The sequence below is a fragment of the Chenopodium album genome, chromosome 14 (assembly GCF_948465745.1).
Source record: "Chenopodium album chromosome 14, dcCheAlbu1.1, whole genome shotgun sequence".
NCBI classification, from domain to species: Eukaryota; Viridiplantae; Streptophyta; class Magnoliopsida; order Caryophyllales; family Amaranthaceae; genus Chenopodium; species Chenopodium album.
Genome location: NC_137847.1, coordinates 26,935,394 through 27,007,482, shown reverse-complemented (window position 1 = coordinate 27,007,482; position 72,089 = coordinate 26,935,394). Strand labels below are relative to the sequence as shown.

Below are 72,089 nucleotides of genomic sequence, written 5' to 3'. Positions count from 1 at the left end.
GCCCTCTCAAAACTGTCTTCTGCATCAGACAAACATTTCACAAACATGTGCTCAGGATGTGTAACCTTCAACTGACTGCAAAAGTTGATGATCATATAATATAAGCTTTTTCAAAACACAATTTCAAAACAATAAAAGATTTCAATTTCAATTGCCTACAATAGAACCTAGCAACTGCAAGTACACTACAAGTAAAGACAGGAAATACAATAATTAAGCACAGGATCAAATTTATTATATGCTAAAACAAAAATGGCAACAATACATAGCATAGGACACATAAAAGGATGTGAGACTACTATTTGTATTGAATTTGCAAAAAATGGGTACAAATGAAAGATCATGGCTTATATAATCGAAAAGACTTCAGGGGCAATGATTCAACATCATCAACGGTAAAAGTAGTAAAATAATCTTAGGCTAGGAATCATGAATCTGGAATGAGATGCAGTGCAGCATATTAAGTGAACCTTCTGACCTTCCCAGATGATTTAACACATACCGATGTCTACTTGAAAAACCAAATTTTTATAGAATAAAACATAGAAAGGAACTTTATTTCTATTTTTTTTATAAAAAGATGATCATGACTGCTATTACGTCTACAAGGACTTTGAAAACAGAATTAAAGGAAAGAAAGTCTGGCATATGCAGCACGCAGGGCATGTTAAACCTATTCTGAGATGAGGTAATAACTCTAGGATGATCAAGATAGTCTTGCAACTTTTATATTTCACTAGTCTATAAACAGCTTTGGTTCTTGGCACAGGTAAAAAAACATATAAAAAGGCAGTGTCATTCAGAGAACGAAGTTAATCATCCCTACACTCTGATGGTTCTTACTCTTGGTTTTTTACCATTGCTCTACATGAACCATACAACCAAAAGTAGCTTTTGCAGCATAGAAGTAAAACCCATAGTCCAGTAAAGAAGTTAGAACCAACTACCAAGACTACCAAGAGCAGCTAGAGAATTAAAGTACATAAATGTGACATAGTTATATACTGCACTACTTAAGTAACATAATATCACAACCACAAAGAATATTAAAGTTTTAAGTAACAAAGGCCAAGTATAACACAATAAAGTGGATTACGCGATTAGTCATTACCTCAGGTATCGGGTTGTTGGCTTGCTAAGGTGAAGACAGCACACAACCAAATTTGACAATGTTTCAGCATCCTTTGCATCCTGCATCAGACACAAGTTAAACAATCTGTTATCAGGTATTTCTGTGGACCAGAACAATTTCCATGATAGACTCAACATGTTTCCCAAGAATGAAAGACTAAAGGAGCAGTATCAACTACAATGCACAAACGTATTGACAAAAACCTTTTATTATCCAAAACTTCCCATGTACCCCCCATGGATTTAATTAAACAATCGGCAAAAAAACCTTGTGATTGGAGGTTACCTATTTGGCACATGATTCTTATTGGTATTTTTTTCTACAAACATAAAATAGATGCTCTTGTATCACTTGGTGTATGATAGGAGAGCACTGATGATCAAGAGAGAAATGCGAAAAGAACGTAGATTGTGGAGTATTAGTCTTAATAGATTCTTAACAGATTATTTTAGGACCATTTTAGGACCATTTAGCATAAGATTTGAATGCCTGAGATCATCAAGCGAATGAAACACAGCACTTTACAGAAGTAACGAGCAGAAGAACAAACTAAGGTAACATTGATGTGGTAGCAGCTGTATAGGAAAGAGAGTTCCAAAAGGCTATAAAGTCGAAACAGGGTGCATTAACTTGGTTTCATTAAAACATCCATTGTTGGTCAATCTATCCATTTGCCAATATCAAAACCTAAACCTTAACAACAGCTCCTAGCAGCGGCATCTGTGATCTAATGTTCAGAATGTGAAAATCATGATTTCTGACTGTAATTTTACAGTTTTAAACCTGGCTTGGGAAGATAATGGTCTGTCCATTTATTCAGAAATTCAAAAGAACACATTTAGATGATAGCAAGAACACAGTAGGGAAGGCAAATTTTAGTAAAGCAAATTTTTTACCTTATGATGATGTGGCATTTAATTTACACAAATATTTAAAAAAAAGTGGGTTTACACTTTTATTGTGTGGCAAGAAAGAAGAGGAAGATTTTCCTTCCTTAATTATTTCACACGTGACTTTTCACCCAAAATTACTTTTCTCTCTCCTCATTCTCTTTCATGAACTTTCCTCTATCAAGGCCATTGCTCAAAGCTTTCTCTCTCTTCAATTTGCTTTTATTTCTCTCTTCAATGCAAATGATGCCATTGCAAGACCCAAACACCTGAACTCCCTGAGTTGAGAGAGGGAGCTGGACCTCTGAGAAGGAGATGTTGTCATGGTCGAGTTCTGCAGAATAAAGAGATTGATAACAGAAGAGGAGATGACGATCGGAGTAGGAAATTAGGGTTTGATTGAGATGAAGTTGGATGAAATTGGGTCTTTTGATTAAGGAATTCCAGAATTTACAGACGCATTTGAAGCGTACAACTGATTTAATAGGTAATCGTGAGAGAATCTCTGTGATGATCTCAGTCGGAAGTGCCGCCATTGTTGCCACTCAAGCTCCAGAAGTACAGTCACTAGCAAAAACAACAATAATTACACTTCGAAACGCAGACACGCAGTGTTGGAGGCGGCCTAATGGGCGGTGCTCGAACAAGTTTGAATGGGCTTGTTTGAAAATGGCAGTGGTTCAATTTATGCAGGTGAATTGGGTTTGTTCGGAAAAATGGAGGAATGGTTCTAATTTTGCTGGGTTTCTTCAATTTTGATTTTGATACTCTGTTTTGCATATGTAGTTTAATTACTTTTGTGAAAAAAGGGTCACTTTTATGAAAAAAGAGTCACCTTTGTGAAAAAAAGGGGTCACTTTTGTGAAAAAAAAGGTCACTTTTGTGAAAAAAGGATCATTTTTGTGAAAAAAAATAGGGTCATTTTTGTGAAAAAAAAAAGGGTCACTTTTGTGAAAAAGAAAGGGTCACTTTTGTGAATATATGGATCACTTTTGTAAGAAAAAAGGGTCACTTTTGTAAGAAAAAAGGGTCACTTTTCGCAAAATGTTCGATGTACAATAAAATTATTGTAAACTGGGGGCATGCAAAAGTTTTTGTTTAATTTAAGTGAATTTAAAGCTGATTATGGTTACCTAAATGATGAATAATTAAGAGAACACTGAACTTATTATGTCTAATTTGTATACTAATAATAACAGTTAAAGTCAAAAGTTATCTAATGTTGACCCAATTATAGACTCCGTATCTCATATGAATCGTTTCCTAGTTTAGTAAGTCATATCAAAAAGCACCCTTGATTGATGATACTATCCACTACTTAGAGGCAACACTCATATATCTTAACATGTCCAAGCTCCTAATCAAATAGGGTTTATACTAGTCATGTTCCAGTTTATAAGAGGAAACAACAACCTACAGTAATATATTTAAAATATAGACAAGTTCCAATAAAAAATCAGAAAATCTTTAAAAGCCGTCAGAATCATTACCACTCATACAACCAAACCAAATGGTCAATAGTCTCAATACCCACAATCTTTTAAGTAATTCAAACAATTTACCTTGTTCAAAGCTTCAAGTAATAGTGATTCTGCTTCATCAAAATTTCCCATATGCATACAACAGACAGCCTTGCCATTCAGGATCAATCCAGTCATTGAATACTTCTCAGAGAAATCCTGGAAGATGAGATATGCCTCCTGTATCTTGGAACCTCCCTATAACAAAGAAAACGTATCTTTAGCGGTCAACTCATGTACCTGGAAGAGGAACAGAAAAACAGCTGCATTTACCACTGCCAAATTTAGCCAGGCATTAGCAAGTTGAGTCAATGTGTGGTCCTCATCAACTTGTTGCATAATCTTTAACTGTTTATCTGCATGCTCTGATCTATGCATCTTGATATATATTTGGACATTCAATGCATGCCTGTGTAAGACAGTGAGAGAGGAAGCAAACCTCAGGATACAGGAAAACATCTTTCACACAACCAAATAAGACTTGCCAAGAGTATGTGCAATGTTTCCATTATATTCAGCATATAACAACAGCGAAACCATACACATAAAAAGTCCTACATCTTCTTCATTTTTAGTGTTAACAAGGAATCATAATAATAGCACACAGACGTTGATTTGTCTCTGATCAAGCATAAATCAAACAAATTCCGATCTCAGCCACATTAACATGAAATTGGAGCATGCAGTTATAACTTATAAGCAATAGCCCAGCTTTGTTTTTCACCTCTATACATAAGTTTCTGCAAAAGTAATTTGTTCGACTTACGGACAACAAATGCCAATATACTTTAAAGGGTTCGGGTTTGCTACATAAAGCCCGTTGAACAAAAAAATAAGAATAAGCCTGGCCCGCCACCCGCCTAAGCCCGCAAATGATCCCCTCTACAATATAACTCATTTCAGCATAAGGTTTTTAGGAGAAATAACAAAGCCAGTGTGGCTATAATGGTATGACCCTATAACCTCTAATATATTAAGCTAATGACACGCAATAAACGAACGTTAATTAAAGTTTAAGCAACCAAAAACCAATAAATATATACGATTAAAACTTAGAATGTGGGAAAATACTAACAATTCCATAGTTCCTCCAGCATGAGTATGCTTCAAAGCTTCACTGTAATCTTGTTCATGCATAAATATAATACCAGCAACAAGCCTCAAAGTCGGTATGTTTCCAATGGCAGAATCCGCTAACCACTCCTTTAAACTCATAATCGCCAATTCCTGCAATCATATCAACCCATTTCACGGTAATTAACATCTATACATCCCTTATCATAGTATCAGTAATTCAAAAATCGACACAATTGAGATCTCAACTGCTAAGATTAAAAACGCTACAAAAATCAAATCAATTCTTTGATCTATCAAAACGAACCTTACGATTGTGTAATACCCTTTACATTACAGCAATTGAAAACATGAATTACGAAATACTAGCACTAATCTAGTTGCAATTAGAACAAGAAATCATCGATAATAAGAAAACAGAAGATGAAAATTGGCGAGATCTGAGAAAAGGGACCTTATTATCGGGTGATGAAAGATAGAGAGCGAGAAGTTTGACGGCTTGAAGAGGAGTGGCAGCAGAAGAATCAATTTCATTGATGACAAGTTGGTGGCTGCCAAGAGCAATGTAAGATCTGTAAACGAAACAATCTCTTTCGATTGCATCTTCAGGAGAAAGATTGGGGATGTCGCTATTGTTGATGGCTGATTGGTAAGCTCCCAGGTAGAAATTATTCCGTAGATTGAACAGAAGATCTGGTGCCGCCATTGATGATAGATCTCGAGATCAGAATGCTCGGGGATGGGGAGGAAGAAAGTGATTTTATGTATTTTTTTTGGTGCAAAAGAAGAAGAGAGCAGTGATTATGATCGCACAGCACTCTTGAGAGAGTCCAATTTAATTTGAGTAGTTCGGCTATTGACTCGAGTGGCAAAATCGAGAAAATACAATTTAGTCTTAATACTATAACTAGTTTTTGGCCCGGAAGATGTCCCGGATCATTGTTTGTAAATAAAAACTTATAATAAAATAAAGTGCAATAGAAATGATCACTTGTTTATTTTTGCTAATATTAGTATACATTAAAATTCATTATTCATTATGTAGCAACTTAAATTTTATGCTTAGTATTAGATTATTTTTCATTTGTTGTAAAATTTCCTTCAATTAAAGTAAGTAAACATATATGTATTTTTTTAAGAACAAAGTAAACCTATCTTGTGGTTAAAAGAAAAAACCTTTAAAATTACTATGCATTTTAATTACATATTTTAAATACATATAACCTATATAAATTGAAAGAAATGAAATTAACTTTGTAATCATATTGTTGTTAAAATATGCACATATAAGTTGACAATTAAAATTTTAGAATTTATGAACATTAATAACTCATTTAAATTAAAATGCAAATTTATTACGAAGTATCATAAGTTATGTCATTGGTGTATCACATGATTTGTCAAGCCATAATAACACGTGGCGAGATTGGTGACACGTGGCAGGATTACAATCCTTGCCATTGAGTTTTAATATATATATTGATAAATAACAATTATTTAAATAATATTTTATGGTTTTTGTTTTGGGTATTTTTATCCCGTCACGTGGAGTAGCCAGAGCGTGACACGTGTTACCGTAGGAAGGGCCCAAAGTGGACCTAACAAGGCTCGACACGTGGCAGCAGATACATTAAGGAAATTGGCGGCCTTCAAGGCCCAAATCCCTAGAAAGCCGTAAATGAAAAGAATGGTGTCCTTCGAACAAGTGTATTATTCTAATAGAGGGTTCGGAGCTATTCGAAAGCTAATTATTCAGCAAGGTCAAGTGATCGGAGGTGGAGGCCGCTTCCGATCAATAATATTAATGATAATTAATATTACAGCTTAATCTTGACTGAACCTTTCGGGTCACACCCAAGCAACTAACGATCCGACACGACGAATTAATCTAGAAGGAATTAATCTTGACTAAGGAACACTAGGAAGCTAGCGAAGGGAGAGGTTGAACTTCGGGTCGGTAATGGAGCCAGAATTGCAGCCGTATTTGTAGGAACTCTCAGTTTATCTTTGCCCTCGGGGCTATTTTTGGAACTCGAAAACTGTTATTATGTTCCCAACATTACCAAAAACATTATTTCAAATTTCGGTGTTGGACGCCAAAGGTTTTGAATTCCGAGTAAAGGACAATAAATGTTTGTTTTATCTCGATAATGTTTTATATGGTATTGCACATTCTGAAAATGGTCTTTATGTGCTTTCGTTAGACAAAAAAGTTTATAATGTTAATAATACCACCAAGAAAGCTAAGACCATTGAGTCAAATGAGACATACTTGTGGCATTGTCGTCTTGGCCACATTAACATCAAACGTATCAAGAAACTTGTACAAGAAAATATTCTTGACTCATTCGATTTACAATCATTTGAGAATTGCGAAGGATGTTTATTAGGCAAGATAATAAAACAGCCATTCTCCAAGTTGGGAGAAAGGGCAGGTGACTTGTTAGGCCTAATACACACTGACGTATGTGGACCAATAAGCACAACCACAAGAAACGGCCATCGATATTTTATCACCTTCACAGACGACTATAGTAGATATGGATATGTCTACCTTATGTCGCACAAGTCTGAATCGTTTGAAAAGTTAAAAGAATTTTAGAGTGAAGTTGAAAATCAGCTTGGCAAGAAAATCAAAGCCCTTCGATCGAATTGAGGTGGTGAATACTTGAGCCAAGAATTCGATGACCATCTGAAAGAAAAGGGTATACTTTCAGAATTGACACCTCCAGGAACTCCACAATGGAACGGAGTATCCGAGAAGAGAAATCGAACCTTGCTGGACATGGTACGATCAACAATGGGTCTTAGTGATTTTCCTATCTCTTTCTAGGGACATGCACTTCTAACCGCGTCACTGACACTGAACCGTGCTCTATCAAAAGTTGTAGAAAAGACTCCATACAAGCTATGGACGAAGAAACCTCTAAGGTTGTCTTTTCTCAAGATATGGGGATGCGAAGCATATGTCAAGAAATTAATTTCTGACAAACTTCACCCCAAATCTGACAAGGTTTTCTTTGTGGGCTACCCAAAAGAAACCAAAGGGTATTACTTCTACAACAAATCCGAGAACAAAGTGTTTGTTGCTCGCGATGGTGTCTTTTTGAAAAAGGAACACCTATCTAAAATGACAAGTGGGAGGAAAATCGAAGTCGATGAAGTTCGAGAGGACGAGTAACAAAATCAGATTGACAGTCAAAGTGCTCAAACAGCATCTGTTGACGCTGGTCAAAATGTGCGAAGTCAAACCGGCAATGCAAATGCTCAGTCCGTTACCCTACGTAGGTCGTAGAGGCCAAGGTCTCAACCTGATAAGTATCTTGGTGATGTATTAACCGAGAATCAGGACATCCTGGTAGTGGATGGTGTAGACACCCAAATGTGTCTCCCCAAAACCAAACCCAGTGATGAATACCTTTTGCGTCGAATGATAATCGAACAAGGTGAAAGTGTGAAAGGTCAAGTGTTGCGGTAAGTTTTTATTAAAATTCTTTCTTTCTGTTTTCGAAAACAACTCTATTTTATGAAAACAACCAATCTAGTTTAGTTTGGTCCACAACAAGGGTCCAATAATAGTGTAGTTGGATGGGGCTTGCAAAGAGTTTTCCAACAATATATTATAAGCCCAATTCCGATGAATAATGAGGAAGTTATGGCCAAAATACTAAACTGGGCCCGGTTAATCTTTACATGCGGCCCAATGATCTAGGGGAGGGCCCAATATTAATTATTATTCCTAAAGTTATTAGAATTAATTATAGTCTTCTAGAATTCTCTAGAGGGTTCTCTTTAATCCTAATAAGATTAGAATTAATAATTATATTTTGATAAAGTTTTATTTGGAATAAAATATTATTTTATGAAAGATACGATTTCAGTTTTCATACGGACTTTACAAATCGATTTTGATTCATATGTGGACTCCGTGTTGAAAGCGCGTAGAATCCAGGTTATCGCCAGACGACAGGTCCTGTCGCCTGGCGACAAGGTCGGTTTTGCAGCGACAGAGTGGAGTTTTATTCCTTATCAAATTCTACTTATTTCCGGACTTTTTTCTTATAAATAGGGTCCTGAACCTCTGTTTTTATGAATCAATTCTCATCTACAATCAATCATATTTCTCTCTCTAAAGCTAGAAGCTTTCTCTCTCTCTTTTTCTAAACCTTCCCTCAAACAAAATTCCGCATTCACGAGATCTAGAAACACCTAGCTAAGTTCGAAGTTGCTTTCGCTCTAGACGTGAAAGGTTATAATTTCTGAGGGTTTGGTCCCTAATCTTTATTTCAATTATTTAATTTAATTGTTTGATTTTATATTTTCCTTGAAGTTACTAACGCGTGTATTTTGTTATTAGAAAGAGATACAAGGCATCCAAGTAAGTACTTTAATTGTTTAATTGATATTATGATATAGAAATCATGCTTAAGATGTTATTTTGGTTCCTAGTATCATGTTAGGATGCTTTCCTTAGTATGATATTTAGGGTGATTTGCTTATATCAATCATGATTTCTAGGATGCTTCCTATTTTCTTTCCTAATAGCATGTTAGTATCATGTTAGGTTTAAAGCTTTGATCTTTATTGCTTAGTGACATGCTAGGGTTTGTTATTAATCTTGTTAGTATCATGCCTAGGATCTTGCTATTATATTTAAGCTTTATTATTATTAACATGATTATAATGATGATTATGATGATTATTATGTTGCTTGATATTGCTTATTTATTGTTATTGCTTGATCACACCTTTTATGCATGTTTAAAGGGAATTTGTACTTGTAATCACGCTTAATAAGATAATTAATAATCTTGTTTAGGGCTAATATGATTATAATTCAAGTGATCACCAATAATAGTTTTTATTTGTGCATTAAATTCAACCAACATAGATTAAACAGGTTTAGGGTTAATCTGTTGATTGCATGTTAGTCAGAAAGCGCACATGAATACGAGAAGAATGAAGTAGAGGCCTATTTAGGGTAGGTTCAATCTCTTTTAGGTTGGATTTGTACCTTCATCCCCGAACCCTATTTGGTTCAAGACCTTTTGGAGTTGACGATCTCATGGATCGTTAAGGGTGTAACCTTCACCTTATGAACGGTTTACAAGTTCCTAAAACTTGTTAGCGACTCTTTTGCTCTAGCTTCCTTCCCTTTGGACGCCACCATGCTTAAGTGTATGATCACAGTGGGGTTCAAGCTTGCGGTTAATGGCTTGAAATATTCCCTACAGTTTTTGGCGACTCCACTGGGGAGGATTTCTATTTTAATTCCTGAAATTTATTTCGGCAATGATTTAGAATGAGTGGATGAGACTCGAAAAGTTCTAAGTATTTCATGTGCGTAATTATGATTAGCATTATTGTCATATGCATAAAAAAGGTCCTCATTGGATAGACCATCCGAAATGAGTCAAAAACATAGGATTTTTACACGTAGGAAATTTGAGAAATATCTTTCACAACTAGAATTGAAATAACGCTGCGAAATCTGGAAAATTCTAAGAACGTAGATACGTGCTGAGGCATGTAGGAACTAGCGCCTAGAAAACAAGGCTTGTCGCCTGGCGACAGTTCTGTCGCCTGGCGACAGTCCCTGTAGTCTGGCGCCAAGTTCTTTCAATATCGAGCCAGAACTCTGCCTTCTTGTTTTGACCATTTCTAGCACTTTTGGCTCGATTCTACTTCTTGATTGAGTTTTTCTCACTTTTCTGAAACCCATATGTGTTCTACATATGGACATAACCCTCTAGGGGTTCACGCTCCATCTACCCAATCGAACGCTCCTGGAAACGACGGGTACATCCGAGTTTGTGAATCCACCAAACCGTGGAAGCAAGTTTTTAACTTGCGGGGTCCCATCCACTCGCGCCAACCCTTCCAAAGGTAAGGTTTCCGCGCGGTGCATCCGGACTCATAACCATGGACCCTCTTTGACTAACCCATATCCTGAAATTTAGAGAACTAGAGCCATGGTTAGGTTGCAAACTCATTGCATCATATCGTGACTATTTGAACTATTTGTGCATTCTTTGCTTGTGCATATCATATATGTGCTAACCGTTTGTTTGACTTGTGTTTAAGTCTAAATAAACTAATTAATGACTAAAAAGGACTTTGTCTAATTAATTAATCAATCAATTTGACTAATTAAAGACTAATTAAGTAATTGATCTGACTTAGTACGACTGTAGGCATGTCCCCTTAAAGTAAGCTTACTGGAAACAGTCCCAGATTAATGTTCCAGCAATGGCGCATGAGTTTGGGCTGTGGCGCCACAGTTTAATGCGTGTCGCCTGGCGACAGATTTTTCGTTTGGCGACAAGCTTCAAACTATGGCGACAGTTCTGTTGTTCCGGCGACAGTCCAGATTCTTACTTGAGTCATCACGACAAGTCTAATTAAACAGTTTGCTAATCAGTTCGATTATTTTATTAATAAACAACACCTTTGTTAAGTCCTTAATTGAGTCTAGTCACATAGTCTAGCCGCATGGTCTTACACAAGAGCCTTAACATGTCACATACACTCACTAGTGTTAGCACACACTTTATATAGTCACCATGACCATGTCTTAGGTTCATGCATGAGTCGGTTTTTTCCGTCATTTGAGTTGGGGGTACATTCTATTCCTAATTTTTTCATATCTCTCCATCTATATCATCTTTCCATTCTCTACATGCTTCCCCCATGTCACAATATTCACTCTTCCTACCTTCTTCCATCCATTGCATGTTGAATAGAGTAGAGTCAAATAATTAACCATGCATATCCCTTAATTTCCCTTTCCACAGTACTTGGTCAAGGAGTGAAGGACGATTAATCAAAGACAACACCTTTATTCAAGTTCAACTTTTTGATAAGCCAATCGGTCGAAAAAGGAAAGCTAAGAAGATAATGGCAAGTCAGGAAGAAGTCAACGAACTCAAGGGACAAGTGGATAACATGGCTAAAATGTTGAAGAATCTGACTCTCCAAATCAATGACCCTATGAGACAACAGCAAATGGAGCTCATCCAGGAAAATTTGAGCAAATTATCCAATGACTATAGATTCCAGGGTATTAGCTCACAAGAGGTTTCGGTGGACAAGGATCTTCTTCCGCAGAAGTTCAATGCCAACGACATCCCGAAATTCAAGGCAATGGATAACCCTTATTTTCATTTAAGAGCCTTTGAAACTGTAATGAATATTAAGGGAATAGATAAGAAAGCTTTTCATTCTGTGTTATCTCTATCATTAGAAACCATTTGTCAGCAATGGTACTTTTCTCTTGATAAAGTGAAAACCTCTACTTGGGATGCTATTGTAAACGCTTTCATTGATAAATATAAATGTAATATTCAAGTCGAAACTGATTATAGACAACTTAAGATGCTAAGACAAAAAGAGAATGAAGGCTTTACTTCTTTCTTTAATAAGTGGAGGGAAACTTCCGCTAACATGGTTGAAGCCCCTACTGAAAAAGAATCCGTGAGGATGTTCAAAATTTACAGGAAAAGTATTCAAAGCACTTAAAATATCAACACAACTTGAATACTTTCAAGGTCGTCTACGACATAGGCATCGAGATCGAAGATGACCTCGCAAAGCAAAAAGCTGCTAACAATAATAACCACAGTGGCTGGAAAGGAAAGAAGAACGATAATCTTTCTTCTTCCGAAAACGCCCACTCTAGTAACAATGTTAGTACCTTTGATCTCAGTGAAGTCTTAGCCATGGATAACCAAGGATCTAAGAAACAACTAAGGAAAGACTTCACCCCCATTGGGATGAGCTATGATACTGCCTTCGATCAACTCCATGCCAAGGGACTCCTTACTCCCATTGGACCTATTCAAGATCCCGCGCCCGAAAAAAGATTGCCTAGTTGGAACCCCGATTCACATTGCAAGTACCATCAAGGTAGGGGTCATACTACTGAGAGCTGTTGGAAGCTAAAAGAGGCCATCCAATACTTGATCGATAATAACAAGCTTCCCATACCTCCAGCTAGCAAGAAGAGTGAGTGATGATAAAGCAAACGATACAAGACAAGAGGCGAGCTTCAACGACAAAATTTCATGACCTCTTTTTCTATTTCTTTTCTTAATCCCTTCTCAATAAGTCTAGCATAGACACCTTCTATTTTTCCTTAGATATACTTTGTAGATTTCTTCTTTTTCCCTTTTAATAAAATGAGCATTTATTTCTTGCATATGATCATTGCATTGCTTTCCATTTCAAAAAAAAAAAAAAATTATGTCGAACTAAGCACAAGATATACCAATGATTTGAGGCACCCCTTGTAGCCACATCATATCACCTTTCACCTTTTAAAAAATATGCAATCCTTTTTTGATAAACCACTTTGAGCCTCGTCTAACGATAGACCTGTCATTTTTCAACCCATATCTACCTAACCTTGGGAGGGATGGTGTGCAACTTATGCAATTTTCAAAGAACGAAAGCTTGAGTGATTTTACATAAAACTCAAAAATTCAAAAAAGCAAAAATGATAAAAGTGTACAAAAGGGCAAGTGTTCCAATGTCTTTGATATGAAAATGTCTTTGATATGAACACGTCTCAGATTGCGTTTCTTATCGAGTGCTCGGTACCGTGCCTGAGAAACATGAATGCCAAGTGAGTGATAGACCGCATGATCGGGATTGCCCACGCTTATAAAAAAGAGATTTAAATTTGAAAAAATGATGAAGGAAAAAGAGAGAGAAAAATATAAAGAGTTAAAACACTCAAGCATACAAATACAAAGATCCAAATTCAAGGTTGCACACCTTGGGGGGCTTATCTAGGGTCTTGAGCCTTTATCCCTTTCTTCTTCAACCTTTATCCTAACCACGTTACAACCCACAAAAGACCTCTTTAAGGTATACACACACTTGTGCGAGGTTCGGCTAGAGCTACGTTCGGCCTAATTCCTAATGGATACGTAGGCAACCTCACATCGAGGTGCGGCCGTAATAAACATGCATTCATATTCACATTCACACATTCACACCATGATCATATCAAAGGATCTCCAATGCTCATCCCTATTCATTTAGAGCTAGACTTGGGGGCTTGATCCTCACATTATTAGCCTACCCAGCCTAAGAGTCACCACCATTTGACTCTTTTCAATATATTTTTTCACACACTTAGCCCTTGCGGCCTAAGTGTAGTGTCACTATCACACACATCACAGATACATGACCAAATATACTTCCCTTAGGAACCCTTTGTCATGAAATCTTAACACAACATTGAAGCATACTTTGTCATAACAAAATCACTCATCATTGCATCACAAAGTATGAAGTGCTTAGCCTCCGTGCCTAAGTTACCCAAATACTTTCATCATTGAGTCAACAATTGAGATAGCCTCGGATGAGTTAATCCTTGCACCTTGAGAGATAGTATCAAACAACGTTTGACCAAGCTCATTCAACATGCACCTTCAAAAACTTCACTCCAATTCTTTTTCGCGTCTTTCTTTTTCGAGGGAAAGTCGATACCCTCCACAAAAATGACGGAAAAATTTGTTGCTTTTCACAATACAATGCACACACGGGTCATGAGTCACACGTGTCATTTCACTTCGAGTCGAGTCAACCTCGAGTCAATCACCGCGAGTCAAGTTTATACCTTGAGTCGTGTCAAGTCAATGAGTCAAACAACACTAAGTCTTAGGTCAACCCTAAAGAAAGATAAGCAAATTCCTATAGTCAAATATAAATGCAGGAGCATCCCAGCAAGCAAGAACATTCCCGGATTTTTTCGAAAAACCGCGAATATGACACATGAGATTCTTCCAAGATGGAGGAGTTACATAGATCAGTAAATTAGAGATGAGGAGCTTTAATTTACAAAAGTTTTGAGAAGATAGCACGAGATGGGCGGTCTTCAACAGCGTTCGCTAAGATTGTGGAGGTTGTCACCAAGATTTGAGAAGATAGCACGAGATGGGCGGTCTTCGACAGCGTTCGCTAAGATTGCGGAGGTTGTCACCAAGATTTGAGAAGATAGCACGAGATGGGCGGTCTTCGACAGCGTTCGCTAAGATTATGGAGGTTGTCACCAACATTTGAGAAGATAGCACGAGATGGGCGGTCTTCGACAGCGTTCGCTAAGATTGTGGAGGTTGTCACCAAGATTTGAGAAGAGCGGCTTGTGATGAGGCGGTCTTCGACGACTTTTTCTATGATTGGGAAGGTTGTCACCATGATTCAAGAAAAAAGCTCGAGATGTAGCAGCAATGATAGACGACGTTCCCTAGGATGTGGGGAGTTGTCACACAACTGAAGATGGCTACAAGCAGAGTTATCTTTGATCGTGTTCCCTAGGATGTGGAAGATGGTCACAAAAAAACTGAAGATGGCTACAAGCAGAGTTGTCTTCGATCGTGTTCCCTAGGATGTGGAAGATGGTCACGAGCGGTGGAGAATGACTACAAGCAGAGTCATCTTCGATAAAACTGGAGGCAGCTACAAGCAGAGCGGTCTTCAAAGAATGCAACAAAAATCGGTTACTCCTAGAGACGCGTACTCGACGGTGCAAGATACGCGTTTCTTAACTCTTTTATCTGTTTAACTAATGCTAGTTTGCAGGTATCGGCGTTACAAGAATGATTTGGGATCGCAGAACGTTCTGAATCATTCTCCGTCCCTATCGCTACTTTGACTTTTGTTTTCGAAACTTGCGTTTCTCCAAACTCAGTCAAAGTGGGGGCTTCTATAGACACCCAAATGTGTCTCCCCAAAACCAAACCCATTGATGAGTACCTTTTGCGTCGAATGATAATCGAATGAGGTGAAAGTGTGAAAGGTCAAGTGTTGTGGTCAGTTTTTATTAAAATTCTTTCTTTCTGTTTTCGAAAACAACTCTATTTTATGAAAATCGCCAATCTAGTTCTGTTTGGTCCAAGAAAAGGGTCCAATAATAGTGTAGTTGGATGGGGCTTGCAAAAAGCTTTCCAACGATATATTATAAGCCCAATTCCGATGAATAATGAGGAAGTTATGGCCAAAATACTAACCAAGGCCCGGTTAATCTTTACATGCGGCCCGATGATCTAGGGGAGGGCCCAATATTAATTATTATTCCTAAAGTTATTAGAATTAATTATAGTTTTCTAGAATTCTCTAGAGGGTTCTCTTTAATCCTAATAAGATTATAATTAATAATTATATTTTGATAAAGTTTTATTTGGAATAAAATATTATTTTATGAAAGATACGATTTCAGTTTTCATACGGACTTTACAAATCAATTTTGATTCATATGTGGACTCCGTGTTGAAAGCGCGTAGAAATCCAGGCTATCGCCAGACGATAGGTCCTGTCGCCACGCGACAAGGTCGGTTTTGCAGCGACAGAGTGGAGTTTTATTCCTTATCAAATTCTACTTATTTCCGGACTGTTTTCTTATAAATAGGGTCCTGAACCTCCGTTTTTATGAATAAATTCTCATCTACAATCAATCATCTTTCTCTCTCTAAAGCTAGAAGCTTTCCCTCTCTCTTTTTCTAAACCTTCCCTCAAACAAAATTCCGCATTCACGAGATCTAGAAACACCTAGCCAAGTTCGAAGTTGCTTTCGCCCTAGACGTGAAAGGTTATAATTTCTGAGGGTTTGGTCCCTAATCTTTATTTCAATTATTTAATTTAATTGTTTGATTTTATATTTTCCTTGAAGTTACTAACGCGTGTATTTTGTTATTAGAAAGAGATACGAGGCATCCAAGTAAGTACTTTAATTGTTTAATTGATATTATGATATAGAAATCATGCTTAAGATGTTATTTTGGTTCCTAGTATCATGTTAGGATGCTTTCCTTAGTATGATATTTAGGGTGATTTGCTTATATCAATCATGATTTCTAGGATGCTTCCTATTTCCTTTCCTAATAGCATGTTAGTATCATGTTAGGTTTAAAGCTTTGATCTTTATTGCTTAGTGACATGCTAGGGTTTGTTATTAATCTTGTTAGTATCATGCCTAGGATCTTGCTATTATATTTAAGCTTTATTATTAACATGATTATAATGATGATTATGATGATTATTATGTTGCTTGATATTGCTTATTTATTGTTATTGCTTGATCACACCTTTTATGCATGTTTAAAGGGAATTTGTACTTATAATCACGCTTAATAAGATAATTAATAATCTTGTTTAGGGCTAATATGATTATAATTCAAGTGATCACCAATAATAGTTTTTATTTGTGCATTAAATTCAACCAACATAGATTAAACAAGTTTAGGGTTAATCTGTTGATTGCATGTTAGTCAGAAAGCGCACATGAATACGAGAAGAATGAAGTAGAGGCCTATTTAGGGCATGTTCAATCTCTTTTTGGTTGGATTTGTACCTTCATCCCCGAACCCTATTTGGTTCAAGACCTTTTGGAGTTGACGATCTCATGGATCGTTAAGGGGTGTAACCTTCACCTTATGAACGGTTTACATTCCTAAAACTTGATGGCGACTCTTTTGCTCTAGCTTCCTTCCCTTTGGACGCCACCATGCTTAAGTGTATGATCACAAGCTTGAACCCCACTGTGATCATACACTTAAGCATGGTGGTGTCCAAAGGGAAGGAAGCTAGAGCAAAAGAGTCGCCAACAAGTTTTAGGAACTTGTAAACCGTTCACAAGGTGAAGATTACACCCCTTAACGATCCAGGAGATCGTCAACTCCAAAAGGTCTTGAACCAAATAGGGTTCGGGGATGAAGGTACAAATCCAGCCTAAAAGAGATTGAACCTGCCCTAAATAGGCCTCTACTTTATTCTTCTCGTATTCATGTGCGCTTTCTGACTAACATGCAATCAATAGATTAACCCTAAACCTGTTTATCTATGTTGGTTGAATTTAATGCACAAGCAAAACTATTATTGGCGATCACTTGAATTATAATCATATTAGCCCTAAACAAGATTATTAATTATCTTATTAAGCGTGATTACAAGTACAAATTCCCTTTAAACATTCATAAAAGGCGTGATCAAGCAATAACAATAATAATCATCAAGCAACATAATAATTATCATAACCATTATAATAATTAAAATAATCATGTTAACAACTATAATAATCATAATTATCATAATCATGTTTAAGCACAATTATATCAAGATCCTAGGCATGATACTAACAAGATTAATAACAAATCCTAGCATGTCACTAAGCAATAAAAATTAAAGCTTTAAACCTAACATGGTACTAACATGATATTAGAAAAGAGTAAAAGGCACTCTAAACATGCTACTAGAAAGCAATAAAAACATCCTAACATGATACTAGGAATTAAACAAATTTAAACATGCTTTCTACAAGAATAGAGCAATAAGATTACATACTTTGATGCCTCTTACCTCTTTCTAATAACAAAATACACATGTTAGTAACTTCAAGGAAAATATAAAATCAAACAATTAAATCAAATAATTGAAAGAAAGATTAGGGACCAAACCCTCAGAAATTATAACCTTTCACGTCTAGGGCGAAGGCAACTTCGAACTGGGCTAGGTGTTTCTAAATCTCGTGAATGCGGAATTTTAATTGAGGGAAGGTTTAGAAAAAGAGAGAGAAAGCTTCTAGCTTTAGAGAGAGATGATTGATTGTTTATTCTCATTAAAAACGGAGGTTTAGGACCCTATTTATAAGAAAACAGTTCGAAAATAGATAGAATTTGATAAGGAATAAAACTCCACGATGTCGCTGCAAAACCGACCTTGTCGCTTGGTGACAAGTCTTGTCGCGTAGCGACAATCCTGTCGTTTGGCGACAAGGCTTGTCGCGTGGCGACAGGCCTGTCGTTTGGCGACAGCCTGGATTCCTACGCGTTTTCAAACATGGAGTCCACTTATCAATCAAAATTGACTTGTAAAGTCCGTATGAAAACTGAAATCGTATTTTTCATAAAATAATATTCCAAGTAAAACTTATCAAAATATAATTACTAATTCTCATTCTATTAGTATTTAAAAGAACCCTCTAGGGAATTCTAGAAGACTATAATGAATTCTAATAACTTTAGGAATAATAATTAACATCGGGCCCTCCCCTAGATCATTGGGCCGTAAATAAAGATCAAACCATGCCTAGTTTAGTATTTTGGCCATAACTTCCTCATTATACATCGGAATTGGGCTTATAATATATCGTTGGAAAGCTCGTTGCAAGCCCCATCCAACTACACTATTATTGGATCCTTGTCGTGGACCAAACTAAACTAGATTGGCTGTTTACATAAAATAGAGTTTTTTCGAAAACAGAAAGAAAGAATTTTTAAAAACCAACCGCAACACCTGACTTTTCACACTTTCACCTCATTCGATTATCATTCGACGCAAAAGGTATTCATCACTGGGTTTGGTTTTGGGGAGACACAAATGGGTGTCTACACTTATATAGCTTTCTTTTCTTTCCTTTTTCCTTAGTTTTGCTCTTTATTTCTTTAGTTTGCACTTTCCTTAGTTAACTTTCCATTTTCATGCATTTCTTGGTTTATTTTGTCTTTTTCCCTTTTATTTGTTTGTTTTCGTTCATTTTCATGTTTAGATCGTTGTCTACGGTTTCTCGAGGTTTCTTCCCGAGTTTTACATTGATTAGGATGCCTAGTGTCCTCCATTTGAAGCCTAAGTATGGAGATGTGTAAGTTCCAAGTAACCTTAGGCCGTGCATTCAAGCCGTAGGGACACCAATTCTGGTGTTGAACCCACCGTCGAGGTGTTTTAGGTTCTTCCATGCTTCGTGTTCATCAAGCACACCAAGTGGAGTGCACGAGAAGCGTCAAGATGAAGGAGAAGAAGCTGCCCTGTTCCCAGGCACAGGCGCGCGCGATGATGATGCGGATGCGCGGCCTGGAGGTGCGGGCGTGCGTGGCCTTCGAGCGGCCGCGCCTGTTGCTCCCCCTGTTCCGTACCCATTTTTGCGCGGTCACGCATCCTCTTGAAGAAGGTCGCGCCTGTACGGGTCTATTTTGGACGATCTAACTAACTTCTCTTTGCTAGTTTTACTATATATAGACTTTTCTTCTATTTTTAGAGAGAGAATTCATTTTTAGAAGTAGTTTTAGAGAATCAATTGGTAGAAGTTTGGAGAGAAGTTTTGAGAGAGAAACACTTGTTCTTAGATTTTTAGAGAGAGAAATTCATGGTTGATGATTGATGATTCTAAGCACATTTTCCTTTGATTTCACCAAAGTTTGTAAGGATTTCTTTTACTTTAATGCAATCTTTAGCTTTTGATTTCAATTGTTTATTGATTGTTCAAGTTTGTTGATTAGTTGATTGAATTTGTTTGATTGAAATGATGATGATGAATTTGTTGATTAGCTTAGTTTTGATTTTTATTTCTTTCATGGATTGTGAGTAGTTTACTTTCTAGGGATGTGGTGAAGCATGTTTGAATGATGGATCATAGCTAATTGGGAGTTTTTGATTGATTTAGCATTGTGATTAAATTGGTTAATTGATTTTGTGCATGTGTGTGATTAGTTAAAGAGTAGCTAACTTTAATTATCATACTAGATTGCATTGTGTGCCTACATTGATACGGACTATTGATTTGTAGCTCACATTTATCGATCGAGCTTGGTTTGTGACGTTCCTAGTAGAGTCTTTCGTAGTTGGCGCTAGTTAGACCTCTAGGAGATAGATTGTTGAGCTCTTTTGATTGCATTGTCTATCTTCCCTCGTAATAATTGAATTAATCAATCTCCAACCCGATTATTGTGTGTCCATTGCAAGAATATGTGGATCTTAAATCCCTAGTGTCTTGATATATTGATTTACTTTGTTGTTAGTAGAACTTAGATAACCTATACTACCTTTTACGCTTCGAAATAGCTTGACTTTGGCAACAACTAACTTCCCCCTATTCCTAGTGGTCCGACCCGAACTTGCCCTATTACTAGATGTAGGTTTGGTTATAAATTTAGTTTGATTGGAGGAATTTTAGGTTCAACGACCGAATCCACCTTTCGGTAAAAATGGCACCGTTGTCGGGGAATGACATTGTTGTTTGCTATTGTTGTTGAGTCTATTTCATTTCATTTCAAAAATACAAAAAGATTTTTCTCTTTTAGGCTACACTTGTAGCTGTGCTACTAATTGTTTCTTTGAGATTGTATGCATAGGACAAGAGGAAGGACTTTAGTACCTTTTGATCCTGAGATTGAGAGAACAATTGCAAGGATAAGAGTTGCTAGACAATCCTTGAGTTCTAGCTCTTCAAGTGAAGAAGAATTTCAAGAAGAAGAACAAAGAAGCATGGATGAAGTACCAAGGGTTGCTTTGAAGGAGTTGGGAACTCCCGGTGCCTAAAGATTTTAGAGGGGTATTGCTCCGCCAACAACACCGGCCAATGACTTTGAGATAAGGCCGGCGACTATAACAATGATTGAACGAAGGCAATTTAGTGGTACCAAGCACGAAAGCCCACTAAATCATCTCAAAGAGTTTGAGAAGTATTGCAACACAATCAAGGTCAATTGGGTTTCTCAAGAATTCATAAGGCTCAAGTTATTCCCGTTTTCTCTAATCGGAAGAGCTTTGGAGTGGCTAGATAAGGAAGTGAAGCCTAATTCCTTGAGAACTTGGGATGAGGTCACTAAAGAGTTTCTTTCTCGCTTTTACCCTCAAAAGAAGACCGCCGAGTCAAGAACTCTAATCCAAAGTTTCAAGCAAAAGCCTAGTGAGAGTTTGTATGAGGCTTGGGAAAGATACAAGGAATATCAACGAGAATGTTCTCACCATGGAATCCCGACATACCAAATCATACAAATCTTCTATGGAGGATTGAGTCCCCAAGGGAAGTCATGTCTTGATGCCGGAGCCGGAGGCCCGATTATGAACAAGATCGAGGAAGAAGTTGTTGATATAGTAGAGGATGTAGTTCGTCACTACATGGATTGGCAAGAGGGAGAGAGAGAGTCTACAAGCAAAAGTGGCTCAACGGTCTACTCGGTTGATCATCTCAATGCAATCAATAACTTGTCTTCCCAAATCTCAAACTTGGGGAAGGAGATGACATTAATCAAGGCTAAGCTAGAGAGTGCCTCTTCAATTGCACCGAGTCTTCCCTCTCACATTAAGGGGAGAGGTACATCTTCTAACTCTAATCCTCCTTCTACTTCAAGTAATATGCCAAGTGGATGTGTCTTTTGTGATGTTTGTGGGTCATATAACCATGACTCTTCTAGTTGTCCACATGCTTTTGAGAATTGTGATGATGTTGAAAACAATGATTGTGAGCAAGTGAATTTTGTTTCCAACAATAACAATGGACAAAGATTTGAAGGTCCAAGGAATTTTGGGACTAGGAATGCTCACCAACAAGGGAGTTTTGATAACTACAACAATGATGGTTATAGGAACCAAGGAAATCAAGGTTTCCGAGGTGACTATAACAATCAAACTTATAGTAATCAAAACCAAGGCCAATGGTATGGAAATCAAGGCCAATCTCATGGCTTTGGTGGCCAACACCAAAATTATGGCAACAATCAAGGCCAAGGTAATTGGAACAATAAAATAGGGGCAATTTTCAAAACAACAATCAAAGGGGACCCCTACCTAGATTTGCTCCAAGACCTCAAGGTAATGGTGATGATTCCTATGCTCAACCCCCATCTTCTAGAACTAACTTAGAGGAGATCATTGAAAACCAAACAAAAAATTTGAACACTTACATGGCGGTGAGTGACAAGAAGTTTAATGAGATGATGACACATAATAAGATTCTTGAGACCCAAATCACTTAACTAGCCAATACCTTGAAAGATTGTGCTAGCCCTTCTTCATTACCTTCTCAAGGAGTTGATACTAAGAAACCCGTTTATTCTATTACCATAAGGAGTGGGAGAGTGCTTGAAGAGGGAGTTTCTAGGATGAGTGAGGAGGATAAGAAGAGGAGTGACTTAAGTGAGGAAAATGAGAACAAGGTGTCAAAGAGTGTGAGCAAAGAGGAAGTTCAAGAGAAAAAGAGGAGTGTTGAGTCTAGCAAGATGAGTGAGAGTTCTAATGAGGAGACAAAGGAGAAGGAGAGGAAGCCAGATGAGGATTTCAAACCGAGATTTCCATACCCCCAAAAGTTCAATAGGTACAAATTGGATGAACAATTCGGGAAATTTATCGAGATGCTTAGGAAAATTCATCTTTCTATTCCTTTCACCGATGTTTTGGGGCAAATGCCTAACTATTCTAAATTTCTCAAGGAAATCTTGAGCGGTAAGAGAGATTGCAATGTGGTTGAATCGGTGAGTTTGGGGGAATTTTGTAGTACCTTTATCCATAATGACTTACCCAAAAAGATGAAAGACCCCGGAAATTTCTCCATTCCTTGCAATATTAATGGGAAATTGTTTCAAAATTCCCTTTGTGATCTTGATGCTAGTGTTAGCATCATGCCTTACTCCATTTTCAAGAAACTTAAGTTAGGTGAGCTCCTTCCAACCAACATGACCCTTCAATTGGCCGACCGTTCTATTAAGTTCCCAAAGGGTAGAATTGAGGATGTGCCCCTCAAGATAGGAGAGTTCACTATCCCCGTTGATTTCATTGTGCTAGAGATTGCGGAAGATGACAACATTCCTATCATTCTAGGGAGGCTATTCTTAGCAACATCGGGTGCTTTGATAGATGTGAAAGGTGGCATGATTACTTTGTGTGTTGGTAATAATAAGGCAAGTTTTAAGCTCAAATAGATGCATGAGTCTCTATCCTATGAACAAGGAATTTTGTGCATAAACTCATTGCCTTTGAATGCTAATGATTCCATGTTTGTGTCTTCTACTAACGATATGCTTGTAGCTTGTGATGATGTTCCTAAAAGTATTGAAAGCAAGGTTGTTAGTGAAGAAGACAAGGATCCCTCGAAGCTTGAGAATGAGTTTGAAATGCCTTCTTGGTTTGGGCTTTCTTTGAAGGATGATGAGAATAGTTTTTCAAGTGATGGACATGTGGATCTCAAAGATCCAAGGAAGAAGAAATCAAGGAAGAAGAAGAGAGTTTCCAAGAAATATAAGAGGAAGTTGAAGTCTAAAAAGTTTGATCCGGTTTATATGATTCAAGATGACATGGCTCATGATGAGATTTTTCACAAGCTTTGCAATGATTTTACCCTCTCCACCACTTTGGATAAGGTGGTGTTCTTTGACCTTCCATGATTTGGAGGAAGGGTCGAGTTTAGGACCTTAAGCAAGCGCTTTTCGAGAGGCAACCCGATTTTCTAACCCTTTTCTTTTGATTTCTATTTTTCTTAATTTTCTTTCTTTTGCTTTTCCTTTCTTTCACTTGTTTTCTGTTTGGATTGATAGGTCAAATTCATTGGATTTGGATTATTTCGAGCGAGCATGAGCAATGGAAAAGTTTTGTGTTTTTGATGAGAATATGTTCGATTTTATCGAATATTGAGGTAAAAGTGTAAGGTAATATAGTGAGGTAAGTTAGGGGAAGTTGTGTTAAAATTTGAAGTAAATTTGAACTTGGTGGGTTCATTTTGGTGCTCTCATTATTTTTGGATATTGAACCCACTGTCATCATGTTTTGAAACTGCCGTACATGATGGGTTCAATAATCCCGAGATGATATTGGACAATGAGCCCACAGTGGAACGCACCGAGCAAAAATTTCAAGAGGAACCAAGCCAGGCGTGGGCGCGCCTAGCAGGGGTGCGGCTGCGCGCGACACTGGCGCGGGCGCGTAGCCAGGTCGCGCGGCCACGCACCTGGTCGGGCCGAGTCCCTTATCTTCTTTCTTTCTCCTTTCTTTCCCTCATTTCCCCTTCACCCTCAACCTTGCACGCACGGTTTATCTTTCTCACTCTAAGCAACGAAACCCTAGCCTTATTCATCAAAATTTTCATCATCAAATCACCAAAAATCCATAAAAAATCATCAAATTCCTTCTACAAATTCATCCTTAACAACAAAAATCATACTACTTTCTTCAATTATCAACCTCTAATCTCTCTCCTCCATTGAAGACCAAATTTTGGGTTTTTCTACTTGGTGGGAATTGGTGGCTTGTTCTTGATCAATCTTGCTTCCAGTGTGGTATAATCTTCTTCTTTGACTCTATTTTACATAATTATATCATATTGTCGCAAGATTTTGATTGTTTATGATTATGAAAAGTAGTAGTATGTATTTGGATGAACTTAATGATTGAATGTGAAATTTAGGTTGGTTATTTGTGTTGTTGATGATTTATTTTGCTTAACATTGTGTTTTTGTATGTTTGTGTAGCAAATTTGGTTCATTTGGTGGTGATTGTGAGAAGTTGGAAATTTGGATTTTTGGTAGTAAGATGTTACTTGTGTGATTGGTGTTATTGATTAAGGAGTTTTGATTTTGGTGTTTGGAAGTGTTTTGTGGTGTTAATGTGGTGTTTGTAGAGTTGATTAATTGGATTTTGAATTGGTTAATTTGGAGGAAACACAATGTCAAAGTTTGTTCAAGCCCTTTCCTCTAAAAAACGAAAAACCACCATCACCATTGAAGAACCTTCTTCAAACCCATCTACTTTCCAACCACAAAAACCTACTCCTTTTCCTAAAACAAAAATCAAGGACCCAATACAAAAAGATCGATATGCCAAGCTCAAAAAGAATTGTTCCCTCAAGCCCTCTCGTCACTACTTTCAACCGGATATGATCAAATTAGGGATTGATGAGGATTTAGAGAGTTGTTCAACAATCTTCGCATGAGCACCTTCGTGAACACATGTTACCGTACTTACTTTGAGCCAACTTTGGAGTTTTTGGCTACGGTTTCATGTGAGGCGGTAGAAGGTGGCAACTACCGGGTCCATTTTCAGCTCTTCAACATTCACCATGATCTTTCTCTCGCCGAGTTCAATGCGGCGCTTGATCTTAATTCGGGGGCAGATATCTTGGACCTCGAGTTCTTCTTTAATGAATATGACCAAAATTCTTGGTGGGATGATATTTTGGGGGAAGGTGACTTTGTTACTCGGTATGCCGCGATAAGCAAAGTTTTCCAACCGTGTCTTCGAGTTCTTCATAGGCTTTTGGGATATTCGATAATCTCAAAGAAAGAATTGGGTAAAATGAGTCAATTAAAGCTCCAGATTCTATGGTTGGCTATTAGGGAGGAGTACCGAGGTCGTTTGAACTTAGGGTTCATGTTTTTGAGATATTGCAAGGGGTTGCAATCTAAGGAGTCCGGAGAGATCCCTTGTGGTAGCATGGTTACGAGGCTCGTGACCAACCTTCATCTTGGCCACTACTTTCCCTCTTGTACTCCGGTGGGTAGTCCGAGCACCCTCTACCTCGACATTGCACAATCGAAGCAAGTGCAATTTTTGGCTAAGAATGATGATGATGAGGTGTTCGATTGGCTAGGGAGAACAAACATTGGTGCTATCTCCCTAACCCCTCCTTGATTTCTATCCACCGTGAGGATGTGCCTAATGTATGGCATGTGCCCCTAAGTAACTGCCTCCCCCATGATGATGATGAGGAAATAGGAGAAGCAGAAAATGAAGAGGACGAAGAAGTAGCTCCACAACAACAATTTCAACAACAACATCGTCAACAACAACAACAACAACGACAACCGCAACAACATCAAGAGCAACAACAACACAAATTTGCGAACCCCGATATGGATGCTCTAAGTGCGCAAATGAAGGGGATGCAAATTCGTTTGGAAGGCATGTACGACCAAGATTTTAAAGCAATATATAATCAAATGAGAGGCATTTCGGAGATATAACAAGGTATGTTTCTTCAACAACAACATTTGTATGATGCAAATGTTAACCGTGGGGAGATCTCCCCCGCGGTTAACTACCCATACTTTCCACCCCAACTTGGTCCTATTCCATCAAGTGGGTATCCTTATTAGCAATGACCTCCGCGGTCCAACACCGAGACTCGCTCATTCCCCGATGAGCACGGTAACTATGATTACCGTGATCCTGGTGGGAGCGATTATAGGGGTGATCCTAACTACCCCTATATCCACCTCGATCATCCACTACCGCTCGCTTTGTCCGAGAAATATTCTCCCCTTGCCCCTTGGTAACAAGACAACTTCAAGGGGCACTATGGTTGGTCACCCGGTTACATCGGGTGATGGGATCCTTATGGTCCCTCATCCGGGTTCTCCTATGACGGGGATGACCATGATAGTGCCGAGCCGAGTGGTAGTTAGTTCCCCTATTTTGTGCATTTTTTCCTCCATCCCTTATTTTATGTGTTGTTTGCTTTGTATTGATGAGATGTTGAGATGTATTCATGTTTAGCTTAGGGGAACTTTATTTTCTTAGGGGTTTGTCTCGGTGGCCAATACTGTTGTTGGGAATTGCCTTGTCTACTTTTGCCTCGATGATTGATATTTGCATGCCTTAATCTCTTATTGATTGTGTTTGATTGTTGTTTCTATGAGCTTTCCATGTCTATTCTTTCTCTCTTGATGATGTTGTTGTTGTGTTAATTTCTATGATGATGATGCATGTTATTTGCTCCCGTGAATCCAAAGCCCTAATATCCAAAACCCTTGAAACCAAATCCCTTCAATCCAAATCTTGTAGTTTAGGTGATTATTTGCTAGTTTGGTGTATAGTTCCTTTAATTTTCTTTGCTTATTCTTCCTTTATTTTTGGTAGTTTAACTTGATTTTTGCTTTGTAGTTTCTTTTTGTTTAGTTTTGCTTTCTTTTATTTTGTTTTGAAGTTACTAACTGTTTTCTTTGTTTATAGCTCTATTTTCTATTTTTCTTCTCACTTGGCTTCGATGATGACGTTATTGATTTTTGGAGCTTAATGAAGGTGGATGTTCTTTCACCTTATTTTTATTAGCATTGCTTGGAAGCCTGGTGAGATCCTTCTTATTTTCTTTCTTTTATTTCTTTACTTTTCTTGGATGCATAGATTAGGATTAGATTTAGGAGAAGTTAAATGGTTTGAGGATGTATGATTGTAACACCTTAGAGTGTTTGGGGTCGTTGACGTTGTTGTCGAATGACCACTTGTTTGACGATTGGGGATTACGTGTTATACTTGCATCTTTGTTCCTTTCTTTATTTTCCTACTATTCCTTTATCTTTGTTTTCCTATTCTCTTTATTTTTCTTTACTTTTCCTTTCTTTTCTTTTCTTTTCTTTTCTTTTCTTCTCTTTTCTTTTTGTTTTTAGTTTGTATAAAGTAATTGAGGCCTTATTTTTCTTTTTGTTGTCATTCTTGTGAATTGGACTATATACCAACGGACTTTTGCTTTTGAATGAACATCTCCCTAATTGGTAGTGGTATGCACGGTTTGAGAATATGCTTGGTTGATTCTAGGATGGCGTATGCTAAGGTAGCATGTCTAAGAACTAGGGGGATCATGAAACTCGATTCTACTTGTTTGTGGCATGCTTGGTAGTTGCTTCCTATGTTCAATTTGACACCAATAGTGAGTTTTTGCTACATCCATGTGAGGTTTACAATTTTTCAAGCCTTCTACACTTACTTGCATGAGCGGCATGGATCCTTGACTATTGCAGACCTAATCTAGAATCTGGACTCATAATTCTCAAAAACAAGACCGAACCATCTAGGAAGGACAAAGGCATCTTTTCAAGTGGTAATTTTTCTTTTCAAGGATAGTCTACTTGACTTTTAATCCTTCGGTCTACATTTGCCTACTTGCTAACCATTTGAGCTTTTTCCCTTCTTTTCAAGCCACATCCTTAGAACTTTGAGCCTTTTGTTTCATTTTTGTTCCATTTTTGATATTTGTGAAGCAAATGATAATGCTTTTGGAGATTGTGGTATATGAGTTTGGATATTAGTTCTTATTTGTAGGCAAGCTTGTGTTTTTGTATATCTTGTGAATAATGGCAAGTGAATAAATGCAAAGTTAAAAAAACCGTCCATAGTTAAAAGGATGCAAGGACATTCAAATGCAAAGTTATAACAACCGTCCATAGTTAAAAGAGGCGTGGACAATGAATAAAGTGAAAACATGAAAAAAAAAGAAAAATATGAGAAAAAGCAAAGCACATTCAACCGCTTTGGCAAAATTGAAATAATTGAAAAATTGAGAAAATGAAACAATATTTTGATGTTAATCTTTTCTTCCTTGTCAAGCATTGAGGACAATGCTTCCTTTAAGCTTAGGGGAGAAGCGTTTACGCTTTTTTTTATATATGATTGTGAATATAGCTTTGAATAAGCTTGGGTGTGTTAGTTTGTTTTTGTTTGGTGATTACATGGTTATGAGAGAAGGTTTGATCACCCTTTTGCTTCACTAATAAGCAATACCACCAAATTCTAAATTTTAAGCCTACCCACACTCTTTTGCCCTTACGTTACAACCTTTGGGAAAGTCCTTTTGGCCTAGAGGTTGAGTCACATATCGGGGGAGGGACTTATGAGTTAAAGCCTAAGGAGAGGGGATGCAAATTCAAGACGTCGAGTAACCTAAAATATGTTCTTTTCCGGCTCCTTCGAGGAGCTATTGAGATGCTCACTAAAGGGAGATTTGAGACTATAGGGAGAACGCGGTAAGATCGAATGGGTTGAAGGTGGATTGTGATTAATAGTTCACTACGCTTAGCATATTCTATGTTTCAATCAACCTCGGATATCTTGGAACGTGCATACCCCTATTTGCTTAAGAAAGTCGTTTATTCATTTGAAGTGTAGTCATTTTGTAAAGTCCAATTCGTAAAGGTTTTGATTTTACTTTTCTTTTGATTTCTTTTACTTTTGTGATTTGCCTCGTGTTTGTTTGTTGAGAGTTATGGGTTAATCTCTTAGGAAACCCTTACAAGAGCATCACTCGTCCTCTAGAGCGATTTAGAGGTTTAAATGGCTTGTCTTTGGTTGCTAAAATTGATCGTGATTCCTACGAAAGTGAGTCTTAGTGTATATTCTCATCTCATGTCTTTCTTTTTCATTTTTGAATAAGTCTTTCATCCTTTTTCTTGCTTGCTTGGTTTTTCTCGAGGACGAGCAAAAGTTTAGCTTGGGGGTATTTGATGAGTGTCATTTATGGCACTCATTTGTTCTCTTTTAAGGTGATTTTAGATTGCTTTTACAGCTCTTTTCTTTCCTTCGATTAGTTTTTCTCTTTATTTCTTTAGTTTGCACTTTCCTTAGTTGATTTTCCATTTTCATGAATTTCTTGGTTTATTTTGTCTTTTTCCCTTTTATTTGTTTGTTTTCTTTCATTTTCAGGTTAAGATCGTTGTCCAAGGTTTCCCGAGGTTTCTTCCCGAGTTTTGCGTTGATTAGGATGCCTAGTGTCTTCCATTTGAAGCCCAAGTATGGAAATGTGCAAGTTCCAAGTGACCTTAGGCCGTGCATTCAAGCCATGGGGACACCAATTCTGTTGTTGAACCCACTATCGAGGTGTTTTAGGTTCTGCCATGCTCTATGTTAATCAAGCACACCAAGTGGAGCGCACGAGAAGCGTCAAGATGAAGGAGGAGAAGCTGCCCTGTTCCCAGGCACGGGCGCGCGCAATGATGGCGCGGCCGTGCGGCCTGGTGGTGCGGGTGCGCGTGGCCTTCGTGTGGCCACGCCTGTTGCTCCCACTGTTTCGTACCCATTTTTGCGCGGCCGCGCATCCTCTTGAAGAAGGTCGCGCCTGTACGGGTCTATTTTGGACGTAACTAACTTCTCTTTGCTAGTTTTACTATATATAGACTTTTCTTCTATTTTTAGAGAGAGAATTCATTTTTAGAAGTAGTTTTAGAGAATCAATTGGTAGAATTTTAGAGAGAAGTTTTGAGAGAGAAACACTTGTTCTTAGATATTTAGAGAGAGAAATTCATGGTTGATGATTGATGATTCTAAGCACATTTTCCTTTGATTTCACCAAAGTTTGTAAGGATTTCTTTTACTTTAATGCAATCTTTAGCTTTTGATTTCAATTGTTTATTGATTGATCAAGTTTGTTGATTAATTGATTGAATTTGTTTGATTGAAAGATGATGATGAATTTGTTGATTAACTTAGTTTTGATTTTTATTTCTTTCATGGATTGTGAGTAGTTTACTTGCTAGGGATGTGGTGAAGCATGTTTGAGTGATGGATCATAGATAATTGGGAGTTTTTGATTGATTTAACATTGTGATTGAATTAATTAATTGATTTTGTGCATGTGTGTGATTAGTTAAAGAGTAGCTAACTTTAATTGTCATACTACTTTGCATTGTGTGCCTACATTGATACGGACTATTGATTTGTAGCTCACATTTATTGATCGAGCTTGGTTTGTGACGTTCCTAGTAGAGTCTTTCGTAGTTGGCGCTAATTAGACCTCTAGGAGATAGCTTGTTGAGCTCTTTTGATTGCATTGTCTATCTTCCCTCGCAATACTTGAATTAATCAATCTCCAACCCGATTATTGTGTGTCCATTGCAAGAATATGTGGATCTTAAATCCCTAGTGTCTTGATATATTGATTTACTTTGTGATTTAATTTGTTGTTAGTTTAACTTAGATAACCTATACTACCTTTTACGCTTCGAAATATCTTGACTTTGGAAACAATTAACTTCCCCCTATTCCTAGTGGTCCGACCCGAACTTGCCCTATTACTAGGTGTAGGTTTGGTTATAAATTTAGTTTGATTGGAGGAATTTTAGTTTCAACGACCTAGAATCCACCTCTAGGTCACTTGTGCTACAAGGACATGATTGTCATAAATCATTTTCACAAATATTGGTTTGGAACCATACTGGATCGACCTATGAGAATACTTTAAGAGATTTAAAAATCGTCATAATTATACTTCTCATTATGGCTATCGGAACCTCTTTCCTCGACCATGAGTAGTGTTAGTTCTCTTGTCCGTTTTGATGTTAGTCAAACGTCCGCTGTACATGGAGATTATAACAGCAACACTCGGACGGCTAGGTCCTCTTAGTAAGAGAAGCTGACATTACAAGACTAGTAATGTCCCCCACTACAATAAGGAACATGTCTTTGTTGTTTTCAAGGCCTCTCGAAGAGGGAGACTTTTAAAATGCATGGCCGTGGTCGGATGGATTTTAGAAATCATCTGTTTATTGACAGTCAAACACTTCTAGACGTAATAAGGATGACGAATAATCTTACCTTATAGTTCATGAAGAGACATTAAGTGACATAGGAAAAAGGCTATACACTAAAAGCACACTTGTTCGGAAGGACAAATGGGAGATTGAAAGGAATGGTGTCCTTCGAACAAGTGTATTATTCTGATAGAGGGTACGGAGCTATTTGAAAGCTAATTAATCCAGAAGGAATTAATGAGTCGCTCGAGTAATATAAATTTAGACTTCGGAAATCAAGCTAGGAGCGTCAAGACCGAGCGTAGCAAGTCGAGTTGAAATTAATAAAAGACGAGACGGTAAAATCAATAATTAATCAACAAGTTGCCAAAATACCCCTAGCATCGGAATTCCCCGAGCAAATGGAGTGCTAGGGGCCAATGGTGCTAGGTGCGCATGGCTAGCTAGCTGCTGGCGCATAGCTAGCCTAGCTAGCAGCACCAGCCGCACGCACACAAGCAGCAGCCCGCATTGGTGCGTGGTGTGCTACGTGCATGTGCGTGCTTGGTGCGCACAATGCTAGCAGCAGCTAGCAGCTAGCAAAGTGCTAGCATGCCAGCAGCCAGGCGTGCATGCCTTGGCCAGCAGCCCGCAAGCGTGCGTGGCCTGCTGGGCCAAGGGCACAACAGCCCATCGCTAGCTAGCACGCATGGGGCAGCAGCCCAGCCTAGCACAAGGTCTCCAGCTAGGCGCGCCTTAGTGCCCAAGGCTGGGGAGCCACGTGGCGGGTTGTGAGGGCAGCCGAAATTGGGAAGCTTGGGGAAGAAGGCATGGTCCCCTCCCCTTGTGGTCCTTACCTAACCTTCCCTCCTATGAATGCCACTTGTTTATTAATTAGTTGTTGGCTATTTTCTTTTATTTTTGATTTAAAAATGAAAAAGGAAAATTGATTTTATTACCAACTCTCCCACATTGATGGGAGAGTGGATTTCTCACTTGAGTTTCCCTATAAATATCCTAATTGGGAATTAGGAAAACTCACTTGAGTAAGAGCTCAAAAAGGCATCTCCACTTGAGAGAAAACCTTTAAGCTCATTAATTACTCGAGTAGTGTTTTGGTCCGGCTTGGCTAACCTCCAAGTAAGAGGCCGGTCGGGGTCGTGTTGTGGGTGGATATCGTTGGAGGCCGTTGCGCTTGTGAGGCTTAGCTTTCTCAAGTAAGAGCTCCGTTGGTCGAGTGAAGCACGCTACAAGGGTAATTTAGTCTTTCTCTAATCTTGTTATTTATGTCTTTTGGATATATTAATTGTGAGATTTTCCTTGGGCTCGGGTTTTTTTTTCGCGGTGAGTTAGACTCATCGAAACCCAACGGTAAAACGGCGCAGCACAATCAGTCTTAGGTTTCCGTGACCTAAACAAGGGCAATCAAGAGGACCTTATAAATAGGGAGATTCCCCACATTATTAGGGCAGGTTACGTTCAATAATTGCATCATTTAATATTCTCGAAAACAAAAAAACCACCTGACCTTATCCGAGAAGATGTTTACTTTTCCGCACTCTTTTACTCCAAATCTTTACTAACTTGATCGTCAGAGGCGGAACTCTGACCAACTAGAGCTTCCGTTATTTAGCAAGTACAGACAGCCGAAATCCAAACTTATTGATGTAACTCTCCCGAGTGACACTGAAAACCCTGAAACATTTGGCGTCGTTTATGGGGAGAGTACCTGTAAGATGATTTCTTAAGGCTCTGTACCGCCTCCTAATAAGAAACAGCCTCAGGCTGAAGTAGAGGTCCATTTGAACCATGATACGGATGAACATTTCGAGGTCGAATTTTTTGTGGTTGTAGAACTCCGAACAAGGCGCGTCCGTCCCAAGGATAAAAAGGAACGGAGCAACGATAAAGCAGGTCCAAGCAAGTCATCCGGACAACCGTCTGGGCAGCCCTAGGCGGCAGAAGGAACTGCTCTCGTCACCAGAGATGAACTCATGAAATTCATGACTAGTTTCAAGGGGGAGATTAAGGACTTGATCAACAAAAGGACGGCTGGCTCCAGCAGGGGTTAGTCGCCCAAAAAGCCTTCTTATGCCGAGAAGAACAAGTACGTTAAGGACCAAGAGCCTACTCCACACTCTAGTACTAGGGAGAAGGCTCGGACCTTGATAGAGTGGACAAAATTTCACTTACCCGAGACAAGTAATAGGAAAATCATCCGGCAAATTCAAGCGGATGGCGGCAAAAAATAACTTTTTTGATGCTCAATTCATCATCGAGCAAAAGAAAAACCAACAAATGTCTGATTCGGCTTCCACATCGAGTTTCCCAGACAGCTTCAAGAATACCTCGACAAGGTATTCCCAATATGTGGATGAGAGCCAATCAGGCGGCCTGTCCTTCCACACAGGTCCTCATGTTATTGGCTTGGCTAAGTATGCGGCCCAGCCGCCATACAGGACGTATGCCCAGCCCTGCATGCATCCAGCTCTCTCCGAAGGTCAGGTGGCATATAACGTCCAGCCTTTGGACCGGCAACTCCGTATGCTTAAACTTGGGGAACAACCTTTTGCGTTTTTCAAGGAGCTAGATAATCGAGGCGGCACAGCCGACCATGGTTAAGAATTTCATGGTGGGTACCTATGATGGTACCACCAACATACCACCTGCTGGCTTACACCCACCTCCTGTACCTAAAGAGGTTGGATGATGCTACATGGTGTTGATGCTTCCCAGCCATGTTGAAGGGCATTGCCTAGCAGTTCTTCGGCAACCTGTCGGCCGAATGCATTAATAATTTCAAGACACTTGCATTCTTGTTCGCCTCTAACTTCTCCATGAACATTCTTGCCAAAAGACAAGTCTTGACCTGGGCGCGGTACAATAGGGAGATAGGGAGGGGCTTAGATAATACTTTAGGCGGATCAATCTGGTGAAAATCAAGATTCAAGGACCGTCTGACGATGTTGCTTACTGTAGAAACCTGATTGTGTCTCCCAAAAAACCAAACCCATTAATGAGTATCTTTCACGTCATTGATTATCGAGTAAGGTGAAATGTTAAAGAGTCTCGTGAACTTTCCTTTTTTACAAAAATAATTCATTTTTTATTTCAAAAATCATTCATTTCGTATCATATTAATGAAAACGTCCAATACATTTTATTTTGATCCATAATCTAGGTCCAATTAAACGGGGCTTGAAAAGAGCTTTCCAACAATATATTATAAGCTCAATTCCGATTTATAACGAAGACATTATGGCCAAAATACTAAACTGGGCCCAATATGAGCTTTATAGGCGGACCAAGTGATCATGTGAAGGGTTCATTAATGTTAATTATATTTCTAAAACCATTAGGATTTATCTTAAGCTTCTAGAATCTTCTAAAATGTTTTTTTAGATTCTAATCATCCTGTTTTTGAAAAGATAATGATAAAGGATTTTATGTCAAATAAAACATGTGTTTTAATAGTTTTAATTCTGATTTGATAAAGATAAGTATGGATATATGGCTAACCCAATTTGATTGGAAGTTGGATTCCGTACGGATCTTATCTATCAAAAAGCATCACGCAGCGATGGATTTGTCGCACAACGATAACATCCATCGCCACGCTATGAAACGTGTTTTTATTCTGGATGGAATTTGAATCATTTTCTTATAATTTTGGTCGTTTTTCTTTGTAAATAGGGGACGATTTCCTGCGTTTTGACTCACCAACAGTCATCAACTCTTTCTCTATTTAAGCTAAAGCTTATTATTTCTTTCTTTCTCTCTCTTGATTTTTCTAATGCCTAGCTACACACAAACACACATCTTTTTGATAATTCTTGATTTGTCATCATACCTCATTGATGAGACTCGAATACACCTAGCCAAGCTCGAAGTTGTCTTAGATCTCGACGTGAAAGGTTGATAATTCTGAGGCTTTGGTCCCAAATCCATATTTCAATTATTATTTTGATTATTTGATTTAATCTTATTGAAGTTACTAACGTGTGTATTGTTTTAATAGAAAGAGGTATGAGGCTTCAAAGTAAGTTATTTGATTACTTAATAATTTTTTTGATATAGAAATCGTGCTTAGAATTTTATTTTAATTCATAATATCATGTTAGGATGTCTTATGATTTCTAGCATCATGTTAGGATAAAGCTTTGATCTTTATTATTAGTGACATGTTAGGATTTGTTATTAATCATGTTAGTATCATGCCTATTATCTTGCTATTAATATTATGCATTAAGAATATTTTTATGATGATGATTTGTTGTGTTAATAATTATACATTGTTTGATTATTCATGATTTACTGTTATTGCTTGATCACGCCCTTTCTTACACGTTTAAAGAAATTTTGTATTTGAAATCACGCCTAATAAGATAAATAATAATTTGATTTTAAGCTAATGTGATTTTAATTCAAGGGATCGCCAATAATAGATTATTTGTGCATTAATAATCAACCAATGTAGATTAAATATGCTTAGGATTAATATAATGATTGTATGTTAGTCAGAAAGCGCACATGAATATGATAAGAATAAAGTAGAGGCTTATTTAGTGTGGGTTCAAGCTCTTTTAGGTTGGATTCGTACCATCACCTCCGAATATCAAGTCATAGTTCAGGACCACTATGAGTTAGCGATCTCTGTGATCGTGAATGGGGTGTAACCTTCACACCCGTGAAAGGTTTACAACTTCCTAAAACTTGTTGCCGACTCTTTTGCTCTAGCTTCTTTCCCTTTGGACACCACCACGTTTAAATGCATGATCACAGTGGGGCTCAAAGTTGAGTGTTCGAAAAACTCCCTACACTTACACAGACTTCTTCAAGGGTCTGAAAGACGGGTCAACTTTTTATTTTGACCTCGTTCTCCACTCTTCAAGAAGCGTTGATAAAGGCAGAAGCCTATATACAAGCGACCGAGCTCTGCTACACAACAAGCAGTCGGACTCCAAGAAGTCCGACAAACAAAAAGGGAGTCGTGTAAGGAATAATTTCAAGCATCCCACACTTGAGCCCCACTGTGATCATACACTTATGCGTGGTGGCATCCAAAGGAAAGGAAGCTAGAGCAAAAGAGTCGCCAACAAGTTTTAGGAACTTGTGAACCGTTCACAGGGTGAAGATTACACCACTTCATGATCCATGAGATCGCTAACTCCATAGTGGTCCGGAACCATGACTGGATATTCGGGGATGAAGGTACAAATCCAACCTAACAGAGATTGAACCTACCCTAAATAGGCTTCTACTTTGTTCTTCTCATATTCATGCGCGCTTTCCGATCAACATACAATCATTATATTAATCCTAAACCTGTTTAATCTATGTTGGTTGAATATTAATGCACAAATAAACTTATTATTTGCGATCACTTAATTAAAATCATATTAGCCTAAAATAAAATTATTAATTATTTTATTAAGTGTGATTTCAAGTACAAATTCCCTTTAAACCTGCAAGAGAGGGCGTGATCAAGCAATAACAACAATATATCAAGCAACATAATAATTATTATTGTAATAATCCCAATCTCATCAAAGCATAATAATATCAATATTAGCAAGATCCTAGGCATGATACTAACAAGATTAATAACAAATCCTAAAATGTCACTAAATAATAAAGATAAAAGCTTTATTCCTAACCTGATACTAACATGATAGAAGAAATAGGAAGCAACCTAAGCATGATACTAGAAATAAAGCAATAAAAGCATCCTAACATGATACTAGGAATTAAAATAATCTAAGAATTCTTTCTAAAGAAATATAGCAATGAAATTACTCACTTTTTTGCTTCGTATCTCTTTCTATCAAAACAATACACACGTTAGTAACTTCAATGAAAATATTAAATCAAACGATTAATTTAAATAATTGAATAGGGATTTGGGACCAAACCCTCAGAAATTATCAACCTTTCACATCTAGGGTGAAGGAAACTTCGAGCTTGTCTAGGTGTGTCTAAGTCTTGTGATGGACAAATTTTTTTTGTAAAGGGAAAGTTTAGAAAGAGGGAGAAAGAACAAGCTTCTAACTTTTAGAGAGAGAATAGAATAGAAAGATGATTATTGATGATTGTTGGTCATTGAAAGCGGGGAAATACGACCCTATTTATAAATAAAAATGACCGAAAACCATTAGAAAAGAATTAGAATTCGAATTGGAATAAAATTCCTTTCGACGCGGCAAGATAAAAAGTATCGCGGCACGATAGGAATAGTTTTTTTGTGGATTTTGATTTTATCATATCTTTTGATCCAAAAGCTGAAATAAGTCATATAATATTTTGTTGGAAAGCTCTTGAAGTCTACTTTCCAATAAAATTAGAATCAAATTAAAATATTTTTTATAATAAAATATATGGCCGAAATAGTGGAAGAGTGTCAGTTTTGGATAGAGTTTCGTATTTTTTTCATATCTTTTTCGTTATAGCTCGGAATTAATATTATAATATATCATTGGAAAGATAATTTCAAGATCTATCCTACCATAAAATATTTGGATAAAATTTTGATGAGTGTCCTTTATGGCACTCATTTAGCTTCTTTTAGGATGATTTTTCATTGCTTTTGCATTTCTTTTATCTCTTTTTCTTTGGTTTTACTTGTAATTTCTCTATTTTTCTTTTTCCTTAGTTGTTTTCTCATTTTCATGCATTTCTTAGATTTTTATGATTTTTCCCCTTTACTTGTTTGTTTCTCTTTGATTTTAGGAGAATGGTGATGTTCGAGAAGCTCATAGGCGTTCTCTCGCGACATACAAAGCTTAAGATGCAACCCAGTTCCTCCTCTTGAAGCTCAAAAGCAAACGAGTGCAAGAGCCAAGTCTTCAAGGCCGCGCTCTCATGCCGCGTGGACATCAAATACGGTATTGAACCCACCGTGAAGGCCTCTAGTGACTGCCTCCCCCAACATGTATCATGTGGAACGCACGGGAGCATCAACGAGCGCACGAAGGCAATCTCCCCTGCTCCCAAGCGCGGCCGCGCACAAGGGAGGAGCGGCCGCGCAGGTGCCAGGAGCGGTCGCGTAGGCCTCTTCCCCCTGTTCCGTACCCATTTTGTTGCGGCCGCGTAATGGGATAAGAGGCCGCGCCAATTGAGGTTCTTTTTGGACGTGTAACTAACTTCTCCTTAGTTAGTTTTACTATATATAGAATTTCTTCATTTCTAGAGAGAGAAAGGAAGCTAGTTTTGAAATAGAGTTAGACCTTGATTAGAATTTTAGAGAGAGAAGCTCAAGATTTTGGAGATTTTGTTCTTAGATTTTAGAGAGAGAAACTTGGTGTTGATGATTGCTACATTTTGATCTTCATTCCTCTTTGATATTGATCAAAGTTTTTTAACAATTCTTTCCTTTTCAATGCAATTTTATGTTCGATTTTGATATATTGTTAAATTTCTATTGTTTGTTTGGTTTGATTGTTGATATTTGGATTACAATGTTGATGATGAAATTGACGATTACTTTTTTTATGCTTTTCAAATTTACCATGAGTAGTCAGTAGTTCCTTTGCTAGGGATGTGGTGAAGCATGTACTAGTGATAATCTATAGCTAATCTGGGGGTTTTGATTGATTTGATGATGTGATTAAATTGGTTGATGAAATTTGTGAATGTGTTTGATTTGAAGTGGAGTAGCTAACCTTGATTATCATGCTAGATTGCATAATAGATTTCAATGACATGAAAAATTGATTTGGAATCTATTATTATCGATTGATCTTGATTTGCGATTTTCCTTTGAAATCTTTTGTAGAGACATCTAGCTTGACCCTAGGAAATAGCTCTTTGAGTGATTTTGATTGCAAATATCGTTTTTTGCTCACATTTCTTGATTGATCAAATTCCCGACAAATTAGCAATTTTATCATTAGTGCATGTGGATCCTAAATTTCCTAGTTTTTTGATAATTAAATTCTATTTGTTAGTTTGATTGAGTTGATTCGATAGTATAGCTTAGACTAATTCATTGTTTTAAGACTTCGGAATAGCTTAGCTTGAGACCTTAGCAAATACTCCTTCCCTTGGGTTTGACCCGGACTTACCCCTATACTTAGGGTTGGGTTTGGTTTATAAATTTTGTTTCGATTGGGGAATTTAAAAATCAATGACCTAGGTTTCCCCCGTGTTAAAAATGGCGACGTTGATGGGGAAGGCATGATGATTTGCTATTGTTGATTGAGTCTACTCCATTTATTTGAAAAACACAAAAGATTTTATTTCTTTTAGGCTACATTTGTAGCAATGCTATTGATATTTTGCTTTGAGATTTGTATGCATAGGGCATGAGATCGAAATTTAGTGCCATTTGATCCGGAAATTGAGAGGACCATAACAAGGATAAGGGCTGCTAATCGTTCCTCAAGCTTAAGTCCCCCAAGAGAGGAAATCCATCAAGAAGAAGAAGAAGAACAAGAAAGCATGGGTGCTAATTCGAGAGTAGCATTGAAGGAGTTGGGAACTCCGGGAGCATATAGGTTTGAAAGCGGAATTGTTCCTCCTACGACACCGGAAAATGACTTTGAGATAAGACCGGCGATGATCACTTTGATAGAGAGGCGTCAATATAGTGGTGCAAAGCATGAGAGTCCCCTTAATCATCTAAAGGAATTTGAGAAGTATTGTAATACCATCAAGGTGAATGGGGTTTCTCAAGAGTTCATTCGACTTAAACTTTTCCTTTTCTCTCTCATTGGACGTGCTCTAGAGTGGTTGGACAAAGAGGTGAAGCCAAAATCTTTGAGAACATGGGATGAAGCGACTAAGGAGTTTCTATCTCGGTTCTATCCACAAAAGAAGACGGCCGAAGCAAGAGCTCTCATTCAAACCTTCAAGCAAAAGCCAAATGAAAGTCTTTATGAGGCATGGCAAAGGTATAAGGAATACCAAAGAGAGTGCCCACACCATGGGATTCCCACCTATCAAATCATCCAAATCTTCTATGGAAGTTTAAGCCCCCAAGGAAAGCCTTGCTTGGATGCTGGTGCCGGAGGCCCTATCATGAACAAAACGGAGGATGAAGTGGTGGACTTAATTGAAGATGTGGTAAGGTACCACATGGATTGGCAAGAGGGTGAGAGAAAGTCGACAAGCAAAACTGGTTCAACGATTTATTCAACCGACCATCTCAATGCCAGCAACAACTTGTCCTCACAAATCTCAAACTTGGGAAAGGAGATGACCTCAATTAAGGCAAAACTCAAGAGTGATTCTTCACAAGTACCAATTCTTCCCTCCTATAATAAGGGTAGAGGTACATCTTCTAACTCTACTCCTCCTTCAACTTCAAATAATATGCCAAATGGATGTGTGTTTGGTGATGTATGTGGGTCATATGACCATGGTGCTTCTAATTGTCCACATGCATTTGAAAATTGTGATGATGTTGATAATAATGATTGTGAGCAAGTGAATTTTGTTTCAAATAACAATAATGGACAAAGATTCGATGGACCAAGGAACTTCGGGAATAAAAATGCTCACCAACAAGGAAGCTTTGATAATTATAACAATGGTGGTTATAGAAACCAAGGAAATAAAAATTTCTGAGGGAACTATAATAATCAAGGCTATAATAATCAAAGCCAAGGTCAAGGGTATGGAAATCAAAGCCAAGGTCAAGGCTATGGTAACCAATACCAAAATAATGGCCAAAATCAAAATCGGGGTAATTGGAGCAACCAAAACCGAGGAAATTTTCAAAACAACAATCAAAGCGGACCCCCACCCGGATTTGCTCCAAGAACTAAAGGCAATGGTGAGAATTCCTATGCTCAACCTTCATCTTCTAGAACTACCTTAGAAGAAATCATCGAGAACCAAACTAAAATTTTGAGCACTTACATGTCGGTAAGTGACAAAAAGTTCAATGAGATGATGACACACAACAAGATGCTTGAAACACAAATCACTCAACTAGCTAATAGCTTGAAAGAGAGTGTGAATGATAGCACTTATTCTTTACCCTCACAAGGAGTTGAACCTAAGAAACCCATCTATTCTATCACCACAAGGAGTGGGAAAGTGCTTGAAGAGAGAGTTTCTAGGAAGAGTGAGGAAGGTGAGAAGATGAATGATTCAAATGAGGAAAAAGAGATTGATGTGTCAAAGATGGTGAGCAAAGAAGCCCAAGAGGAAGAGAAGAGTGATGAAAAAGTGAAACAGGAGTTGATCAAGCCCAAACTTCTATATCCCCAAAAGTTTTTGAGAAACAAAATCGATGAACAATTTGGGAGATTTCTTGATATGCTTAGGGAAGTTCATCTTTCAATCCCTTTCACCGAATCCATGACCCAAATGACAAGGTTTTCAAAGTTCCTTAAAGAAAGCTTGAGTGGCAAGAGAGAGTGCAATGAGATTGACTCGGTAAAGGTTGGGGAGTGTTGTAGCACTTTGATTCACAATGATCTACCAAAGAAAATGAGGATCTGGGTAATTTCTCTATCCCTTGAAAATCAATGGAAAATTGTTATAAAATGCTCTTTTTGATCTTGGTGCTAGTGTGAGCATCATGTCTTATTCCATCTTTAAGAAGCTTAAGCTAGGTGAGCTTCTTCCAACCAACATGACTTTGCAATTGGCCGATCGATCTATTAAGTTTTTCCAAAGGGAAGAGTTGAGGATGTACCCCTCAAGATAGGAGAGTTAACAATTTTGGTTGATTTTATTGTGCTTGAGATAGCAGAAGATGATAACATACCTATCATTTTAGGGAGACCTTTCTTAGCTAATTCGGGAGCTTTAATAGATGTGAAGGGAGGCCTTATTACTTTTAGAGTTGGTAACAATAAGGCTAGTTTTGAGCTTAAATCGATGCATGAATCTTTGTCTCTTGTGAATGGAATTATGTGAATCAATTCACCTCATTACAATGATAATGTGTGCATGATTGTTTCATCGACTAACAATGTTCATGAGGTTTGTGATGATGTGCCTTTGAGTGTTGAAAGCAAGAAGGTTAGTGAAGACAGCAAGGACCCTTTAAAGCTTATGGATGAGGAGGTGATTGATATTCCTCCATGGTTTGAGCTCTACCCTCAAGAGGATGAAATTGACTCCAAGAGTGTTGATGCTGAGAAGCTGTCCACTAAAAGGAGTAAGAAGACAAAGAAGAAAAAAAGAGCTTTTATGAAGAAGAAAATGAAGTTGAAGCAAAGTGAGCTTGTTTCGAAAGTTTCAACAAGTGAGAATACATCAATTAATGGTGAGAAGTTGCCATGGAATGAGAAAGAGTTTGTCCCCTCTACCACTTTGAATAAGGTGGTGTTCTTTTACCCTCCATGATTTGGAGGAAGGGTCGAGCTAAGGACCTTAAGCAAGCGCTTCCCGGGAGGCTACCCGTTTTTCTAACTTTTTCTTTTGATTCTATCTTTCTTAGTTTTGTTTCAATAGTTTTTCTCTCTTTCACTTGTTTTGTGTTTGGATTAATAGGTTGATTCATGGGAATTGGACCCCTCGAACGAGCATGAGCACAATGGGAAGGTGTTTTGTGGTAATTGGTGAGAAGTATGCTCGATATTATTGAATTTCGAGTTAAATGGGTAAGGTATTTAAGGAGGTAAGTTAAAAAAGGTTATGCTTAAATGTGAAGCAAATATATGCTTAGTGGGTTCATTATGGTGCTCTCATTAATTTAGGATGTTGAACCAACTGTAAAGGGGTTTAGAAACTGATGTGTTTAGTGGGTTCAATAATCTCGAGATGATAAAGATCATTAAGCCCATAGATGAACGCACCAAGAATGAAGCAAGCAAAGAAGAAGAGCAGCAGGGGCGCGAGCGCGCGGGCCTCGTGCGCGGGTGCGCACCCCTGCTGTGCGGCCGCACAGGAGCCCAGGTCGCACTACTTCTTCTTCTTTCTCCTTTCTTTTCCTCATTTCATTCCTCATTTCATTCCTCATAACCACCCTCGTCCGCACTCCTCTCTCTCCCAAAACGGAAACCCTAACCCTCAACCTACAAAAATCATCCCTCAAATCATTAAAACAGCTCACAAAATCAACTAATTCCTACTCAAATGTCATCATTTTCATCAAAAATCATACTACCTTCCTCCATTTCTTCTTCTCCAATCTCTTTCCTCCATTGAAGAACCAAATTGGGGATTTTCGGTGTGGTGGATTTCGGTGCTCAAATCTTGATCAATCTTGCTTCTTGTATTGTATAATCATCTTCTTTACCTCTATTTTACATTATTATATTAATTTGTAGCAAGAATTTGATTATTTGGTGATTGTGAATAGTAGTAGTATCATTTTGTTTGAAATTGGTGATTGATGGAGTAATTTGGTTGATTATATGTGTTGTTGTTGATTAAATTTGTCTTACATTGTGTTGTTGTTGATTGTGTAGCTTAATTGTGAAATTTTGTTGCAATTTGTGGAAGGTTGATTTTTGGTATTGTTGGTAGTAAGTGGTGACTAGACTATTGGCTGGTTGAACCAAGTATTGTGGTAGTGTTGTGGTTGTATTGTGATTGTGGTAATTTGTGAAGTTGTGATTGAGTTTTGGTTGTGGATTGGTGAAGCAAACATGTCTAAGATCATGAAAGCCCTCACTTCCAAAAAGAGAAAAACAAACATAACCATTAAAGAACCTTCTCCCTCAAACACACCTTCCTCCCAAATACAAAATGAAGACCCTCTTCCACTACCCAAAACACAATTCGCCAATCCAAACCATAAACAACTTTGGAATGAATTCAAGAAAAGAACCATAAAGCCCTCATGGCACTATCAACAATAAAACATGATTAAATTGGGAATTGATGAGGATTTATGGGTCTTATTTGACAACCTTAGGTTGGGAAGCTTCGTTAACAAACGCTATCGAACCTACCTTGAACCAACTAGGGAGTTCTTGAACTCTTTGACTACTACTCCGGTTGGTACCAAGGATTTCCAAATCACCTTCCAACTCTTCAATGTGGAGCATGTCATGTCTTTGGCCGAATTCAATACGGCCCTTGATTTCAATCCGGGGGCGGATATCCTTTTCTCCGAGCATGATTATTTGGATGGGTACTCCCAAAATGCATGGTGGCATGATATCTCGGGGTATAATGAGTTCACCGCTCGTTATTCTCTTGCAAGCGACATTATCCAACCATGTCTCCGAGTACTTCATCGGTTGTTGGGTTATTCGGTGTTTCCTAAACAATATTTGGGAAAGATGTCGCAAGCCTAGTTGCGAGTTCTTTGGATGGCAACTAGGGAAGAGTTGCGTGGGAGGTTGAACATTGGGAACATATTCTTAAGGAATTGTATGGATATGAGGGGCAAGAAGTCGGGAGACATCCCTTGTGGTAGCACGGTGACTAGGTTGGCTACCAACCTTAGTAATGGTAGATTTTTCCTCTCTTGTACTCCGGTGGGGGACGCCGACACCCTTTACCTCGACACTGCCCAACTCCAGCAAGTGTAATTCATAGCAAAGGACAATGATGATGAGGTGTTTGATTGGCTAGTGAGGAATGTTCATCGGTGTTATCTTCCGAAGCCCTCCTTGACCTCCCTCCACCTGCATGCCCTGAATGTGTGGTTTATTCCCATTAGCAACCGCATCCCTGATGAAGATGAAGACATGCAAGATGTCCTCAATGAAGAGCAACAAATTCAGCAAAATCAAAATCAACGTTAACAACGTCAACAACAACAATAACAACAACAACAACAACAAGAGCAAGAAGTTCCTCAACCTCAACATCAACAACATCGATAGGCCTACCTACCCATATTGGCAAGGACTCTATGATGCGAGTGTTAACCATGGGGAGATCACTCCCCCGATTAACTACATGTACCCATATTGGCAAGGACTCTATGATGCGAGTGTTAACTATGACTACCGTGTGCCTGGTGGGAGCGACTATAGGGGTGATCCTAACTACCTCTATGTCGATCCCACCCATCCGTTGCCACCTGAGTTGCCCGAGCAATTCACTCCCTTGTCCCCTTGGCAACAAGATAACTTTAGGGGTCATTATGGTTGGCAACCCGGCTACATCGGGGGATGGGATCCTTATGGTTCCCCATCCGACTTCTTTACAATAGGGAGGATGATGATGATGGTGCCGGGCCTAGTGGTAACTAGTTCCCCCTCTTTGTTCTTTTACCTCCATCCCTTTTATTATGTGATTTTTTTTTTGTATTGATGGGATGTTGAGATGTATTTTTGTTTAGCTTGGGGGGACACTAGTCTTATGAAGGGTCTCGTTGGCCAATTTTGTTTTTGTTAGATGTCCTTGATTTTTCATGCCTTGATGGTTAATGATTGCTTGTCTTGACCTATACTTGATGTTGTTGAGTATTGTTGTTTTCCATGATCATATCATGTTTTTCTTGTTGAAAATCTTTCGATGATTGATTTCGATGATAATTGCTCTTTCATGATGAGTTGGTGAATTTTTTCCCTTGATTTCAAATCCCTAAATCCGAAACCCTTGAATCCAAATCCCTTTGATGCAAATGATTGTAGTTTAGGTGTATAGTTGCTTTTCCTATTTTAAGTGTATAGTTGATTTTGACATTTTGATTAGTTAGTTTTGATTTGATTTTGTAGATTAGTTTGATTTTGTTTCTTGGTCTTTTCTATTTTTTATTTTGCTTTCTTATTATTTTGTTTTGAAGTTACTAACCGTTTTCTTTGTATATAGTTCCATTTTCACTTTTTCATTCTCACTCAGTTTTGACAATTCTTGCTATGCTTGATTGGAGCATCATGAAGGTGGTATTTTCATTACCCCACTTTTCTTAGCTTAGCTTGGATTCCCGGTGAGATATTTTTTATTTCCCTCTTTTCTTTTTTTTCTTTCATTGTTTGCATAGAATAGGATTAGTTTAGGAAGAGTTGAGCGGTTCGAGGATGTTTGCTTTGTAACATTAATGGTGTTTGAGGGTCATTGGCGATGTTGTCAAATGACCACTTGTTTGTCGATTGGGATTTATATGACATGCATGCATCTTTGCACTTTTCTTTATCTTTTCCTTTCTTTTCCTTTTTTTCACTTTTCTACCTTTCTTTTTCATTTCATTCTTTTGAAAAATGCAAAAATCCAAAAATATGATTTTGAGGCTTTCTTTTTGTTTTCTTTTCATGTTATGCTTTTGTTATGGACATAATATCATCCGAACGTTTGCTTTTGAATGAATGGTTTCCTATGTGGTAACGGTGTGCACGGTTTGAGAGTATCTTTGGTTGACTCTAGGATGGAGTATGCTAAGGTAGTGTCTTTAGAACTTTTGGGACCTTGAAGCCGGATTCTAATTGTTTGTGGAAAGTTGGATTTGCCCCCTTTTGGTGAATTTGAAACTAATAGTGAGTTATTACTACAACCATGTGAGGTTTAATTCTTTTCAAGCCTTCTACATATTTTTCATGAGCGGCACCTGGATCCTTGACTATTATATTCTTTATCTAGAAATTAACTCTTGTCTCCCGAGATCTCGACCGAGCCATTTAGGAAGGACAAAGGCATCTTTTCGGGGTGGTGATTTTCTTTTTCTAGGATATTTAATTATTTTTGGGTTTTCATTTACCTACTTGCTAACCATTTGAGCCATTTACCTTCATTTCCATTATTGGTTTTTGTGAAGCAATTGATCATTGTTGGATATTATGGCGGATTAGTCGAATATTGGTTCTTATTATGTATGCTAGTTTGTGTTGTAAATATCTTGTGAATAAAAGGCAAATGCCAAGTTGAAAAAGCCGTCCATAGTTAAAAGAGGCGAGGACAATGAAATAATGTGAAAAATTGAAAAAATGAAAAAAAAGAGAAAACGATGTTGAATCCACCGTGAAGGCCTCTAGTGACTGCCTCCCCCAACATGTATCATGTGGAACGCACGGGAGCATCAACGAGCGCACGAAGACAATCTCCCCTGCTCCCAGGTGCGACCGCGCAAGAAGGAGGAGCGGCCGCGCAGGTTCCAGGAGTGGCCCTGTAATACCCCTCATGATTACTTTAAAGGAGTTTGATATACTACTCATATCAACAAGATGCATCTTCCTTTTAGGGAGCTCATATGCTAAGAATACTCCAAAGTTAAGCGTGCTTGGCTGGGAGTAGTCTTGGGATGGGTGACCTCCTGGGAAGTTTTCTCGGGGTGCGCATGAGTGAGGACAAAATGCGCCGGAAGGACTTGTGTTGGTCTATGAGGACAGTTGTTGGCCCTCGATGCGCATTTCGTGACAATAGGCCCCTCCCTAATCTGTTTGGGGTCGGGGTGTTACAAATGGTATCAGAGCAACCCTGCGACCGCGTGCTGATCGTGGATAATTAGTCCTATGTCAGTCGTCTAGCAGGGGAGAATTCTGAGTGAGGACAAAATGCGCCGGAAGGAATTGTGTTGGTCTGTGAGGACAATTTTTGGCCCTCGATGCGCATTTCGTGACAATAGGCCGCTCCCTAATCTGTTTGGGGTCGGGGTGTTACAGGCCGTGCAGGCCTTTCCCCCTGTTCCGTACCCATTTTGTTGCGGCCGCGCAATGGGATGAGAGGCCGCGCCATTTGAGGTTATTTTTGTACGTTCAACTAACTTGTCCTTAGTTAGTTTTACTATATATAGAATTTCTTCATTTCTAGAGAGAGAAAGGAAGCTAGTTTTGAATTAGATTTAGACTTTGATTAGAATTATAGAGAGAGAAGCTCAAGATTTTGGATATTTTGTTCTTAGATTTTAGAGAGATAAACTTGGTGTTGATGATTGCTACATTTTAATCTTCATTCCTCTTTGATATTGATCAAAGTTTTGTAAGAATTCTTTCCTTTTCAATGCAATTTTATGTTTGATTTTGATATACTGTTAAATTTCTTTTGTTTGTTTGGTTTTGATTGTTGATATTTGGATTAGAACGTTGATGATGAAATTGATGATTACTTTTGTTATGCTTTTCAAATTTACCATGAGTAGTGAGTAGTTCCTTTGTTAGGGATGTGGTGAAGCATGTATTAGTGATAATCTATAGCTAATTTGGGGTGTTTTTATTGATTTGATGATGTGATTAAATTGGTTGATGAAATTTGTGCATGTGTTTGATTTGAAGAGGAGTAGCTAACCTTGATTATCATGCTAGATTGCATAATAGTTTTCAATGACACGAACAATTCATTTGGAAGTTATTATTATCGATTGATCTTGATTTGCGATTCTCCTTTGAAGTCATTTGTAGAGAAATCTAGCTTGACCCTAGGAAATAGCTCTTTGAGTGATTTTGATTGCAAATATCGTTTTCCCTCGCATTGCTTGATTGATTAAATTCTTGACAAATTTGCAAGTTTATCATGAGTGTTTGTGGATCCTAAATTCCCTAGTGCTTTGATAATTGAATTCTATTTGTTAGTTTTGATTGAGTTGATTCGATAGTATAGCTTAGACCATTGTTTTAAGACTTCGGAATAGCTTAGCTTGAGAACTTAGCAAATACTGCTTTCCCTTGGGTTCAACCCGGACTTACCCCTATACTTAGGGTTGGGTTTGGTTTATAAATTTTGTTTTGATCGAGGAATCTAGAAATCAATGACCTAGGTTTCACCCGCGTCAAAGTTATGAGGCACGAAGATAATATCTAACTGTCTTTTAACGTCTTTCATTTCGAATAGAATTAGGACTTTCTAAAAGAGGAGTTTTATCCAATTTCAAACTCTTTAATCTTATCTTTTCAAGAAGGATAATTAATATCTTTTAAAAACTTATAGAAGCTTCTAATTAATCCGAATTGGTTTAGAAATATAATTAAGATTAATGGACCCTCCACATGATCATTGGGTCAAACATAAAACTCGTTTCGACCCAATTTATTATTTTAACCTAACTTCCTTTTTATAACTCGGAATTGGGCATATAATATAACATTGGAAAGGTCTTTTCAAGACCCATCCAAATACACAATTGGTAGACCCTGATTATGGACTATACTAAACTGGATTGGATGTTTTCATAAATAGGATACGAAATGAATGATTTTCGAAAACAGAAATGAATTATTTTTATTAAAACAGAGAAATCACGAGACTCTTCAACATTTCACCTTGCTCGACATCAATGACGTTAAAAGTACTCATGACTGGGTTTGGTTTTTGGGGAGACACAATTTGGTGTCTACAGAAGCCCCCACTTTGACTGAGTTTGGAGAAACGTAAGTTTCGAGAATAAAAGTCAAAGTAGCGATACTAAAGGTGGATTTGAAACTAGTTGGGAGAACACGGTAAGATTTTTTGGGATGAAGGTGAAATGTGCCTCATTAGTTCTCTATGCTTAGCATATCTTATGTTTCAATCAACCTTGGATATCTTGGAACATGCATACCCTTATTGTATAGAAAGTTGTTTATTCATTTGCATTTGATCATTTGTAAAAGTCCATGTCAAAAGCTATTTGTTTGAATTATTGATTTTACTTTCTTTTAATGATTTTACCTCATTTTTCCCAAGAGTTATGGGTCAAACTCTTAGGATACCCTTACGAGACTTCACTCGTCCTCATTAACGACTTTGGGGTTTAAAGGGCTTGTTGTAGCTAAAAACAACCGTGATTCCTACGAAAGTGAGTCTTAGTGTATATTCTTATCTCTTTCTTTCCTTTTTCTTGTTTGAATAAGTCTTTCATCCTATTTCTTCTTGCTTTGTTTTGCTCGAGGACGAGCAAAAGTCTAGCTTGGGGAAGTTTGATGAGTGTCATTTAGCTTCTTTTAGGATGATTTTTCATTGCTTTTATATCTCTTTTATCTCCTTTTCTTTAGTTACGCGCCCGTTGCTAGTTTGAAGTATAAGGTGTAATTCTTGCTTAGAGGTGTGGCAATGCGGGGGGTTTTCTGTTTTGTTTTTCAAGGAGGTAATGAGTTTAAAAAGAAATTTGTCATGGGACTTTTTAATAGAAATTGATAATAAAGTTTGAGGTAGGGTGAAAAAAATAAAGTGTGTTTTATTAAGAAATTGTAATAAACTACTCATTTTAGTTATGTTATTTTTGTGCTAACAGGTGTTTTCGCATGCGGTGCTTGTTGAAATTTTAGGGTGTAATTGTTGTCTTGAGGTGTGGCAATGTGGGAGTTATTTTTTTCCAAGGAGGTAATGAGTTTGAAAAGAAATTCATATTTGGGTGCTTGTACATATGTGTATAAAGTATTGTTGATCATGGGTATTATTTTAAAAAATTGATAATGATGTTTTTGGAAAGGGAAAAAAATGAAGTGCATTCTATGAAGAAACTATGTTTTTTCAAAAAAAGAAAAGAGTGTTAAAAATTGATCACTTTAGTTACGTTATTCTTTTTCTAACAATAGGTGTTTAGAGATGTTTTACAATTTGCATTTGAGCCCAAATGCATAAGCCCGATTGAAGTCCAAATGTAGTAAAAAGATAGATGTTTCAATCTTTTTTTTTTTAAGTGATCTTTCTTAAGTTGTTTATCCTTTTTTATGTTAAGTGACCTTTCTTAAGTGGTATCTCCTCTCTCTCATTCTCTTTCTCTCTCTCTCTAGCATTTAGGAACTCTTTTTCCTAGTGATCTTTCTTAAGTTGTCTATCCTTTTTTATGTTAAGTGACCTCTCTCTCTCTCTCTCTCTCTCTCTCTCTCTCTCTCTCTCTCTCTCTCTCTCTCTAGCATTTAGTAACTCTTTTCCCTAAGCTAATTTCTTTTTTAAATGATATTTCTTAAGCTGTCTATCCTTTTTTATGTTAAGTGACCTTTCTTAAGTAGTCTATCTCAATGATCTTTCGTAAGTGGCCCCTCTCTCTTTCTCTCCCTCTAGTCTACTAATAGGTCGCTTCATAAGCTAATTGCCCTGATTTTCTTAAGTGGTTTATCCTTAGTGTGTGGTCTCTCTTTCTCTATCTTTATCTCTCATTTTAGAAAGCCTTTTCCTAAACTAATTATGTTTTCCTAAGCTAATTGCCCTAATTTCTTTAAGTAATCTTTTTAAAGTGCATGACCTCTCTCTCTATCTCTCTCCCTCTCTCTCTTCTAAGCTAATTGCCTTGATTTTTGTATGTGATCTTTTTTAATTGGTCTCTCATCTCTCCAAATCCAATTGACCCTATTTTCATAAATGAGTTTTCTTAAGTGGCTGCTCTTTTTTTTTTTCTCTCTTAAAATAAGATAATAGCCTTGCTTTTCTTAAGTGATCTTTTTTGTGTGGTCTCTTTTTCTCTCGCATTTTATGAAGCCTTTTTGCTATGCTAATTTCGTTTTCATAAGCTAATCGCCCTTAGGTGAAGGATCTTTCTTAAGCGGTCTCTCTCACTAATGGTTTCTTTCTTTCCCTCTCCTAAGCTAATTGCCCTAAGTTTCTCTCCTAAACTAATTGTCTTGATGTCTAAGTTATCTTTCTTTTTCTTTAGTGATCTTTCTTCTTGAGTGATTTTTCTTCTTTAGTGATATTTTGTAAGTAGTCTCTCTTTCTTTTTTGCATTTTAGTAACTCCTTTTCCTAAGCTAATTTTTCTTATTTGCATAAGTAATCCTTCAAATGGTTTCCCTCTTTTTCTTAAGTGATCTTTCTAAAGTGGTCTCCTTCAAATGATTTTTCTTAAATGGTCTCTCTCTCTCTCTCTCGCATAAGTGATCTTTCGCATTGATCCCTCTCTCTCTAGTAGGTCACTTCCTAAGCTAATTGCCCTGATTTTAATTTCTTAAGTGGTTTTTCCTCGGTGGTATCTCTCGCCAGCTCTCTCTCTCTCTCTCTCTCTCTCTCTCTCTCTCTATCTATCTCTCTATTTTAGTAACCCTTTTTCTAAGCTAATTGCGTTTTCCTAAGCAAATTGGCTTAGTTTTCTTAAGTGATATTTTTTAAGTGAAATTTTTCTAAGCTAATTCGTGCACGTTGCTAGTTGAAATTTTAGGGTGTAATTCTTGTCTTGAGGTGTGGCAATGTGGGAGTTTTTCTTTTTTGTTTTTTCAAGGAGGTAATGAGTTTGAAAAGAAATTCATGTTTGGGTGCTTGTTACATATGTGTATAAAGTATTGTTGATCATGTGTAAATTCAGCATAACACTGTTCATAAGCACGCGTGCTAGTTGGAGTTTTAGTTTGTAAATGTTTTCTCAGTTTTTTACTAATGTGGGATTTTTTAAATTTTTTTTTAAGTTAATGTTTTTCTAAATATGTGTATACGAATGGGAATTATAGAGAATTGTATTTTGTTACAGTAAATGAGTGTAATATGAGGACATTACTTAGCCTTGTTTTGATAAGAAGTAAAGTTGTTTTTTTTTTTAAAAAAAAAAAAAAAAAGTTGTCATTTGTAGTGAGAGGCAAAAAAACGATTTTGGTTCTTTTTTTTCTTTAAACAAAAGTATTTTTATAATATCTTGCGTGATTTCTAGGAAGCTCCCATGCCTCACAATGAGTGTCATAAAAATATAGTTTTAGGTACTTAGGTCCTCAATCAGGAGGTATTAAATCAGGCAAGTAATGATAAATTTGCCTGATTATCATGCCCCTCTCCTAAGCTAATTGCCCAATTATCTGAAGTGATTTCTTATGTGGTCTCTTGATTTTCTTATGTGATATTAATTTTCTTAAGTGATCTTTGTTTTGAGTGATTTTTCTTCTTTTTTGAATACTTTCTTAAGTGGTATCTCTCTCTTGCTCTAGCATTTAGTAAATAGTAACTTTTTTTCCTAATTTAAGCTAATTTCTTTTTCAAGTGGTCTTTCTTAAGTTGTCTTTTCTTTTTTATGTTAAGTGACCTTTCTTAAGTGGTCTATCTCAATGATCTTTCGTAAGTGGCCTCTCTCTCTCTAGTCTATTAATAGGTCGTTTCTTAACCTATAATTGTCCTGATTTTCTTAAGTGGTTTTTCCTTATTTATCATCCCCCCTCTGTCTCTCTCTCTCTCGCTCTCTCTCTCTCTCTCTTACACACACACATACACATTTTAGAAAGCCTCTTCCTAAGCTACTTGTATTTTCCTAAGCTAATTGCCATAATTTTTTTAAGTGATCTTTCTTAAGTGACCCCTCTTTGTTTCACTTCTAAGCTAATTGCCTTGATATTTGTATGTGATTTTTCTTAATTGGTCTCTAATCTCTTCAAAGCAATTGAACCTATATTCATAAATGATTTTTCTTAAGTGGTTGTTTATTTGTCTCTTAAATATAGATAATTGTCTTGATTTTCTTAAGTGATCCTTTTTGTGTGATCTCTTTTTCTCTTGCACTTTATGAAGCCTTTTTCCTAAGCTAATTTTGTTTTTATAAGCTAATCCCCCTAACTTTCTTAAGTGATGGATCTTTCTTAAGTGGTCTCTCTCACTAATGGTTTCTTTCTTTCCATCTCCTAAGGTAATTGCCCTAACTTTTCTCTCCTAAACTAATTTCCCTAATTTCTAAGTTATCTTTCTTTTCTTTAGTGATCTTTCTTCTTGAGTGGTTTTCTTTTTAAGTGATATTTCTTAAGTGGTCTCTCTTTCTTTTTAGCATTTTAGTAACTCTTTTTCCTAAGCTATTTTTTCTTATTTCCATAAGTAATCAATCAAGTGGTTTCCCTCTTTTTGTTAACCGATCTTTCTAAAGTGGTCTCTCTCAAATAATTTTCCCTAAATGGTCTCTCTCTCTCTCTCTCTCTCTCTCTTTCTCTCTCTCTCTCTCAAGTGATCTTTCGTAATTGATCTCTATCTCTCTAGTAGGTCATTCCCTAAACTAATTGCCCTGTTTTTTAGTTTGTAAGTAGTTTTTCCTTAGTGGTCTCTCTATCTCTCTCTTTCTCTCTCTCTCATTTTAGTAACCCTTAAGTGATCTTTCTTAAGTGGCATCTCTCTCTCTCTCTCTCTCTATCTCTCTCTATCTCTCTCTCTCCCCCTTTAAGCTAATTATCTTGATTTTTGTATGTAATCTTTCTTAACTGGTCTCTCACCTCTCCAAAGCCAATTGACCTTATTTTCATAAATGATTTTTCCAAAGTGGCTTCTTTCTCTTTTTCTCTCTCAATATAATTGTCTTGTTTTTCTTAAGTAATCTTTCGTGTGGTCTCTTTTTCTCTCGCATTTTAGTAAGCCTTTTTCATAAGCTAATTCCGTTTTCATAAGATAATCGTCCTAACATTCTTAGGTGATGAATCTTTCTTAGGGCCTGTTCACATTTACTGAACTGAACTGAACTGAAAAGAGTTGAAATGAATATTTTATGAGAGAAGGAAATTAGGAGCTGAACTGAATTGAACTAAACTGATTGGAGCTAAATTGAACTGAACTGATTGGAGCTAAGCTGAACTGAACTCAAATTAAGATGAAGTGAACAGGCCCTTAAGTTGTCTCTCTCACTCATGTTTTCTTTCTCTCCCTCTCCTAAGCTAATTGCCCTAAGTTTCTCTCCTAAACTAATTGCCCTTAATTGCCATAAGTTTCTCCTTAACTAATTGTCCTGATTTTCTTAAGTTATCGTTTTTTTCTTCAATGTTCTTTCTTCTTGAGTGATCTTTCTTTTTGAGTGATCTTTCTTTTTCTTGAGTGGATTTTCTTCTTAAGTGATATTTCTTAAGTCGTCCCTCTTTCTTTTAAGCATTTTAGCAGCCTTTTATTAAGCTAGTTTCTCTTATATAAGTGATGTTTTTAAGTGGTCTCCTGTTTTTTGTTAAAGATTTTTCTTAATTGGTCTTTCTCAAATAATCTTTCTTAAAATATTCTCTCTCTTCTTTTTATCTCACTCTTTCTCTCTGGTGTTGTTTCATAATTGATGTCTCTCTTTCTCTCTCTCAAGTGATCTTTCTATAGAATTTCACTTAAGAAAATATAATTAGCTTAATTGGTCTAATGAGCCTTTTTCTAAGCTAATTACTCTAATTATCTTATCTTAAGTGATCTTTCTCTCTGATAATGATAATAATAATAATCACAGAATCCCATGCCACATATGGATATTTAACTCAAAGTTCTACAACAATAACTTCTAAATAAAACAATTAATAAAGGACACAAAAAATTACCACAAGATTACAAATATATAAGCTTGTAGGTATTCATTTCCTTTTTTCAATGTAATTTTACATGATTACTTTAGTACTATCACTTCTAAAAAAAACTATACTTCAAAAAATACTTTGTATCACTATACATGGACAATGGAGTGAAGCTTGTCAAAGACGATGACACAATGCTGATTGACGAGTCTTGTCAAAATTCCCCTTAACATTATTTGACACAATGCAAGGAGCTGATTGTCGAGCCTTCTCGAGCTCCACATTGGGAGTCAGCTTTGCTTAATGATAATTAAACTTCTTCCAACACCGCCCTTAAGGGGTGAGACAATGTCCTGATAAGGTAATATTTTATATAGAAAAGTGATGCCAAAGTTTATCCACCTTATGAAACAACATACGAGCTAAAATAATGATTGACCCACTTTCAAGAGGACCCTTTCCCAACAAAAATAAACTTAAAGGATAAAGATAGTCCAGCCAACTTCTAAATCAAAACTTCAAAGGAGAGGAGTATTTACTTCATAAGCTTCTTCAATTAGATATGCAAAAGTTGTTCCAGAGTCGATAATTGTTACCCGGTTGTTCGATGTTGCAAATACTGATTGATCAATTGGCAAAATTCCCTCATTCATTGCGATGCTCTGCAGGTTCAAATTATAATGAGGCCTCAAAGTTTTGTATCAAGAGTTGTCAAATTCTAAGTAAGAAGCAAAGTAATAAATTACAAGAAGTCTGACGTTATAATTCAGTGTTAACACTAAATATACTACCATGTACAGTTTTTAAAAAAGGGTAAAAGAGTATCTTGCAAAGAAAATTGCAGGAGGAGCTGTCATAACTCATAAGGGAATTACTGCCAAGGCAAAGACATTAATTTTAATAACTAACCTTAAAGGGAAGGATAACATTGGTATTAGAAAATTAACATGACTCGCAAAGGCATAGTTTTAGTTAAATGGTTTTAGTTGGTTAGATTGGTAGTATCAGGCAATCCAAGGCCAAGAAACGTGAACACCATTTGATAATTTAATTTCAACAAACTACAGATCCATTTTCCATTTTCCCTTTCTTCTCTTCTAAATTTCAAATTGCAGCTCTAGTTCTTAAATTTCAAGTTACACAAATATACTCTTTGTATCAAACTTAAAATCAATGAACATGAATCTAATTCCAAACACATATCTCAGTCTCTCAATATGGCACCAAAGTGCTTCCTATTGGACATAGTGAACCCAGGCTGTCTAATTATAATCTTGTATAACTTTTTAGGATTTGTAAATGCAGCTGTAAATAAAAATCCTATATAGTTTTATGCTGAACCCTATTTTACAAATCTACTCTGTTTAAAGCTTTGGTTTTCTTTAGTTACTAATGATATCAGCATCACAACTACATACCTACGGCATGACCTTGACATCTAATTTGATTTAAAGGACTTCTTTCCTCACTAAAAGAAAATGGCCAAGTGCTCATGTCTAGAGATAAAAATTTATGTATCTAATATGTCTTCTAATGTCTCTCTTTGTCCCTTACCAATTACACATGCATAGCAAGATAGGTTAACCATTAGTGCTCAAAGCACAATATGTAAATAATAAATGACAACTTAAATCATGCGCAATAAAAAGCCACAATAGCATAAATGATCCAAGGTGTGAAGTTTTCTTAAACCTAACAAATCCAATGCGGAAAGCATTATATAATACAATAAAGACTAAGCCCCTTGTATTCTTGAGCTTTAAGAGAAAGATAATTACTTTTTACACATCAATTTTACATTCAATATTTCGATGTCAAGAGTGTATCTTGAATAAACAAAGTCAGTGATGACGATTTACATTGCAAGTATAGGAAGCATACATTATTATTAATGTCAAATTTCTCCAATTGACAAAGAACAAACATGCATTACATATCAAACCATTTAGAGTTCATTAGGAAAAAAATGCTAATTATGACTCAATACATGTAGAGATGAAATCATAACATAACCCACTGTACGAGAGCTTGTTTGGCTCAATACGTAACAGACATCTTGTTCAAACTCCATGTTAAGCATATGATCCTCTTCATTCAGAACCTGAAGAGAAGGCATAAATCAAGCATGTGAAATTTCTGTCATTATCCCCTCTAATTTAGCTTCAAATATCTCCCATTGACCATGAGAAGTTTTGTTTTTCATTTATTAACTTTTATTGGTAAAATTGCTTTACACTTCTTTTCATTAACTTTACATACATTTGCTTGGTTACACTAATAAAATTATGGAGTTTAGGATTCTCCCGAGTTTGTAATACTTATAAGGACTTAAATTCAGTTCAAATATATGTCGAATTGCCCACACTTGCTCAAAGGCTCAATCTTTATGGAATTAAGTTCAATCTTGATGGTTTACATGCTAAACTATCCTTAATTTTTAATTTTTATTAAAATCAACAATCAGCTAAATTATTGCACAATTCAAAACCACAGTATTCATAAACATATTACTTAATGAACGTCATGCCAAACCCAACATGATGCATCAAATGAATTAAAAATAGAGTATTGCAAAATCAAACCCCGCTAACTAGTCCACTCCACCAACAATGACCTTTGAACATGTAAGGAATATGAATTAGTTTTACTATTACCTGACTATTATTCCAGAATTTAAAAAAATAAAATCTTTTAAGTTAAATTAATATACTTAAAAATCAGTTCTCACACGTATTTATAGAGAGATACCAAAGTCAAATAATGGCCGCAAAACTCAGTTTAGACAACGTAGGCATCAAATCAATACATTTTACTACTATTTCAATCTAAAGGAGCGGGTAGTGATTGACGTACCTGTGTCATATATGGAGCAAACACCATAGTAATGTTATGAGCATTCATTTTATTGTACTTTTCTTTAATAACATCAGCCATCAATTTGATGGCCTAATCAAGAAGAGAAATCTCCGTGTATGGAAGCATCCTCACAAGCTCAACACAATCATCTTCAATTTAGCACTCCATCTGGAATAGTCTGCAAATTGTGTAATTAACTGTATTACATGTGCATCTTCTGCTCAGCAAGACCACCCTGATTTTGATGAATACAGAGCCAGGAAATGTATAAGAAAAGGCAGCACAATGATAAGAAAAATCTAATGTAAAAAGACCAGCAAAGCTAGAATACATTCACTTGTAAGTAAAGAAACTTGCAGCACTAAAGTGCACAATAATATCAATTAGCACATTATATCATGGTTTTAAAGTTAGCTTATTTAAAAACATAAATTCCTTTATGTGTTTTCGCATAAAAGTTTGCAGACTCAAAAGAAAAAATACATGCCATCTAATTTTAAAATTAGACTAAAGTAATAATATCACCCTCCAACTAAGGCCATCAAAGAGCACCTGGACCTTTAAAATTAATAAAATAAAACGAAAATCCAGTCGTCTCCGACATCTTCATCATCACTACTCCAATTCAATTTTCAATTTAAATTATCAAAATTAAAGGTATAATTTTTCACCAACTAAAAAAAAAATAACCTTCTTGTGCCGAATCATTAGCAGGAGACATACGAACAGAGTCCTCTTCGATTTGGGTGAGATCGAGAGTAAGGCATCTCGTAAACTGTTCATTTCTGCAAATAAGCAAAAATTAATCAAAAATTCGCAAAATTTACAAACCCTAGAGCCATAATTTGCTAAATCATTTAAGAAAAAAATCTTAACCTTTCTGCTTCTCAACCAGCAAACAAAAAACAACAGCGAAATTGAGTATTAGATCTAACCCTAAAAGGGTAGCAAATATTACATCTGAAATGAGGAGAAGAGGAATTACCTTGATTTGAAGAGCAGAAATAAGGTGGGTTGATGAATTATTTGAGGATAAATGAAGGAAATAGAGAAGCGGCTGCTCAGATCCGCCACCATTTGAACACCACCAAAAACATTGCCAAACAAAAACCCTAACCCTAAATCACCAGAGATCGAAAATTTAAGTTAATTTCGGAATTAATAAACCAAAAGACTTTTAAAACCCTATACCTAAAAATAAATCAATTCCAGATCATAAAAAAAGGGGAAGAAATTAATGTGAAATTCATATTGGACATTTTAAAGGAAAAAAAAAAACTTACCTGAAAAGCAGGCCTCAACAGAGGAGTAAGAGCAAAACATGGACAACTCAAATTTTCAATGGTGTTGATGAAAGAGGAGAAGAAGAGAAGAGGAGGAGGGAGATGAAGTTGTGGCTGTAGTTGGTTTGCTTCTTGATCTGAAAATCTGAAATTAGAGAAAACAGAAAGAGAGGAGATGAATTTGTGGTTGTGGTGAGAGGCGCCAACTCGTTAACCACGTGGCGATGCACATGCAAAAAAATGAAGGGCAACTAAGGAAGCTCACTGTAGATAAGGAAAGCTAAGGCAAAATACAGGGGGTAAATGCGGCACGACACTGTTGATAAGGAAATCAAAGGATTTCAGCAAAGTATTATTTGTATTCCGCGGCTTTTACATGTTAGGGATTTCCTCTATTTTGTGTTTTCCTTAGTTGCTTTTTCATTTTATTGCATTTCTTAGTTTATTTTGTCTTTTCTTTGTTTTTAGGAGAATGGTGATGTTCGAAAAGCTCATTGGCGTTCTCTCGGGACATACAAAGCTTAGAATACAACCCGGTTCTTCCTTTTGAAGCTCAAAAGTGTTAGAGTGCAAGATTAAAGTCTTCAAGGCCGCACTCTCATGCTGCGTGGACGCAAAAGTCGGTGTTGAACCCACCGTGAAGGCCTCTAGTAACTACCTCCCCAACATGTATCAAGTGGAGCGCACGGTAGCATCAACGGCCACACAAGAGGGATATGTCCTGCTCTCAGGCGCGGGTGCGCACGACCTAGGAGTGGGCGCGCAGGCCCTGTGAGGTGTAGCCGTGCACCTCCCCTTCTCCTGTTTCGTACCCATTTTTGAGCGGCCGCGCAATGGGATGAGAGGCCGCGCCATTAGGGGTTCTTTTTTGGACGTTCAACTAATTCTCCCATTGTTAGTTTTACTATATATAGATTTCCTTCATTTCTAGAGAGAGAATGACTTAGAATTGAATTAGAAATAGATTTTGATTAGAATTTTAGAGAGAGAAGTTCTTAATTTTGGAAACTTTGTTCTTAGATTTTAGAGAGAGAAACTTGGTGATGTTGATGAATGCTACTTTTAATCTTCTTCCTCTTTGATTTTGATCAAAGTTTTGTAAGAATTCTTTACTCTTTCATGCAATTTCATGTTTGATTCTAGATTTTAATTTGATTGAATTACTTATTGTTTGTTTGATTTTATTTTTGATAATTTGAGCATATTTTGATTACTATGTTGATGATGAAATTTGTGATTAGATTAGTTTTGTTGTTTAAATTTGCAATTTGTAGTGAGTAGATTACTTGTTAGGGATAGGGTGAAGCATGTATGAGTGATAATTCATGTTTAATTAGGGGAATTTGATTGATCATCATTGTGATTAAATTGTTTGGTGAAATTTGTGCATGTGTTTGATATCTTGAGGAGTGATCAACCTTAACAATCAAGCTAGATTGCATAGTAGTTTTCATTGATACGAAAAATTGATTTGGAAGCTATTATTAACGATTAATCTTATTTTGCGATTTTCCTTTGAAGTCATTTGTAGAGACATCTAGCTTGACCATAGGAAATAGCTCTGAAGTGATTTTGATTGCTTTTGTCGCATTCCATGCTTGATCGATTTCTTTCCCAATTAGTGTGATTATCATGAGTACATGTGGATCCCAACTCCCTAGCATTCTTTATATCATACTTGTATTCGTTTAATTGTGTTGTTAGGTTTGCTAGACCAACCATCATTTAGGCTTCGGAATAGCTTAGCTTGAGACCTTAGTAAATACCACATTCCCTTGGGATTGACCCGGACTTACCTCTATACCTAGGGTGGGGTTTGGTTTTATAAATTTTGTTTTGATCGGGGAACTTAGTAAACAACGACCTAGGTTTATCCCTTGTCACTAATATACCCGGAAGCTCTATACTCTTCAAAGTAGGTCAATAGTTCGATCATGCATCATTCATGCATATCCTAGTCATTGACCGAGCATCACTATACCCCTGTAGCCCATGAAACTGCGCTATCCAATCAATCTTACCTGCTTGTCCATTTATTGAAATCATTTATGTCCACTTTAATGATTTCAAACTAGGAACTTAAATAATATACTTCCTCCGTTCTTTTATTATTGTACCACTTGCCTTTTTAGGAAGTTTCACAAATATTGCACCATTTCCTCTTTAGGAAAAAAATTATTTGTGTTCACACTACAAATACCCTACATATCCTTGCTTTTTCACACTTACTTTTTAGTTTATCAATATGTCACATGGGCAATTTTGTATTTTTATCTTTCTCTCTCTTACTTTTTTCCACTACCAAAATATTTGTACCCAACCCCTATGGTGCAATAATAAAAAAACGGAGGAAGTATGAATTTTGTTCGCCTGTGGGGTTTCATTCAGCAGGTCATCAACCTGATGAGCCCATCAATTCATAATTATTTTGGACATTTTATTTAATTTCCAAAACCATAATTAAATAAGAGAAATAATAATTTCTGTTTAACAAAACACGTAATTCTGCAAATATATGCATTCCTTATGTAATATGTTTTCTCAAAACATACACAACTTGAATTATATAATTTGCTACAATCCAAGACTTCAATATGACTCTCATACTTTATTCTGTGGAAGGGGTTTAATAAATGATATTCTCATTCATAATAAAACTCTGCAGATCACGACATCCCGCTTGTCATTGATCTCATAAATGAGGTGATATCTCATATCTGTTTGTTTTGGATTTGTGATGTGACCCTGGCTCCTTTGTTTTGGCAAAGATGTCCTTTTAGTCACAAGACAATTTGATCCAAACTTCCTCTTTAACTACGCTTACTGTAGCTAAATAGTCATATTCTGACATTGAGTATGCGAAAGTGTTATGCTTTGAACTCTTCAAATTCACTATACTTCTCCATTTAGACACAAAATGTATCTAGATCAACATCTAAAGTAATCTTGTTTGTTTGGAAAACTTGCATCCGTATAACCTTTTGACAACTTGTTCACTCTTGCCACCATAAACTAGAAACATTCCTTTTGCCCTTCTTAAGTGCTCAAGGATTTATTCTTAGTAGCTTTCAGTATGCTTATTCTGAATTTGTTTGAAACCTGCTACACATGCACTAGTCATATGTAACATCTTGCTTATACATATCATGGCACATATAGTGGACCCTTTTGCAGAAGCATAAGGCGCATTATCTATACAACTTAACTCTACTAGCTTTTGAAGGCACTGAGTTTTACTTAGCGTAATACCATGAAACATGGAAAGACATCCTCTCTTAAAGTCTTGCATCTCGAACTTGTCAAGAACCTTATCGACATAAGTCTCTCGATGTTGTCCAATCATTCTTCATGGTTCATTTATTAGATCCTAATTCTTAATGTGTACTCAACATGTCCTAAGTCTTTCATATATAAACAACTCCTTAACCACTGCTTGTCTTACTCAAGCATTGATATGTCATTTCACATGAACTGTATGTCATCTACATACAAGACTAAGAAGACCAATTCCTCCCACTAAACTTCTTGTCTCTACAAGATTCCTTTTCGTTCTTTGAGGAAATCAAACTGTTTGATTGCCTAATCGAAACGAATGTTCCAACTTCTCTTATGCTCACTTCAATCCATTAAATGAATTTTTGAAGTTTGCAAAACTTTCTATGATTTCTGGATTTCAAAACCCTTGGGTTGTATCATATACATATCCTCCATCAAGAACATTTCAAGAAGGTGATTTTGATATCCAATGCTAAACTTCGTAATCGAAAATTAGCAATCACTAGAAGAATCCGAGTAGGCTTACGCATCCAATAGGTTTTATCCCATTTGTAAGACTATCATAGATTAACACATCTTTACAGACATGGAGTCCATTCTGGATTTCCTGGATTTAAGCCACTTCTTGAGTTGGCACTTACCCAAAGCTTGCTTGTAGGGTATGGGTTCTAACCATTCCAATAGGAAAATTTTAGAATCCACATTTTTCTCAGAATTTCAACAAACTGTTTGTTTTAAATCCTAAGTCACCTATGATAGGTATAAGCAACAATAGAATTATTCTCTTCAACTCTTTGAAGCCTTTCATTCAAATGGGACGATAGAAGCCTTGCGGTTTGAATTAGCTTGCTTCAACATATGATTTATCAAATTAGCTAATTTTCTACGCCCTCGTCTCTGATGTAGTGTTATCCACATCCATTTTCTATAAAAACACTATCGCGAGCAACAAACATTTTGTTATGTAGCGATTTTAGGAATAATACCACTTAGTTTCCATAGGAAAACCCACAAAAAACTATTTACTTGATTTAGGGTGCATTATTTTATCTTTGTAAACATTTTACAATGATTCCATAACCCTTAATCTTATTTAGAATAGACAACTTTTGGAATATTTCCAATTCATAACTCTTATGATGTCTTTTCAACTGCTTTGGTTGAGTTTCTGTTTAGTTTGTTCGCAATTGTTGTTCTAATATCTATCCTCAAAACGATATTTGTAAATCATTAAAGTTAGTCTAGGCACGAACTATGGCAAGCAAAGTTTGATTCTTTCTTTCAACACACATTTTAATTGTTGTGTTTCTGGAATGTGAATTAATTCAACAATTCCCTTTAGATGATCATTAATTTTTTAGTTAAATAATTTTCACAATAATCATATTGTGGTGTTAATTTGTTTATCTCAAACTGATTTTACATTTCATTCTTGAATTCTTGAACATTTCAATGATTCCAAGTTTTACTTCATTAAGTAATTATCGATATATTTACTTAAATCGTTAGTAAAAGCAATAAAATAGTTAAATCTCTTGCTAATTCTTGAACTTATTGGTCCACACACATCATATGTATGAGTTGTAAAAGGTCATTAGCTCCTTCACTCTTTCAACTAAAAGGCGACTTGGTCATCTTACCTTATCAAACATAACTTTTAATTCTCAAGTGATTCATAATCCAATTAGGATAAGAGTCCATCTGATTGTAATTTTGGATGTGCAAATGGTTTATGTGACCTATCCTTACTTTATTATAAGTAAGTTTATCTTAAATCATCTAATTTTTCTTTTGTGATCTACTTATATCAATGTAATAAAACAAAATTAACTCATGTCTAGCATAAATGAAAACAATTTATTACCTTGGTCATGGATCAACACTTGTCCAAGCCAAGTAAAACCAAATCAGTATTCAAACAAGAAAACCAAAATATTGTCTCATCAAATCGGAAATAAGTCTAAATCATCATAAACTAATCAGAAATTAAAACTATGAAGCTTTTTCTGGCCACTCGAACACTTCTAGTGCACCCTTAAGCTCCATTTCCTTGCTAGCCTCACTTCTTTTTAGCTTTCGCACAACATTAATAATGTTAAGCACTGCAACTTGGTATCACATACCTAAGTAAAATTTAAAATGTTTATAACAAGAATATTAGGAACTTTTACCTGTCACTTCATCGTAGTGAGGACATCCTTGTTCAAGCAATGGCTTATTCTCCTTTCAGGTATTCTCTACATGATTCTTAAGTAAATCAACTAGCTTAACCGCAGAGTCCTCATCATCTAGAGAAAGTTTCTTGTGGTCAAAACCATCATGTAGAGAATGCAGAATTATTTCATGAACCTCATTATTTTTTAATGGTCTCCCTCACATACTCATGTGGTTGAATAGTTGAACCATCATGTCCACATGAATTTGTATTGATTGTCCTAGCATGAGTTTTCTATTAATTATTTCACTAGTAATCTTATAGGTTTCAAACCTACACTACCACAAAATGTGGTATAAGCAACACGCAATACAAAACTGTTAAGTATCATAGGCGATCTCTAGCATTATACAGAGCGCCTATGTAAGATAAGCGTTTTTTAGGTTAAAATTGTAGAGCGCCTATCTAAGTTAACGGCTTTATTTGATATATCCAAATATAACACTATTCGATATAGATCGCCCCTAATAGACAACCGTTCTACAAGTATAATTTATTTTTTAAAAAAAAGGAAAAAAGAAATAAAAAAAACTGGGTACTCAATTCTAATATTTCTAACCCTACTTTATTCCCTCTTAAGCCGTCACTCCTCATGTCTCACCTCATTCCCTCCACTTACCCTAACCCCTCTGACCCTCTCTCCTCTAACTTCATCCCTCAATTACCAATCACTTCTCTCCCCACTACGCACACACACACAACAACAACCCATTATACCACCATCACTCCCCTGCTTTCAAACTCTAACTCCGATGCGGTGCGGTGCGCAAAGGTCCGATCATGGCGGTTTGGTTCACGAAAGTCCGATCGTGATGATTTTTTGGTGGTTTAGTTCGCGAAAGTCCGACCTTGATGATTTTTGGGTTGTTTAGTCGCAAAAAACCGTTCGTAATAATTCTGGGTTGTTTGTATGACGCCCTTGTTGCGGGTTAATTGATGTTTGGTGTTGCCGATCTGGTTGCTGGCCGTAAACGGTGGTGTTCTTTCTCTTTCCTCTCAAGCTAGCAGTTGTCATTCATCAATTCGTGTTTTAGTTGGTGTTCATATGATGATTTCTTTTTAGAATTTCGATTCAAGTTTTTGATTATATTCTAATTTAAATTTATTATTTTAATTTTAAAATTTTGTTTTAATACTTAATTATTATTTTTAGATCTCAAATTTATGATTTTTTACTTTAGATTTGGTTTTAAATTTCAATTTTATAAGATCTAAAATATCTGATTTTTATTTTAAAATTTTAAAATTAGATAAGTGAGATGTTTGTTCAATTTTGTGGGTTTTGACATTTGATATATGTAGAAGACTTAGCTTGTTTTTTTTTATTTTTTATTTTTTATTTTTTTTTGAAGTGGTTTTAAACTTTTACTTCTTGATACAGATCTATTCTTTTGCTTATGAATGAATATAGTATGCATGTTGCATCGAAGTATTATTTAGATTTAAATTATTCTATGATTTGTTTTTAATATGAAAGTTTGTCTTTTACATGTTTAATAGATATTGGAGTTAAAATCTGTTGAACCAACGCAAGTGTCGACAATAGCTGCATTGATTTCTTCTTTAAACTTGCAATTGTTGTTAGGAGTATACGAAATTAATTACTTGTATTGGAGAACTTGTAATGTACTCCGTATTTTTTCAACGAATTTAGTTACTGTAATTGAAATACATGTATTTTAATTTTTTTAGATAAATAAAATTTTATTGTAATGGTATTGATGACGTATTAATCATTAGTATTATTATCAATAAAATATTATTTTATTGATAATAAAAATAATGATTTTTCTTTTGAAAAAAATAAAAGGAAAAGCCTATCTATAAAGCACCTATCTGAAGATGATAACTTTCTTTCCATTGTTTTTTTATTTATTTTTACCTAAAATACGAAGCGCATATCTTAAATAGGCGTTTTCGTATTGTGTGAGATATAGAACGCCTCCAAGAGGCGCTCGTAAGACTTTATAAAGTACCCCACCAGAAGAGTGCCTTGGAGGCGATCTATATTGCTTGTTTTAGGCGATGTGTATTCCCCTTTTTGTAGTAGTGCTAATATTTCCAGTCCAGGAGTCGTCATTCTTGGGAACCATGTTAATGATTTCCTCGACATTCCATGTAATTCACCATCAACATGGGAATTCAGTAATCTTGGAAACATCACGTAAGCATTTGAATAAAAGATAAGGTTCATAGTCCATGAATCTTCTAGCCCAATTCTTTGGAATAGAAGAAAACATGACATATGTGACTTTGTTAGATTCTGAAACATTTCTCAAATGCTTCTCAGGATTCATGCATGGACTAAATCTGCCATCGATTGGTAAGTCTAAACAAAATTCGAGCTTTTCGTTCCTTAGAACACTTCTAAGTTCTCTTTCCCAATTGTTGAAGTTGAGAAAATTAAGCCTTGTTTTCATTGTTGGTGGTAAAGAATTACCGTCATCTTTGTTACGGCTACCCATTTATGTCAAAATAAGGCAAAGTTTAGTAATTATGTTTAATTAAAATTAAAGTACCATAAGCAAATTAAATTGCTAACTTTAAAAGCACTTTAATCAATATTAAGTGATCCCAATTGAATTTTATTCGTGTAATAATTGACTGGACTTTAGCCCTACCATACACCATTACATTTTCAAGGTGAGTAAACTCTTTACTGATTACAACTCTTGTAACTCTTGGTTGAATAATTAACCATCACATGTTTAATTATTACCCTTTGCTTCATGGTTCTAAACGCTTAGGTAACCTTGTTGAGCATAACCAATTAAAATTGTAAAACTTTATTTACCCCAAGTATCCTAAGAGATAAAATGACACCCAGCTTTGGCATGAGCTATCATTAATCATCGAAGGTTTGTTGGGTTTTTAATTGGAAAAGCAATCTAAATTTTACTGGTACCTAATTTAATATGTTATGATTATTTAGTGAACTTTAGCGCATCATCAATCAACATAAATAAAATCTAACATGCATAATCTATTAATTGCAATAAAACATGACATAGTATGGCCACTTAGTCCTAAGAAAACTAGAAATGAAAATGCTTCCACTTGAACCATCATGGATCTCCATCCACCTTGCTCTTTTGGGCCTTCACTTCATGGGCTTCTTTGAACTAAGCTATTTAAATACTAATCTATTTACTTTAAATAAACGTTACAAAAATACATAACGGTTCGCAAACCGTATTTAGATTACAAAAAAACATCACGATGCGTAGATCGTATTTAGAATCTATGGGCCATACTAGTCTATATATAGCAACATAATATCATATATTATATAAAAGGTCCATATAATAAATCACTTAACATGCTTGTCTAAACTACAACATCGAATGTTCATAACTAAGGCAACGTATTTTCTAAAAAATCTCATATTTTAAATCATAATTAGATAATATCGTATATTATTCATGACTTTATAAAATATCATATATTTTAATTTAGGGATGAGATAGAATCAAATCTTATTTTAATCTAGAAAGATAAATCATATTTAATCTTCCATGATTATCCTAACAACTTTAGGAGATTCTATCCTAATTACTAGCCAGCTACTTTAAATATTTATTTTTTTAATTTAATTAAAACAACTTTTAATAAAATTAAATTAAATCATTCCAAATTTTAAAATTACATCACCATTCAATATTAAAATTAGGGTAACTCTTAAAATTAAATCGATAATCATACATAAAACATTTTTATGCATAAATCAATCCAATTAAAATTATGAATCAAATGCAATTAAATCATAAACTCAAGCAAAAAAAAAAATAAAAAAAATAAAAAAAATCATATTTTAGGCTAGGGTTGTCGAAAAATTCAAAAATATTAGGGTTTAGGGTTCGAAATTTCGAATTAATATAGGGTAAAAATCGGTCTTCTTCATGACTATTTTGAGCATAATTAAATCGCATTTAATCAATTCCAAAAGTTTAATCACATTAAACATAATCTTATTATTATCATCAAACGTGTTCATCCAAGAGGCAAACTGATACCACTATAGGAGTATATAGGTACTATAATGCGGAAAAACATGAATCATATAAATAAAGTACCTAATCCCAAGATCACATGCATAACACACAAGACACATAATCATACCTTTGAAGCGTGATCTCCATGAAGCAAGTCGGCCCCAAGTGTTGCTCCTCTACTTAGTCCACGAGATTCGAACAAGATGTCCACTAATATTAGAACCACGATCACCACCTTTAATGGACAATCGGCCACCGCACGAACCACCACCACCACCAACACACCACCGGCGCCTAGGGGAGGAGAGAGACGAGAGAGAGAGAGTTTGAGAGGGGTAGGGCTCGTGTTTGTTAATTAGGGTTTTATCAAACTGATCACTGAATTGCATTAATTAAAACCCTAGGCACTTAGTCTTTTTATAATCCTATTATAATTAGACTAAGTCACGAGGCCCAAAACCTTCCTTGTTCCTCCATATGGCCGACCATACTAGGGGATGAGGCCCAGCATGGGCCTCGTCCTCTCGTGCTCGATCTAGGCCCTTTGTGTTACCTTATAGGGTCCGTCCAATTAGGCTTTGACCTATTTTACTTGCCCAAAGATCGTTAATACCCCCTTAGCTATGATATAATGACAACCCAAATGTACGAACTTAATTATCTGATGTGTGTCATAAATGGCACACATTTGATGAGCATTTAGGTCCTTTTTATCCTCTTTTCATAGCTTTCTTGCTCAATAAATGTTCGGTTTTATGCTTTCTCTCTCTATTCTACCTTTCTTCTCTTATTTTACGGCTTTTGAGCATTTCTATGGTTTGCTAGTATTTCCTCTTTTATTTCTTTTATTTTCGTTATTTTAGTTGTTTTCTCTTTATTCTAGGTTTTATAGATTTAGTTTTATTTTACTTTACTTTAGTTTATTTGATTTTATTTTCATTTCATTTTCTTTACTTTATTTTATTTTCATTTTATTATATTTTCCTTCCTTTATTATTTTCATTTTCATTTTATTTCTTTTACTTTTATTTATTGGTTTTAGTTTTATTTCACTTTATTTTATTTCTCGGTTTTATGTGTGTTTTGTAGGTGTTTGTTCCAAGTCCCATTTGGTGCTAGCTACTGCATGGTTGAGCCTTCATCACCATCATGGTGATAATGGTGATGGTGATTACAGTAGGCAGAAACTTTTCCTTATTTCCCATGCTCCTCATTCCAGCTACAACTTCTCACATCAACAACAATTACTCTCCTCATAGCTGCTGTCTCCACGCAACAACATCAGCTCCACCAACACTCACCCCTCAACGCACACTCCACCACACAAATCAACCCTGCTGCCCCTGCTCCACACACGCAGCCACCGTCACCGCAGCCCCTATTTCAGCCACCAATTTCCTCCATTTGCGCCACCTCTTCCAACAAACACCAACAACACCAGTCAGCCACCAGCAGCAACCTTCGCCATTTCCCCTGCTCCCGCAACACTCACCGATTGCACCACCATTTCCCCTGTTTTCCTAGCCACCGCAACGCCACCAATCGAACCCCCAAATCAACTCAGCCACCCATGCATCACCGCGGCTCTCGCATCAATCAACAGCCACCAATTCCACCTTCTACCTCACACAACAACAACAATTGAAGCAACTCCAAGCAGCGGCGCAGCTCCAGCAAGCTTCCGCTACAATTGCACCACCTATCACCTCCGGCAGCACCACCGCTGCTCTGACTTCATTTGTACCTCAGCAGGTGCGGGCGCACATTCAAAGAATGCGGCCGCACATAGCTGGGTTCGAGTTGAAGCATTGATTGATGATGAAGCGTTCAGCTGGGTTCGATTTGGGTGCGAAACATGGGATTAATTCCCATCCTTGAAGCTCAGTTTCGAGCCCTGCTTGAAGGGAATTTTCATTTCTTAATTTCCCTTTTATTTTCTATTTTTCTTTTTCCCTTCCTTTTCTTTTCTTATTTTTATTTTTATTTCTTTTCTTTTCCTTTCCTTTTTTTTTATTTCCTTTTCTCTTTTATTTCATTTTATTTTCTCTTTTATTTTCTTTTAATCCTTGTATTTATAAATACCCATCTTTGGGTAGAGAGAGAAACAATTAGACAATTAGAGAATTAGATTAGATTAGATTTTAGAGAGAGAAAATGTGGGTTTGATGATTGATGATTGAAGATTGCTACATTTGATTTGATTTCTATCAAGTTTGTAAGGATTCTTTACTTTTTAATGCAATTTAATGTTTGATTCCATTAGTATTGTTGTTTGATTTGGTTGATTAATAGTTTGATTGATTTGGATTGAATTTGTTGGTTTCAATTGATGAATTTGGGTATGATGATTAGTTTAGCTTTGATTTTGATGTTTTTCATGGATTGTGAGTAGTTTTATTGCTAGGGTAGTGGTGAAGCATGTATTGATGATGAATTGAGATTAATTTGGGGAAATTGATTGAGTTGATAATGTGATTAAATTGGTTGATTGATTTTGTGCATGTGTGTGCTTGATTAGGCTTGATCACCCTTGTTATTCACACTAGATTGCATTGTGAGTTCACATTGATACGGACCATTGATTTGTGGCTTACATTTACTCGATTGAGATTTCTTGTGATGTTTCCTAGCTAGTGTTTGATGTAGTTGGCGCTAATTAGACCTCTAGGAGAATAGCATGATGTGCTCTTTTGGTTGCAATTTCGGTTTTCCCTCACATTGCTTGACTTGATTGGTTGATTCCCCAAGTTGATTGAACTTCATTGTTGATGCATGTGGATCCATTCCCCTAGTGTCTTTACATTTGATTTAGTATAAGTTTATTGCATTGCTTAGCTTAGTCTTAGTTCCTACCATAAACCCCTCACTTGACTTCGGAGTAGCTTGACACTAGGCAATATACATTCAACCTCCATTCCTTTGGGTTCGACCTCGACTTACCACTACACTTCCATAGGGG

At 36.6% G+C, this 72,089-nt stretch overlaps 1 protein-coding gene, 1 long non-coding RNA gene and 1 other non-coding gene across 7 annotated transcripts in view; all 3 read right to left on the bottom strand.

The window, feature by feature from the left end:
- The window catches only part of LOC145579113 (coatomer subunit epsilon-2-like), a 5,682-nt gene extending 236 nt beyond the window's left edge, over positions 1–5,446 (bottom strand). The window contains exons 1-6 of one of the 2 annotated variants that reach the window (XM_081636384.1): positions 5,071–5,446; positions 4,618–4,769; positions 3,816–3,951; positions 3,585–3,740; positions 1,112–1,191; positions 1–75 (exon numbers count right to left, since the gene is read on the bottom strand). The exon at positions 1–75 is cut by the window's left edge and continues 236 nt beyond it. In XM_081636384.1, the coding sequence (XP_081492510.1) occupies positions 1–75; positions 1,112–1,191; positions 3,585–3,740; positions 3,816–3,951; positions 4,618–4,769; positions 5,071–5,322 (851 nt within the window). In that variant the 5' untranslated portion in view covers positions 5,323–5,446. The remainder of the gene's footprint in view (positions 76–1,111; positions 1,192–3,584; positions 3,741–3,815; positions 3,952–4,617; positions 4,770–5,070) is intronic. The other variant, XM_081636385.1, reaches the window with a different exon arrangement.
- Positions 5,447–21,261: 15,815 nt separating this feature from the next.
- LOC145580445 (small nucleolar RNA R71) lies at positions 21,262–21,367 on the bottom strand. The gene has a single exon (XR_014099485.1). It is a non-coding gene; the product is annotated as a small nucleolar RNA R71 (small nucleolar RNA).
- Positions 21,368–55,542: 34,175 nt separating this feature from the next.
- LOC145580182 (uncharacterized) lies at positions 55,543–59,804 on the bottom strand. 4 transcript variants are annotated; one of them, XR_014099327.1, is made up of 6 exons: positions 59,648–59,804; positions 59,350–59,482; positions 59,055–59,149; positions 58,362–58,599; positions 56,048–57,609; positions 55,543–55,861 (listed from the first exon to the last, which is right to left on the bottom strand). It is a non-coding gene; the product is annotated as an uncharacterized LOC145580182 (long non-coding RNA). The 4 variants fall into 4 exon arrangements; XR_014099325.1 differs by having other exon boundaries at positions 55,543–57,609; XR_014099328.1 differs by having other exon boundaries at positions 55,543–56,170.
- Between the last annotated feature and the right edge of the window lie 12,285 nt (positions 59,805–72,089).